General features: G+C 43.1%; 1 protein-coding gene across 5 annotated transcripts; it reads right to left on the bottom strand.

Annotated features, from left to right (window-relative positions):
- Positions 1-7,944: 7,944 nt before the first annotated feature.
- Positions 7,945-64,104, bottom strand: LOC141049846 (acyl-coenzyme A amino acid N-acyltransferase 1-like). 5 transcript variants are annotated; one of them, XM_073546675.1, is made up of 5 exons: positions 34,541-34,573; positions 33,595-33,692; positions 30,911-31,405; positions 25,951-26,153; positions 7,945-8,962 (listed from the first exon to the last, which is right to left on the bottom strand). In XM_073546675.1, the coding sequence occupies exons 3-5, from the start codon at positions 31,371-31,373 to the stop codon at positions 8,384-8,386; spliced, it is 1,245 nt and encodes a 414-aa protein (XP_073402776.1). In that variant the 5' UTR covers positions 31,374-31,405; positions 33,595-33,692; positions 34,541-34,573; the 3' UTR covers positions 7,945-8,383. The 5 variants fall into 5 exon arrangements, with proteins under 5 accessions (XP_073402776.1, XP_073402774.1, XP_073402772.1 ...); XM_073546673.1 differs by lacking the exons at positions 33,595-33,692; positions 34,541-34,573 and adding an exon at positions 64,043-64,104; XM_073546671.1 differs by lacking the exon at positions 33,595-33,692 and having other exon boundaries at positions 34,541-34,752.
- Positions 64,105-68,411: the final 4,307 nt, after the last annotated feature.

Here is a 68,411-nt window from a genome sequence, read left to right as displayed (position 1 = left end):
GTACTTTTTATTAAGGCATATATCAAAATGTAACACAGTCTGACATAAACCCAGACAGATACCAAAATTACAAAGCAGATTGAAACATTTTCATTTAACATGAACTAGCCCCTATACCCAGTCCCCACCCCAAACCCCTTTCTACTATGCTTCATAATCCAACTGGTACATCTCCTCTTGATAAATTTATACCTAGCTGGACAAAAGCTCAGCCGCACAAGTCCAAATTGCGCAGAGGTAATTAACTGACTCCCAACCTACTCTGCAAACAGCTTGTACCTTGCTCAGATTGCTTTTCTCACATGAGCACATGCTGCTTCATGTGCTTTTGAGCAGTGCAGTTCCTAGTTTACTTGAACTCTGGTGCGTTCAAAGCTTATATTCCTCCTTTACATTGTAAAGATAAACAAGGAAAAGAATTCTCACACCCAAGATGACTGTACATAGGACGCAACACCACTACCAGCGCTTTCAGGTACTGTTGATCTTTTTATTCATTTTTTTTATAGCGCCATTTATTCCATGGTGCTTTACATGTGAAAAAGAGGCATACAAAGACAAGTACAATAAACATGAGGAATATAAGGCACACACAAGTACAAAAGGAGAGAGGACCATTCCCGTGAGGGCTCACAGTCTACAGGGCATGGGTGAGGATACACTAGGAGAGGGAAGAGCTGGTCATGCAACGGTTCAGTAGACTGAGGATCACTGCAGGTTGTAGGCTTTCTGAAAGAGGTGGGTCTTCAGGTTCCTTTTGTAGGTTTCCGTGGTAGGCGAAAATCTGATGTGTTGGGGTAGAGAGTTCCAAAGTATGGGGGAAGCACGGGAGAAGTCTTGTATGCGGTTGTGGGAAGAAATAACACGGCAGTTGTGACATCTGCTTTTGAGCTGACCGCAGAAGAATCAGATCTCCACGAGGAAGATATTATGGCCAGATATCAACTCCATTCTATATCACTGGTGCCACCACTTTCCCTTCTCTGATGACATCACCTCCTCATCACCGTGATCTAGTTTACAGGTTCAGTCTACCACATATTCATCAACATCATAATTCCTGACTTGGTTGACAGCTGTCTTAGTATGGCAAATATCCTGAGCTCCATGGCATCCTCTAGATTTCAACCTCTACATTAGCTCTGAATTGGGGTGCAGAACTACCTCTATTGTCAATACCCTTACCACCAAAACACAAGCTGCTGGTTATGTATATGATCTGGTGTTAGATGGGAACTGATAATGTGTGATTGGTGAGGACATGGTGTAGACGTGGAGTTTTTCCATGAGTGGGCGGTGTGACTCTGGAAGGTTGGAGGCGGAACTGGGGTGGAGACTCAAGGATGCCCCAAAATGTTGCCAGTATGGGGCCCTGAAATTCCTGGTGGCAGCCCTGCCTATATGCACAGAAGATCCTTTGTTCACTTCTACAGGAGGTTTGGAACAATCTTTTTGCTGACTTTCTTCAAAAACTGTGCAAGTGTACCTAAAAGAATTGATGCTGTTTTGAAGGCAAAGGGTGGTAACACAAAATATTGGTTTAATGTAGATTTCTCTTTTTATTCACTTTGCATTATGTTAATTTTGTAAAAAAAAATTCTTCCTGTTTTCAGTCATTAAAAATAAATAAAATCCATAAAAATTTGATTTATCCACATATTAAATAATTGACTAATTTATGGTGTTAAAAGAAATATAAATCGAATTTCCAAAATTGTGGTTTTATGATTAACAAGATTGTTTCTGTACATGCCATAGGTGAAACCCCCTTAGTCTATATGCCTGAAAGAAAAACCATTCAATAAAAACATAAACTTCTCCATTCCTTTATTGATCCTCCTAATTTTTTCCAAAAAGAATAAGTTTGATCTAGACCAAAACAGCCTGGGAAAAAGAAACAAGACAAGAGCTATTAAATTCTAACTTTAGAAAGGAAAGATCCCATCTCATCAAGGCAAGAAGATCTAGAGTGTTGTTTTTTCCCATATTGTTCCCTCCTAAATGAACTATAATTAAGTCAGTAGTAGGCCATTTAAACGCTGATTTCCTCATTTCTGGAATCAATTTCATTACCCTGACGCTGTGTCATAAGCCCTGTATTGAAGAAGAACTAAATGAAAGGTTTTCACTATAGGACCACTAGCTTGCTCTCCTCTCGGCACAGTGTATAAATGAATGTCCAACAATCCATACTAAAAGAGGACCTAGAGAAGCGAATATTAACAATTACTAGTCAAAGTTCTGGACGAATATACAGTTTAAATCTTCTAGACTCCCATCTACCAATTCTCACAATTTTTTTTTTTCATCCTGTAAACCTAATCGGGAAGCTTCTGTCGCAGCTTCTATCCTGAAAGTTTGAGATGTAATCTTTAAATTCTCTTTCCATAGCTTAGTCAAGCATTTTTTAGTACCATATTACTTTGGTATATAGTGGCTGAATGATCGAACAATGGGCCCGGGACTTTAGGACTCAGTTCCAACCATTTTTTAGCATTAGCTAGCGGGCAAATGGCGGAATCTGAAATGGGGACCTATCTAATAGATACGCCACTCCCAAGCTGATGTGTCTTGGATTTCCTTATAAATAAAAAGGGTATGTGAAACCTTAAATGACATATCAGAAATGAACAAACCCGAAGGTTTAGAGGTTTTCTTTAAAGAAACTAGTTCATCCACTCTAAGAGCAGCAAAAACGACTAAACAAAAAGCTGAACTAAATAAGCATGCTTCACTAACATTTATGCAGATTGAATTTAACACTAAGCAAAGGTCTTTTAATAAATCAAAAGATGTTGGGCATCTATCATCCACTTTGTTTATACCTCTCTTGAACCTTTTAAAAAATCGCTTTACTGGGAATAATCCCGTTAAAGGGGGTTTTCCTGCAAGTTTTAAAAAAGACTACAGCCACTGACTTACATAAAGCTGAATAAGACCACCCTTTAATAACTGAAGGCTCAGAAAACCTCAACGCTGTCTTGGGACAAGAATCTGCTTAGTCAAAACTGTTCTTGATGCAAAAATTCACCCACTGATGCTATGCGGTTGAGTAGTCAGCCCATATTCTATTAGGGATTTTTCTATGGAATTAACCCCAGACTCTATTTCCCAAGGATGATGCTCCTTCCTTGTCAGCTTCCGGTGCCAGCTGGTGGAAATCTGACCACTGGTGGTAACAAAGGGAGTTAGGAATTAGTATATTATCACTCATAGATAGCTTGGCTTTAAGCTAAATATTGTATTTTAAACAGTATAATCCTAAATGCCCAACTATTTTTTTGATGACAGTATGTTAACGGAGAAAACAAAGCCCTGGTTAATTATTATTGTTATTTATTTATATAGCACCATTGGTTAATGGATAAGACTAAAATTCTTCTCTTTTCAAGGAAAGAGACCAGAGGTAAATTGATAGCAAAATTGAAAAAAGATCAAGAACTGCTGCATTTCTTGAAACCTTATTGCAAACCCATTTCTCAGGCCATTCTTGAGCTGACCGATGAGAAAAGCAAAAAATTTCATAGCCCTTATCCTTATCTGTTAAAAATAGCAAAGGTAGAGAGTCTGCAGAAACAAAGGGTCTCTGCCTCAATACCTGCCATTAAAATTTGACAAGAATTCCTGCCAAATTTTAGTATCCACTTTTAATTCACGATCTAGTCTAATGTGGGAACCTGAAGTCTCATAACCTTGTGATGTCATAAAGGCATCTGGAAAAGACTCTGCCCATGGGAATAATTCTTAAACTTTGCCCTAACATGCCCAAAAGACATTGAACATCTTGTAAAGTGACTATCTTTGAAAGAAAAATTTTCACGACAGTGCAAAGTTTTAAGATCTTATCAGCGGGAAATCTACACTCCCTTTTGGCTCAATCGAATGTTATACCAATGAAATCCAATGACCTAACAGGATATACAGTTTTCTCATAGGCGATGGTGACCCCAAAATCATTACGCAGAGAAATTAATTTGTTGAGGAGATCATGACGTACCTGGGAGTCAGAAGGGGTAATAAATAAAAAATCGAGAATGTGGAATTTTACACTTTCATTAAATTCATATTGAATGACCCAATGTAAAAATGGAAGAAAAAGTCTCAAAATATAAACAAGAAAGGGAAAAACCCATAGGTAAGTATTTATCGAAAAAGAACATTATCAAAATAGAAACCTAAGGAGTTAAAACCAGACAGATTTACTGGAAGGAGTCGAAATGACGATTTAATGTCGGATTTATACATTAATGCATTCCGACTGTATTTAAGGATATCAACTGCCGAGTCAAAAGAAGTATAATTGACCGAAGATTACGATTTGTCAATCTAGTCATTCAAAGAAAAAACATGTGGAAAAGACAAATGGTGTATGAGTCTGAAAGAGTCAGACCCTAGCGGAGAAATGTGAAAATTTTCAAATAGGGGGGTGAGGAAAAAGGACTAGCAATGTGATTCTCTTTAAGAATTTTAGCTCTTTCTACCTTTAAAAGGAGTTGTTTAAAACTCATTGGAAGAAACTTGGTATTGCAAATCCCTACTCTCCAGATCTAGGTACTTGCCTAGCCATGGTGACATTGTTTCCAAAGTCACTGGGGTCAGAGCTTTTAAAACTCGATTCCTCGCTGGCATTCTGCTGGGTGTTTTGGGATTGCTTTTTAAAACATTTGGACATAGGGTGTCCCCAAACCCCCCCCTCCCCCGCAGAATGAGGCATTCATGCCGAAACCTACAATTATAGAGCCATTTGCAAGACGTTTCGTTAAACGCAAAGCCCCTGAATTTAATGGTTGCTTATTAAAGAATGCCTCTGTGGGAGCATTAAATTAATCAAACCCTTAACACCCCAAGTAACATTTGGATGAACCTCTAACTTCTGAATAAAAGCATTGTCATAAATTAGCCATGCCATTCTGTCAAAGTTACGATAAGCTTCAAGAATTATGTCAATATGCTGAAAAAGCCCACTACAGAAATTTTTCGCCAAGGACAGAAGAGTAAATAGAAAATGCTTGAAGCCAGTTGTTGAAAGATTTTTGCAGGGCTCCTCGCTTCTTATCCTCAGATTCAAACTTATCCTTTTTTTAATTTACCCTGCTGATCTCTGTGACAGGCAATAAACTGAACAGGTCGACATAATTCTTGCTCCAAATTTGCTCTTTGATGGAGGCATTCAAATGGAATACTAAAGGGGATAATTCACAGGTCAGAGCCTTCTTCAAATGATCCTCTGGTATGCCAGGTCTAGCCTGCACAGGTTGTAATTCAAATGCTGCTTATTGGGTTCAGGCAAAACAGATTTAACTGAATTACACAAAGCCTCAGCCAGCAGTCTTTTAACTAAAGCTTTCAAGTCTTAATGAGACAAAGACAGGGGCACATGGGGAGTCTCTCCCTTCCTGGACAGTCCTTGTTCCTGGTCCATATCTTCTGGCCAGCCCGCGCTTAAGCCCGAGCGTGGCTGTGGTGGAGCTTGTGGCTTCTGTTGTGGGACACAACCTCGGCTGCAGAGTTTGCCTTGCCCTGGGCCGCCGCAGTGCTTTTACGACCGCGGCATCTAGATGCATCTTCGGCAAATCCTGATGATGTCGCCGGCACCGGGTCTTCATAACGCAGGAGATCTCACGCTGGGCTGCCAGATTTCCGAAGACGGTGTTGCGGCTTCCTCGCACACATTTCCTGTGCGCAGCTCACAGCACTTGCTGAAGATGTTGGCGGAGAATAAGACACCCTTGGTCTGTGAGTCCTCTGAGCACTCCTGCTTCTCTGGGACGCCAGTGGTGTTTCAGCTGTGGATTGATGAGGGGAAAGCGATACAGGAGGAGGAGAAATAGCTTCATGAGGCTAGTTTCACATTAGCATTTTTTTGCGCAGCGCATCGTGCGCATAAAAAACGTAACGAAAAATGCAAAACAAGCGCGCTTTTTTTTAGCGTCATGCGTACGCTGATGCGTCAAAAAAACAGCGTTGCTTGCGTTTTACATGCGTTTTTGCATGCGTTTGCGGTTTTTATGAGCATGCGTTTTTAGGTGTGACATTTTTTCCATTGTCTAGACCACATTCCAGACTTCTTTACCTCAAAAACGCATACGTAAAAAAACGCAGGCGTGCGCAAGATCATGCGCACGCATGCGTTCCCATAGACTTCAATGTGTTGTTTTTGCGCATTCCGTGCGCAAGCGTGTGCATGCGTGTTTTTTGCCGAGACAGGGCGGACCAAAAAATGCAACGTGTTGCGTCTGGCGCGCCTGGCTCGAAAGACAAAAAAACGCATGCGCACGAAAACGCAAGTGTGCGCAAGACCATGCGCACATCATGTTAAACACTGGTGCGCATGCGCACGATGCGCTGCGCACAAAAGCGCTAATGTGAAACCAGCCTAAGCTGCTGAGGTAGGGTTTATAGCTAGGCAGCTTTTTAGCCATTCTGTTCCGACCAGTTCCCCTCCCCTCCACACCAGCTGCTGAAGTAAGCTGTCATTCTTCTATAATCGTTATTCTGACAGGATGATGAAATAACTGGCAGCACCTCAGATTTTTATACCTTTTCACTTCCCGGTCTTTTTCAAAGCAGCCAATCAAAAACATGAAAAAGAGCTCCAAAAAACACCAGCTAAAACTGGAAATAACCTGCTGGTGGACTCCACAGCTTACTGCTTGACCTTTTGACCTTGCCTCATATGAAGGAATTAACTCCTAAAAACCAAAACATAACAGAAACCCAATACCCCTATAACATTAAGCTAGGGTCTGTGTTACCATGAGTCCTCCTTTACATCTGCGCTTGAAGGGGGGCTGCCATTAGGTGAGTATAAGGGTCTAACACCGGTGCGGTTTCTGATCTGAATTATTGAGCAGACAGCACGTTACAGCCTGATAGATTCAATAAAAGAAATCATTTATTAACATTTATTTTTTGATCCTTTAAACCAGGGTTTCCCAACTCCAGTCCTCAAGGCACACCAACAGATCATGTTTTCAGGATTTCCTTAGTATTGCTCAGGTGATAATTGCTTCACCTGTGCAATACAAAGGAAATCCTGAAAACATGATCTGTTGGTGTGCCTTGAGGACTGGAGTTGGGAAACCCTGCTTTAAACTGACAGATTTTTTTCATTTTTTTTCAAGATAAAAGAGAGGGAAGGGAGTATTAAAAAATGGTTTGAGCAGAAGAGAAAAACCTGAAAAAATTGTGGACAGAAAATCTCTCAGCTATAGTACCACCATATATGGTAATAATAACAATTTCACACAAAGTCTGTATATAGCATTAATGATTAAATGGGTTGCCCAGCTTTAGGCTACAAGTTTGCAGTCACTTCAGAGCGGCAGGTCCGTGATCACAAGTGTACAATTTGCATATGTGTGGTCACATGCCGACTAGATGATCAGGGTCTCACTCAATGCAAGTGTACTGAGTGAGGCCAAACACGTCTAGTCGGAATGTGGCCGGAAGATGCAAATTGCACATTTGCGGTCAGAAGACTGAGAATCCTCACAGTGCGTATTGTGTGCGATGTGAGGATTCATATGTCTGCAGTAACAAAGATTAACTGCAGACTTGTAGCCTAAGGCCGCACAGCCCCTTTTACAATGTAGATGAACTAAAGCTCACACAAACTGACAAGAACATTTCAATGTGCTAAACCTTTTGATCAAAATTTTGTTAGATATTTTCTTTGTCTTAATTGCAAGAAGCTAAATGGGGAGCCAGGTCCTGAGACCCCACCGATTGCTCAAAAAAGCCTATGCTTTCTGTTGTCGCTGTCCTGAGCTCTATGTGTTTGCTCAGCTGTACACTCCTGTCTGTTAAGCTGTGCACTTCAGGAGGCTTTTGAGCAATTGGTGGAGGTCTCAGGTTCTGGACCTCCACCAAACTACTGGCAATTGAAAGGACAAAAAAAAAATGGGGGCAAGTAAAAAAAATAGTAGGCAATCACTGATGAATTTTTACAGTCTGTCTCAAAGGCTGCAAGCATATATGTTATAATCTTATTGCATTTCACATGTCTAAGCCGGCATATGGTTGCCGGACATGTGAATCAACATGTCTGTATAGAGTTTGCTTCCGGTGGCTTTCCATCCATTCTGCTGCTCTTCTAGGTTCTGGAGTCAGATCATCACAGCATGCCCTCGGGGGAAGAGTGTGTGAAGGGTTGGTGACCATACAACAAATCTAGATCACGAAAGAGGCGGATTGGGTGGAAAATCACCAGAGGAAAAGTATTGAAAAATAGTAAATCACATGAATGGCAGCGAGATGTGGGCTTAGAAGCATGTAATGTAATGACAATTACAAATATATTTGTCTGCAGTTATAAAGACAGAAGGGAGGGACCATAATGTACTGGACATTGCCTTTAATAGATATTTGTTGGATTGGGGTTTTAGAGATTGCTAGATAGAGTCAGATGCTGCCGAAAAAACAACTGAATTTCTTTCCAGATTGCATTCTCAGCTTCACAATGAGGGATCACATCTCCACCCCATACGATCGGTAACTTACGGCCACGTAGATGTGAGGCCAAGCAAAAAGGGAATCCTGGAGGCTCTATTAGATGACCAGCTCCGGGGTAAGAGATCATTCTTCCATTCTGCCCTCCATGTTTCCTTATTCTAGATAGAGCCACTTCAGCAAAATATTTGCTGCTGTAATATTGATCAGCTTCCCCAGTGATAAAAAGGATTTGTCCTTGAGCTCTCTCTACCGGAATATACGAAGTAGGGGTCTCCTGATAAAACCCAGCCAGTTTCAGGAAACCCTCCGCAGTAATCACCATCTTCTCCTGCGCGTATGGTGCTCCTTTAATGAGAGCTTTACCATTATGATAAATTGTGCCACCATATACGTTGCAAGAACCATTAATGCTGACTGTAGCCCCTACTTGGGGTAAATAAGAAGCTACGACAAGAGCAATCTCTGCACCTTTCGAGACGCTTAAAATTCCAACTTTTGGCTTAGAAACCTAAAATAAATAAGATCAGAGACATTTAGTTCAATTTTTTGGTCCAAATGTTAATATAAGCTTTATCTTTCATGATAAAATCTCCCAGCACCTTCAACAAAGTAAAATTTCCATAAAGTTGTAGAAGATATGCTCTGGGATGTGAGTGTTAACTGTTTCCAATAATCTGCAGAATTCTGAATGTAGCGCTGGACTACTATACTTCAGATTGGTCTTAAAGGGCTATTCCTAGACTCATAAATGGGTTTTGTTGGATAGGGCTTATAAATACAAGCAATGTTGCAATGTACTGCTTATTTAAATTTTCAGCCATTTTTGAGATATTACTTTTCTTTTGTTTACAGCTCGTTGCCTTGGAGAACGACCACTGCTGCTAAACAGTAGAACATGTGTAGTGCTTATAAACTCTTCTCTATTGAGCTTGTAAGCACTGTTTTGAAACTGGACAAGTTCACTGTAGCACTGTCTTACCTCCTAATCCCGCACTGCTTCAGTGCACAGCTTACATACTGGATGGCAACATTGGTTGGTCTCCCAATCAGCTATAAACAAAAGAGTTACTATCTCAAGAACAGATAAAAATGTTAACAATCAGTAAATTGCAAAAGTGCTTGATTTTCCAATCACTATCTAGGAACATGGGAATAACTCTTTAAATCATACCAAATATTTCAGCTTTATTGCATAAGTCAATAAGGTATGTAAAGATAATACAATTGTGTTACTAATACCAAGTAATCCGAAGTTTAGGCAGGTCCACTTCTACCTTATGATCAACACAATGGAGATTTTTCTGGTGGGATGGTTGCCTGCCCATTTTAATAGATAAGCCAGCTCCCTTTTTGTCTTTGCACTGACCATGACAGCTGAAGGGTCTAACTTAGCTTTTAAATTAAACAGTCAAGTGCCCCCATAAGTAATGCCATCCCGGTAGAAGTGGAGCTTCTGGAACCACAGACTGCTGTTGACATCTAAAGATGGTAGTACCCCTGTAAATACAAATATAATGGTAATGTCATAATTTTATGGGAATACGTGTAAAGATTTTTTTTTTTTTTGAAGAGTGGACAACTCCTTTTACCCACCCCCTTTTCCAACATTGGATGTCCCGGTACATCCTGGCGATACAGTATAGCTTTTAAAATATGGCGATGCAAAAACTATTTTTCGTGAAAGTGTAAAATCTGGGGCTGAAACAAAATTTTGGTGGTAAAAATGTAATTATTCTTTCTTCATTGCCCAATAGTATAAAGGCACTTGTGGTGTTAATATAATCACTGCACCCTTAGATGAATTCATTGAGAGGTGTAGTTTGTAAAATTGGGTCACTTATGGGGGGTTCTGATGTTCTAACAACTCAGGGGCTCTTCCAGGTGGTTATGGCACCTGCAAACCATAAAAGCAAAATGAGTTTGAGGCTCTTTCCCTTCTGAGCTTTCCGCTGTGACTGAAAAGTAGTTCCCGATTACGTGAAGGGTATTGTCCACTCAAGAAAAATTGCACAACAAATCGTGAGGTCATTTTTTTCCCTTTTTTTTTTTAATTTAGCCCTTATAACAAATTTAAAAATTGTGGCTAAAGCAACATTTTATTGGTAGAAATGTAATTATTCTTTCTTCACCGCCCAATTGTATAAAATTCTACGAGGCACAGGTGGTGTCAATTTGCTTATTGCACCCCAAGATTAATTCAGTTGGGGGTGTCGTTTGTAAAATCAGGTTACTTATATATGGTTTCTGCTGTTCTGGGACCTTAGGGGCTCTACCAATGTGACATGGCACCCTCAAACTATTCCAGTAAAATCTGAACTACAATATGATGCTTCTTCCCTTCTGAACTTTGCACTGTGCCTCAAAATTAGTTTTCGAACAACACGTGGCATTCGCAAACTCAGGAGAAATCGTATAACAAATTGTATAATTCATTTTATCCTATTATCGCTTTTGAAAATTAAACACTTTTGACCTAAGCATCTTATCTTAGACAAAACATGGTAATTTTCCATTTACTCAACACAATGTTATACAATTCTGTGAATCTCTTAAGGGTTAAAATGCTCACTATACACCCCTAGAAGATGGTGGGGGTGTAGTTTCTAAAATTAGGTCACTTATGGGGCTTTTCGCTGTTTTGTCATGTCAAGGGCTCTTCAAAGTAACATGGCGTCCACTATCTATTTCAGCCAAAATTGCGCTCCAGAATTCAATTGGTGCTCCTTCCTTTAAAGCTTTGCCATGCACCCAAACAGTAGTTTTCTACCACATATAAAGTATCTGTGTACTCAGGAGAAAGTGCACAACAAACTGTGTGGTCCATTTTCTCCTGTTACCCTTGTGAATATGAAAAATTTGGGACTAAGGGAACATTTGTGTTAAAAATTATTTTTTTTATTTTAACAGCTCAATGTTATAAAATTCTGTGAAGCACCTATGGGCTGAAGGTGCTCACCACACCTCTAGGTAACTTTGAGGGGTGTAAATTAACATTTTCATTTTTACCTTCCACATTTTAATTTCTGTGAACCACCTAAAGGGTTAATAAACTTCTTGAATTTGGTTTTGAACACTTTCTGGACAATAAAAGCAATTGTTACCACCCACCTTCCGTGTCTCCCCTTTTTCCTTATAGATTGTAAGCTTGCAAGCAGGGCCCTCATTCCTCTTGGTATCTGTTATGATCTATGTGATTATTGTTATGCTGTAATGTCTATTGTCTGTAGATGTCCCCTCTATAATGTAAAGTGCTGCGGAATATGTTGGCGCTATAGAAATAAAATTATTATTTATTACTTTGAAGGGTGCAGTTTTTAAGATGTCACTTTTGGGTATTTTCTGTCGCATAGGCCTCTCAAAGTCATTTCAAATGTGATGTGGTGCCTAAAAAAAATAATTTTGTAAATTTTATTGGAAAAATGAAATATTTCTGATTAACTTAACCCTTCTAACTTCTTAACAAGAAATGTGTTTTAAAAAATATGCTGATGTAAGGTAGACATGTGGTAAATTTTATTTATGAACTATTTTGTTTGGTATAACTATTTGGTTTACTGTATAAGGGGCGTAAAAATTAGAAAATTGTGACATTTTCTTGTCAATTTTTTTATATTTTTATAAATGAACGCAAGCCATATCAACCAAATTTTACCACTAACATGAAGTACAACATGTCAGAAAAAAAATAACTAAGAATCACTGGGATACGTTTAAGCATTTCAGCGCCATTACCTCATAAAGTGACAGTAGTCAGAATTGTAAAATTTGGTCTGGTCAGAAAGATGAATGCAGGCTTTGGGGTGAAGGGGTTAACCCCTTTACCTCCAAGGGTGGTTTGCATGTCAATGGTCAGGCTAATTTTTACAATTCTGACCACTGTCCCTCTATGAGGTAATAACTCTGGAACACTTCCATTGGATCTTGTAGATTCTGACATTGTTTTCTTGTGACATATTGTACTTCTTGATAGTGGTAAAATTTCTTGATATGACGCGTTTATTTGTGAAAAAAACAAAATTTGGCAAATTTTGAAAATTTTGCAATTTTCCAACTTTGAATTTTCATGCCCTTAAATCACAGAGATACAGTACAGACCAAAAGTTTGGACACACCTTCTCATTCAAAGAGTTTTCTTTATTTTCATGACTATGAAAATTGTAGATTCACTTTGAAGGCATCAAAACTATGAATTAACACATGTGGAATTATATAAATAACAAAAAAGTGTAACAGGAGAAATTGGACAACAAAAGTTGTTTTGCAATTTGTCCTGAGTATGTTGATACCCTATATGTGGGGGTAAACCACTGTTTGGGCGCATGGCAGAGCTCGGAAGGGAAGGAGCGCCGTTTGACATTTCAATGCAAAATTGGCTGGAATTGAGATCAGACGCCATGTCGGATTTGGAGATGTGCCTAAACAGTGGAAACCACCCAATTCTAACTACAACCCTAACACATCCCTAAGCCTAATCCCAACCCTAATCATAACCCTAACCACAAACCTAACCCTAATCCCAACCGTAACCTAACTTTAGCCCCAACCCTAACACCAACGAGAAAATTGAAATAAATACCTTTTTTATTTTATTATTTTTCCCTAACTAAGAGGGTGGTAAACGCGGTTTGATTTGCCATTTATAGCGGGTTTTTATAGCGAGTTTTTATGTTTTCAGCTGTCATACCCTAAAAGACGCATTTTATTGCAAAAAATAGTTTTTGCATCACCACATTTTTAGAGCTATAACTTTTCCATATTTAGGCCCACAGAGTCATGAGGTCTTGTTTTTGGCGGGACGAGTTCACGTTTTTATTGGTACCATTTTCGGGCACATGACTTTTTTTATCGCTTTTTATTCCGATTTTTGTGTGGCAAAATGAACAAAAACCAGCAATTCATAATTTTTTTTTTTTTTGGGGGGGGGGCATTTATACTGTTCTGCATGTGGTAAAATTGATAACGCAGTTTTATTTTCGGGTCAGTACGATGACAGCGATACCTCATTTTTTAAAAATGTTTATGTTTTGGCACTTTTATACAATAAAAACTATTTTATAGAAAAAAATAATTATTTTGTATTGCTTTATTCTGAGAGCTATAACTTTTTATTTTTCTGATGATGGAGCTATATGGCGGCTTGTTTTTTGCGCGACAAGATGAAGTTTTCAGGGGTATCACTTTTTTTATATTTGTCTTTTTGATCGCGTGTTATTCCACTTTTTATTCGGTGGTATGATAAATCATTGTTTTTTGCCTTTTTTTAATGGTGTTGACTAAAGGGGTTAACTAGTTTGACAGTTTTATAGGTCAGGTCGTTAGATAATACTGCATATGTGTAGTTTTATTATTTAGATTTTTTATTTAAATATTTATTGATGAAATAAATATTGATTTTTTTTTTATTATTTTTTAAAATATTTTTACAATTATTTAAATTTTTTTTATCTAATTCTTATTTTTTTTTAAAACACAAATTTTATTTCAAATTTTCATAGACATTGCTTCATTTCACATGACAAGTCATTTTTCCAATAAACAGACAATAACTCAGCCTATCATCCTCCCTTCCAACCCTCCCCTAAACAAACCCTCTTCCTCTTACATTTTCAATGATCTCCCCTAGCAACTTCGCACACATGTTATGTCTAGACCCTTTGTAAAACACAGATTGCAAGCATCGCATTTGTAGAATATCACAACACATTTTTCATTTTTAACTCCTGTCCCAACCAGGACCTTACACCTCACCTTCATTAGCCACCTTCAGTTTCCCCAAATTGTTTTGGATTTCTTCCAGAAGGTACCATTCTGTATATTTAAAGGGCCTTACTATTCTCCTTATTTCCTCTTCATCACATTGTATTACTATGAAATGCCTCCATTTTTTAAAGAATTTACCCGTCAGGCTCTCCTTGTTCCTTTCCGCCTCCAGCTGTTCGATTCTGTGTAAAGATTTAATCTGTCCCATCACCTCTTCCACCAACGGCACATTTCCCTCCAGCCATTTGGACAGTAAAGCCCTCTTACCTATCATAGCCACCCCATGAAACAACTTTGGTAATTTGGGCCTCTGGTCCTCCCCTCCTCTTACTACCTGTCCCTTGTTCCTATAATGAAAGATCCACAGTAATGGATCCATTTCAATTTCCACACTCCCCACTATTTGCATAAATGTTTGCAATCTTTTCCAAAATTTCTGGCTCTCTGGGCATTGCCAGATCCCATGGAATAGGTCTGTTTTTGGCAATTTACATTTGGGGCACTGAGTCACTCTGTTTATCTGTTGTGTATTTGGGATGTTAAAACCATAGATTGCTCTATGCATCAATCTAAATTGAGTGTCCCTCCAACCTTCATTAATCACCTCCTTCCTCATCTTCATCCACCCCTGTAATATCTTATCCCCTGCTTCAGAGTCACCCAGTTGTCTTGCCCATGCTCTCCAGACTTGTTCTGGGCATATTGGAATCAAAACCTCCCTCAAAGCTTTATATAATGCGGAGATAGAATTCTCATGTCGGTCTTTCATAATAATTCTGTCCAAGTCATTCGTCCCCTGTTCCATTCTAACATCCCTCAGTTGTGACATTAGTCCCTTTTCTATCTGTTTGTATTGGAGGAATTGAAATGTGGATAGCCCGTATTTTGTCACGATTTCCTGGAATGTCAGCCATCTATTCTCCGCCTCATGTATTAAATCTGTCGCCCTTTTTATCCCCTTGTTCCTCCATTCTGAAAATAGTTTGTTGTCCCTTCCCGCTGGGAAATCTGGGAACCTCCATATATCAAGATGTTTGGATATTCTCCAAGACAGCTTGAATTTTTTCCTCACTGCTTTCCAGGCCATCACCGTATCTCTACATACCAGTGAGTGTTTAATGTTCCTTGGCATGTTGGCCAATGACGTGTGCAATAGTGCCCCTAAATCCCAGGGTTTACAAAATTCACTCTCCAAACGTATGTCAGAATGCCCATTTGTCTTCCTCAACCAGTCTATGGTGTGCCTCATCAGGCATGCCAAATTATACCCTCTAATATTTGGCAATTTAATGCCTCCTTGTTCCAAAGATTGCATCAATTTTTCCGTTTTAATTCTCGGTCTTTTCCCCCTCCATAGGAATGTCGAAAATGCTTTATTCAATCTATTTACGTCTGTGTGTTTCAACAACATGGGGATGGTCTGCATTGGGTAGAGTAACTTTGGAAAACACAATTTTCAAGAGATGATTTCTACCTAGCAAAGATAACGGTAGCCCTTCCCACATCTTCAATTCCCGTTCTATTTTCTGTATCAAAGGTTTGTAGTTTAATTCATATATCGATGCTGACGTACGTCCCATCTGTATACCTAGATATTTAAGATGTGATTTTGCTATTGGTATCCCACAGATTTCCCCCCTTGTTCCATCTGCTACCATTAGTGGCATCTTTTGCCCACAGAGAAATAGTATTTCACACTTTGTTCTGTTCAGTTTAAAACCTGACAAGCTCCCGAATTCCTCTGTTTTATCACTTTTGGTAGGTCCCTCTGAGGATTGTTCATGAATAATATGATATCATCCGCAAATAATGCTGAGTGCAGTCGTTCCTTCCCAACACTAATACCTTCGAAACAATCTCCTTCATTTAACAGTCGAGACAATGGTTCAATGGCAAGGTTAAACAGGAGAGGTGACAGTGGACATCCCTGTCTAGTCCCTTTGCTCAATGGGAAAGACTGTGACAGAAACCCAGGCGTCGCCACCCTCGCCTGAGGATTCGCGTACAATACTCCTATAAATGTACGAAAAGCACCCTCTATCCCAATATTATCTAGTACCGTCTCCAGCCATGTCCACCCCACGCTGTCGAACGCTTTTTCAGCATCAAGCGTGACCATGGCTGGACACTCCTCCTTTCGAAGATCCCTGTGCCTAATAGCATCCATTACCAACATGGCCCTCCGCACATTTGTCACCGCTGCTCTCCCTTTAACAAACCCCGATTGTGCCGGTGAAATTAAATTTGGTATTATCTCCGCCAACCTATTGGCCATCAATTTGGCCAAGATTTTAAGATCCTGGTTTATTAATGAGATTGGCCTATAATTTGCTGGATTGTCTAAATTCTTATCACCCTTGGGTATCAATTTTATGTACGCAGTGTTGAGATGTCCCAAAATTCCACATCCTCCCAGTATTTTATTATACATTCTAGTCAAAACCGGCGCTATCTGCTCTCTCATTTCTTTATAAAATTCCCCATTGAACCCGTCAGGTCCCGGTGCCTTGTGTACGTTCAAATCCCTTATTACCGACTGTACTACTTCTATTGTTATTTCCGCGTTCAATCTAGACAGCTCTTCCGAATTTATTTGCGAAAGTTTTATTTTTCCCAACAGATCACTTCCCCTGTCACCCGTCTCTTCCCCCCTGCTATATAATTTCGCATAATACTTCCCCAAAATCTCTGTAATCTCTTTTGGGTTTGAGGATTTGCTCCCGTCCGGTCTAGTCATATTAGTTATCAAGGTCATTGGTCGTCGTCCTTTCGCCAGATTGGCCAATAATTTCCCTGCTTTATTGCCAAATTTGTGTAGATCAACTTCCTGTTGTGATCGTATCATATCCTCTCTTTTCCCCGCCCAAGAGTGAAATTCCTGTCTCGCTGCCTTCCACTCCTCTTTCGCACTTTGTGTCTTGTTTGCTAAGTACCACGCGTATTTCTCTCTGAGGGCCTCACTTGCGTCTTGGTATTGTTTATGAGTATGCTTTCTAAGTTTAGCTACATGTCCCATCAATCTTCCTCTCAATACTGTTTTTCCGGTTTCCCAGAACAACATTACATCCGCCGCATGTTCACTATTAGTTCTGCTATAATCATCCCACCATTCGATCAGAGTTTTGGCAAATTCCTTATCTCTAAGCAAAAACGACGGAAACCTCCACAGATAATCTGTCCCCCTTTGTATTATATCAGTGATGTCTAAAAGCACTGGGCTGTGATCCGATATCACCATCTCTTCAATAACCACATCTCTAACCCTATGCATCAGAAATTGGTCAACCAAGATGTAGTCAATCCTGGACCACGCTTCATGAGGATGTGAATAGTGAGTGTACTCCCGGTCATTTGGATGATGCAATCTCCAGCTATCTTTCAGATTTGTGTCCTCCAAAAGCTTGGCCATTAAACCTTTAACCTCCCTAATCGGTCTACCATCATCCCTACTATATCTCTTGTCTTCCCCCCTTGAAACCACCGCATTAAAGTCCCCTCCAACCACCCTTTTGAGCTCTGTATCCTTTTCCAACTCCTGAGTGATGAAATTAAAAAAATAAGTTTGTTCATTATTGGGGGCATATATGTTATGTATACCAAATTCTCCCTGTGGACTGGAAAGCTTGATATGGATATACCTCCCTTCTTCGTCATTGGTCTGAGACACTATCGTGTGGTTGAAATTTTTGTTGATCAAAATCATCACCCCTGCCTTGCGTCCCACGGAGCCTGACCCAACTACTTTTCCCACCCATAATTTCTGCATACGAAAAAAATCTCCCTGGGGTAAGTGTGTCTCCTGTAATAATGCTATGTCCACTTTCAATCTTTTGAGGTGCCTCAATATCATCATACGTTTATGTGGTGACTTCAATCCTTTCACATTCCATGTCACTATTTTAACCATTATCCCAATTCCTCAAATATTTCAAGTCGCCATGTGGTCTTACATATGTGTGGTGTTGTGCTTCTTTCAGGCGTTCAGTACGTTTATGCCGTTGCATTCCCTGAACCCATCTACCCTTTCTGTAACCATTAACAACTAACAACCCCTCAACTATCCCCCCCTTTACAATCAAACGTCTCTGCACTCCCATTTTTTCTGTGATGCTCCTGGCTCCGCTATTCCCCCTCAGCCATTTAATTAAGAATTATACATAGCCTATCCCTCGTTAATTTGTTACCCAACTCACCCAGACAAGGCCTTCTTGGTCAGTATTCGAGCCAACATATAGCACCCCCTCCCTCCTCTCCCATGCATAGTATTTGTCATTACTGAACCCAGAATCCTTCTTCCCAGCGTTGTGAATACCTCAACATCTAACAGAGAAGTTTATAAAAAAAAACATATATAAATGCGAAAGAAGCCCGATCCCCCCAGATATTAGTACTCCCCTACCCCTACCCCTCAGAGTAAGCAAAACCCCAAGATCAATAGCATCTGGAGAGACGAGAGTAACCAATAAAAAGAGGCCACTTCAACCCCCACTATCCGCCAACCTCTCCTCCCGTAAATCCCTCAGTTCAGTCATCAAACCCACTCCCCAGAGTCTCTCTCAAGGCACTCCCCTGCCCTGGTTTCCCGACTTGTGTGGCGGCGATCTTTGTGCCTTAGGATTCTCCATGTGGGGCTCCTTCCTTTCCTCTCTCCTTTCAGTCCATTCATTCCAGCCCTCCTCCCGAACCTCCCCCTCCCTCTCCCCATATCGACCACCCCTCCTCTCCGGAGATTCACTTGTCAGGTTTCTGTCCTCCATCCATCTCTCCGCCTCTCTCAGGTCTTTTGTCACAAAAAAAGATCCATTTCGTTTTGTCACTCTCAGAAGAGCAGGATAGAGTAGCTGAAACTTTATCCCCTTGTGGTACAGTGTAGTGCATATCTTGCTGAAGGACTTCCTTTTCCGGGTGACCTCTGCCGAATAATCTCCGAAGATCAATATTTTATGTTCTTGAAGAGACAGTGGGGTCCTCCGTCCTCTAAATGCTCGCAACAACTCTTCTTTGTCCTTGTATTCCAAATATTTTATTATGACTTGGCGTGGTCTGGCTGATCCAGTCACCCCTGCATTACCCTCCTTCCCGTTCGCTCCCCATGCGCTCGCGTTTTCTCTTACAGGGCCCACTCTGTGCGCTCTTTCCACTCTGCATCTGTGTGTCAGGCCCAGCGCCTTGGGAAGCTCTGCTTCGCAAATGTTATCCAGCTGCCGCATGGTTATTGATTCCGGTAACCCCACCAGTCTTAAGTTGCTTCTCCTGGAACGGTTTTCTAGATCTTCCAGTTTGTCTTTCATAGCCTGGGAACCCTCCTCCATCTCCTTCATTTTCCCCTTTAACGTTGTCACCTCATCCTCTGTGTAAGATAATCTTTGTTCCAGCTCTGCCACTCTGGCTCCCTGCTGTGTGACCTGTTCTTTAATGGGGGATAGCGCCACCCCCACCATGGCCTCCAGGGACTCCTTTATCTTGTCCGCCAGATGTGCTGCCACTGCTCCTGCCAGGCGATCATAATCTATGAGCACGTCCGCTAACTGACTGCTCTGCTGGGCTGCCGGCTGCTCATGCTGCCTCCTCCCCCATCAGGCTCTGCTCACCTCCCTGCAGACCGCTGTATCCCGCGTCTGCCCCGCCCGCCGCCATTTTGTGATCTCGTGCTGCGTGATCTTCCCCAGCAGCTCCTGGCTTTAAGTGCTTGCCGCCGCTCCGGAGAAGGTACCGCTCCATATACCGGCGTCTCCTACTCCTTGTCCCTCACTTCCCGCTGTCTCCCGCAGCCTTGGGGTGGTCTGTGTCGGTCTTTGTAACTGAGGGGAGTGCGGAGCTCTGTCTCCTGCGTCCTCACATCACAGCGCCAGAACCGGAAGTCCTAATTCTTATTTTACACTGTGTCCCATTATGGGACACTCATTTTATGCAGGCTGATCGCTTCTATAGCATCCAGAGCTGCATGCTATAGAAGCTGTCAGCGCTGCATGGATTTCTCACTAACCTGAGAGACTTCCTGACATCCACTGCCATGGTGTGACCACTCTGTGACCTGTCTCTAACCTGTGTATGACTGCTCTGCAAGGGTCTTTGCACTAGCTGAGGATTCCTACAGAGCGGTCATACTGCTGGATCTCCTGCTGTGAATCATAGAATCGTAGAGTTGGAAGGGACCTCCTGGGCCATCTGGTCCAACCCCCTGCTCAAAGCAGGATTCGCTAAATCATCCCAGTCAGATGTCTGTCCAGCCTCTGTTTGAAGACTTCCATTGAAGGAGAACTCACCACTTCTCGTGGCAGCTTGTTCCACTCATTGATCACTCTAACTGTCAAGAAGTTTTTTCTAATATCTAATCTGTGTCTCCTCCCATTCAGTTTCATCCCATTGCTTCTAGTCTTTCCTTGTGCAAATGAGAATAAAGTTGATCCTTCTACAATGTGACAGCCCTTTAGATATTTGTAGACAGCTATTAAGTCTCCTCTCAGTCTTCTCTTTTGCAAACTAAACAATCCCAAATCCTGCAACCTTTCCTCATAAGACAGGGTTTTCAGACCGGTCACCATTCAGGTTGCTCTTTTCTGAACTTGCTCCAGTTTGTTGTCTTTTTTAAAATGTGATGCCCAAAACTGGACACACTATTCCAGATGAGGTCTGACCAAAGAGGAGTAGAGGGAAATAATGACTTCACGTGATCTAGACTGTATGCTTCTGTTAATACATCCTAGAATTACATTTGCCTTTTTTGCTGCTGCATCACACTGTTGAGTCATATTCAGTCTGTGATCTATTAGTATACCCAAGTCTTTTTCACATGTGCTGTTGCTTAGCCCTATTCCTCCCATTCTGTATATGCTTTTTTCCATTTTTATTGCCCAGATGCAGTACTTTGCATTTTTCCCTGTTAAAAACCATTCTGTTAGTTGCTGCCCACTTCTCCAGTTTATTTATATCTTTTTGAATCCTCTCTTTCTCTTCTCTAGTATTAGCTATCCCTCCTAGCTTTGTGTCATCAGCAAATTTAATCAGTTTACCCTCAATTCCTTCATCTAAATCGTTGATAAAGATGTTGAACAATACAGGTCCCAGGACAGAGCCCTGTGGTACCCCACTTGAGACATTTTTCCAACTGGATGTGCAGCCATTTACGACCACTCTTTGGGTCCGATCACTAAGCCAGTTATGAATCCACCTAACAGTTGCCTTGTCCATTCCATACTTACTGTGCTGGGCTTTGTGGTGCCACAGCAGCCTGTGACACCACAATCCCTGCTGAAAACAGAAGAAAGAAGAGAGACTACATCTGTAAGCGTTGATCTCTGCCTGATCTCTCTTTATCCGCAAAAATCACAGAGGCCTCCCAAAAACGCTACTTGGGTAGATGCTCAGAAGGGGTGACAGCAGAGCCCAATGTAGCGACCACCAGCTGGTGGTCAAGGACAAGAGGGATGTCCTTCTCTTGACCACCATACACGGTGATGGCAGCGCCCTCAGCACTGTACGGGGTACATCTACACAGGTCTGCAAACTAGACTGTGCACTGGGGTACAACAAAAACATGAGTGGTCTTGATCTCTCTGATCAACTCCTCCAACCGTACAGTGCTTTGAGAAAGGCCAAGGTGTGGTACAAAAAGCTGTCCGTGCACATCGTACAAATGGCAATGCTCAATGCTTTCCTGATGTCACGATGTGCACGTCACACCGATACGTCGTACCTTCAGTTCCAGGAAGTAGTGGTTAAGGCCCTGATATTTGGCACTCCGGAAGGAGCAGGCCCCAGTACTTCCAGAACTGAAGGTGCTTGTATCGTACCAGGTCAGCATTTTCCGGAGGTGGTCCCGCCAACTGTAAGAAAAGGTAAGCTGCAAAAAAGGTGCCGAGTGTGTTACAAAAAGGGAATATGCAAGGACACCATCTATCAATGCGACACCTGCCACAAAAAGTCTGGGCTGTGTATGAAGGATTGCTTCAAATTGTACTACATCTCCATGCACTACTAATTTACTTTACAGGAAACAGTAGATTAGTCCCAAAAAGGGGGCACATCTACATTTGTTCCTTGGGGGTCTAGTTTCCAAAATGATGTCACTTGTGTGTTGTTTTTTTTACTGTTTAGGCACATCAGGGGCTCTGAAAATGGAAATAAATAATAATCTTTATTTTTATATAGCGCTAACATATTCCGCAGCGCTTTACAGTTTGCACACATTATCATCACTGTCCCCGATGGGGCTCACAATCTAAACAATTTTTTCCCACATATGGGTTACCAGCGTATTCAGTACAAATTGGTCAACAACTTTTGGGGTCCAATTTCTCTTGTTACCCTTGGGAAAATAATAAGTTGGGGACTAAAAGATCATCTTTGTGGAAGAAAAATAGGATTTTATATTTTCACGCCCGGGCATTACAAACTTTTGTGAGACACTTGGGGGTTCAAAGTTCTCACCACAAATCTAGATAAGTTCCTTAGTAGGTCTAGTTTCCAAAATAGGGTCACTTGTGGGGGGTTTCTACTGTTTAGGCACATCAGTGGCTCTGCAAACGGAACATGACACCCGCAGACCATTCCATCAAAGTCGGCATTCCAAAACGTCTCTACTTCCCTTTTGAGCCCCGACGTGTGCCCAAACAGTAGCTTTCTCCCACGTGGGTTACCAGCATACTCAGGACATATTGGACAACAACTTTTGGGGTCCAATTTCTCCTGTTACCCTTGGGAAAATGAAAAATTGGGGACTAAAAATCATTGTGAAAAAAAATAAAAAATTTCACGCCCGGGCATTATAAACTTTAGCGAAACACTTGGGGGTTCATAGTGCTCACCACACTTCTAGATAAGTTCCTAAGGGGGTCTAGTTTCCAAAATGGGGTCACTTGTAGGGGGTTAATACTGTTTAGGCACATCAGGGGCTCTCCAAACACGACATGGCGTCTAATCTCAATTCCAGCCAATTTTAGTTTGAAAAAGTCAAATGGCGCTCCTTCCCTTCTGAACCCTCCGTGTGCCCAAACAGTGGTCTCCCCCCACATATGGGGTATCAGCGTACTCAGAATAAATTGCACAATAAATTCTGGGGTCAATTTTCTCCTTTTACCCTTGGGAAAATAAAAAAAATGTTTGCTCAAAGATCATTTTTGTGAACAAAATAAATGTTCAATTTTTTCTTTCACTTTGTTTCTGCTCCTGTGAAACACCTGAAGGGTTAATAAACTTCTTGAATGTGGTTTTGATCAGCTTTGAGGGGAGCAGTTTTTAGAATGGTGTCAATTTTGAGTATTTTCTGCCATACCTTTATAGATCCCTTAAAAAATGGCTTTGTAAGTTTTGTTGTAAAAATGAGAAATTGCTGGTCAACTTTTAACCCTTATAACTTCCTAACAAAAAAAAAAATGTTGTTTCCAAAATTGTGCTGATGTAAAGTAGACATGTGGGAAATGTTATTTATTAACAATTTTGTTAGACATATTTCTCCGTTTTAAGGGCATAAAAATTCAAAGTTTGGAAATTGCGAAATTTTCAAAATTCTCTCCAAATTTCCATTTTTTACACAAATAAATGCAAGTTATATTGAATAAATTTTACCACTAACGTGAAATACAATATGTCATGAAAAAAAACATTCTCAGAATCGCCAAGATCCGTTGAAGCGTTTCTGAGTTATTAGCTCCGAAAGGGACAGTGGTCAGAATTGTAGAAATTTGCCCGGTCATTAATGGGCAAACCACCCTTGGGGGTAAAGGGGTTAAAGTGACGGGAGCGGTTCCTGACCACTCATGGCACTTAGAGCCGGGTGTCAGCTGTGAGAATCAGCTGACACCCATCCGCAATCAGCCGCGCTCCCCCCGTGAGTGCGAATGATCGTGTATGACGTACTATCCCGTCCATGGGCATTAAGACCCAGGGCACATGGACGGTATGTCATATGTCGGAAAGGGGTTAAAGAAAATTCTTGTTTTTCCCTCTAAAAGCGGACAGTTTTCATCCTCAATACAAAATCATGTACAATCATGAAAAATATACAGTACCGGGCAAACGTCTGGTCACACCTGATCATGCAATGGTTATACGTTGTTCATATTGGAATGTGCACATTTTGGATTCAGTCTGCAGGCAGCAAAACCATGTAGTATAGGCACACATATGGTAAAAAGTAGTAAAGAAACACATGTGAACCAAACCAAAATATGTGTTCCTTTGTTGTTTTGATGCCTACAATCGGAATCTACAGTTTTCACATTCCAATAAAAACAAAGAAACCCTTTGCATGAATGAGGGTGTCCAAACTTTTGACCTGTACTGTATATTTTAGTCATTTCAAAAATTCTGAAGTTTGAAAAGCGAACAAAAAAATTGCAGGAAATGGCAATGTGGCTGAGAGTTGCCAACAAATTCATATTAAGATTTGAGTCCTCAGTGGTTGATACCTCTTAATGGCTAACTGAAAAGATGGTAAATTGCAAGCTTTGGAGACTACTCAGGTCTCTTTATCAGGCATAAGGTCCCGTTACATTTAGCGATGCACCAGCGATCCCGACAACGATATGACCCGGTCAGGATCGCTGGTGCATCGCTAAATGGTCGCTAGTGAGCTGCCAAATAGGCAGATCTCACCAGTGATGCAGCAGCGGTCGACACTTACCTGTCACACGCAGCGAGGGAGACGTCTTCCGCCCGCGTCCATGGAGTCGCTCGTCGGCGCCAGCAGGAAGCCGACGACGAGAAATGGACCAGGCCGATCTCGTGTGATCAGCGATATCCAGCGGAGTGCTGGGTCGGAGGTAAGTGTCACATGTAGCGAGATCGCTACCGATATCGCTGTTGCGTCACAAAATCGGTGACGCTTTAGCGACATCGCTAGCGATCTCGCTATGTGTGAAGGGGGCTATAGACTAATACAAAATCTGAAGAGTCACATATTTATACACAACACAGCACAGAAATAATGCAATAGATAAGATAAATGACATGAAGAATTATCAGTATGGGAGAGGGATAAACAGTGTTGGCTGTAAATATTGGAACTGTTGATAGATGAGGAGTGTAAACGTTTTATTGTCCTGTGATTGAGGCCTGGTCCATGGTCTTGATGTCCCCAAATAGTTTGAAGAGCACATTCCATAGTTGATGTAGAAAGGCATTAATCCATGCGACATATTCATTCCTGCACTGACTGTGTCAAAGGGTCAAAGGTTGTTATAAGTTTATATTCCCAGACCTTTCTGTCTCTCTTAGTGCTGCTCAGAATTTGTTGCGGTCTCTATGTACCGCAACAAGTTCATACAATTTACATCAGAAACGTGATGTAGATTATGATAGAGATGTGCTCCAGTACCATGGATGCGCACCTTTTTAATAAATTTTGCACATCTCCATTACAAACTTCATGAAGGCTAGGAAACAATATCAGTGGAACCACCCTGGAGTTAAAACAAAAAATCTGCAGTGATCATACTCATGTGAGGAGACTGAAAAGTGATGATTTAGTGATGACTGAGGCGATAGAGTCTGGGGCTCCTTATATAATGTTTAGATGTCTATTAAAATTTCCACCCTGTCCTATCAGCTCACAGTGTGGAGAATATCCCCATCTGTTCTGCTACTGTAAGGGACATAAGGGTAAGCCCTCTTTTCAGAACTCCTAAACAATTCAGTAATGTCTCAAAGTTCTACTTACCCAAAACACTAATTTTTCTCTCTTCAACCATCAATGAAACTGAACCTTTATATTTGGCTAAAAGTGACATTTCATACCTTGGGATGTTTCAGAAGCAGATCTGCAGCTTCTTCAAAATATTCCAGCTGTAGTTTTTCAAATGATCGCGGTAAATCAGAATATCCATAATATGCCAAAGCGAGCACCACAAATCCACGGCTGGCGAGGAGACTAGCTCTGTATTCAGCAAGGCCCCCAGCTCCACCAAACAGGTCAATGATACCGGGGAATGTTCCTTTGTCTGTTACAGCATAAAATACAAGAACATAATTTTGGGGTTCTTACTATTTTTTTCAACTGAGTTGAAATTCTTACATGAGCAGAAATAAAGTGTATTTACTAAAGGAAGAAAATAAAATCATTGGATGAAAATATTAACACCGGTTACAAAAAGTTGAGCAGATAAAGTGGTTTTATTAAAATAAAGTGTATTTCTTGCATATTTACAAGTTATGCATTTTATATTTGCCTCGTGCATTTATAACTCACAATTTTGTGTTAGAAAATGGAAACATTGAATTTAATTCATTATGACCAGCATTGTTCACGCCGGCCTTGATGAGGGGGGGGGGGTTGATGTTCAAGTCAGACACCCCTGACTCATGAGAAGGCGTACACCTCTTCAGGGAGCTGGGAGAAACCAGTGTTAAGATGCCAAAAGTCAAAAATTTAGGCACAACTCCGAGTTGATTCTAAATATAGTGAGGTAAAGCTTTGATGAATGAGGCGTATTGTTTACGTTTAGGGGATGAGAACCTATCCTAAAGATATTCTTCTACTCTAGGTACTAATTTAGATGTCAATGTTTTGCATGCAAGTGCTATCCATGTTTTTCATGGATAGACCTCGTACCTATAATAGTGACTGGGGCTGTTCACAAGTCCGTGATTTCTCACGGACCAAGTGGTCTCGCAAAACACTTAAGTGTCCCATATTGATTAGAGTGTCAGATCAAAATTGTCAATTCAATTCTATGGGTTGATGAAAAAAAATCAGATAGTACTCAAATGCCAACCAAGTGTGGTCTGATTTTCACAGACTGCTAGAAAGAAGGTGTAGAATTTATTTTTTCCGCATATCGGAAAAACTGTTAAAAATTAGACTACACTTTGATAAAGCTCAAATAACACTCTGCTGAAGACCTGATCACTGATAAAATTTGGTCTGTTTTGCTTTTATTAATGTAAAAAAAACTGACAACTGAATGAGGCCTTAGTCTAGGTTCCCACAATGAGTTTTTTTATGCTGTGTATTTTCAGAAAAAATGCATGTATCCTACTTAACTTAATGGGTGCCGAAATGGTGCAGAAAATCTACAACATCCAAAACTCACCAAAAGCTCATCGTGCGAACCTAGTCTAAGGCAATGTTCACACGATCAGTATCTGGTCAGTATTTTACCTCAGTATCTATAAGCCAAAACCAGGAGTGGGTGACTAAATCCAGAAGTGGTGACGTGTTTCTATTATACTTTTTCTCTTATAGTTCCACTCCTGGTTTTAGCTTACAGGTACCGACTTAAAATACTGATCAAATACTGAATTTGTGAACGTGGCCTAAGGGTGCATTTACACCACATGATTATAAGGGACAAGCCCTTCGAGGAACATTTATTTCCCCAAAAATCAAGCAGTGTAAACAGGATGCTGACGAGTGAGAAAAACACTTGCTTGTCGGGTGAAATTAATTTTAAGCTTCTTTAAAAATCTTTATTCTCAGGAGCAGATCATCCTGTTTAAACAGAACATGTGCTGCCGAGAACAATTACAGTCTGTGTATACAGGATGGTCTATTAATAATTGTACTGTGTGCATTGGAAGTGTGGTCTGCCTGTCTGACAGGCTACTAAATCACTACCAATTGCCTTCTATGGAGCCGGTGGGAGATTTTTTTTACATCCGTGGGTCAACTAGAGAAAATAAGCCATATGTCACTGCAAGTTCACATTGGGAGAATTTTCCCACTGCTGCGCTTATCCACAAATCCAACGCGAATCAGTAGCAAAATTGGCTTGTGTAAAATATGGATTTAACAGCACACTGACCTGAGATTTCATTACTACTACATTGAAAGGTGTTCAATCTATGCTTTCATGGTGCAGATTTCACAATCCGCTTGGTGTGTCAATTAAGGTTTGTGCACATAGAGATTTTTTAAGAGATTCTAGAACAGAAACTGAGCAGAAACGCTCAAAATTCTACAGAAAACTCCATATAAACTTGGAGTTTCTGCTCAGTTTCTGTTGCAAAACCTCTGCAAAAAGACTCAGTGTGCACATACCCTTACTGCATGTGGCTAAAATTTCTTAAAATCTCATCCACATGTCTAGGAACTGTAAGCAGATGTGAACTGCAAATCTGCAGGCAAAATCTGAATAAAATCAGACTCGTGAAGACATTAAATACACTGACAAGAACCAGAAACCTGAAAAATTAATAAAGTATATCAGAAATAGTCATAATACTTACACAATAGTTAAAGACAGGGGCATAAAGATTGTGGTCACACAGGAGGATGCCCATCGACCCCAGCACATACTTCAGCTGGATGTGCGTAAGGCCGGCAGCTGACATTGGTGAGCCAGACATAGGCGTCACATGGCAGTGACATTATATGTTGCCATAGCAGGCACGCCGGTGTCAGGTGCCGGCCTCTGAGCTGGCTACAGAAAAGGACGCTGCAAGTCAAGGGAACAGAGGAAGGGGAGAATAATTTTTTTATATGTAGACCATACCATACCAGAAAGGGGGCAAGGGTGGAAGGACATTTATACCAGGATGGGGGACATGTATACCAGGGAAGGGACCCATAATGTGGGACATACAGTATGTACCAGGATGGGGGACATATATAACAGGAAGGGGCCCATGATGGTAGATATATATACTTGGAAGGTGCCCAGAATGTAGGAGATAGAGATATATATAATATGTGACGTCCGTCTGCGAGTCTGGGCTGCAGTAAGACAGCACCCCGAGCAACCCCGATACCCTTTACCCCTATACAGGGATCTGGATTTACAGCAGAGCCCAGGAGGTAGCTGTCTGAATAAGAGCAGCGGACCAGAGCAGGACGGTCGCTAGAAAGGGGTTAAAAAATGGGACCAAAAGCGTAGTCAGGAATCCAAGTCTAACCAGGCGGGCAGCAGAGGTACAAAAACGGCGGATGGTAGCAGAGTCAAATCCAGGCCAAGGTCAGAGTCATAAACCGGGAGGGAGGCAGAGGTACAAATCGTTAGGCAGTCGCAGCGTCAAAAACCAGGCCAAGGTCAGATTCGTAAACCAGGAGGGCGGCAGAGGTACAAAATCGTCAGGCAGGAGCAGAGTCAGAAATCCAGGCAAAGGTCAGCATCAAAGATAGCAAATAAAAAACTAGCACACTGGGGAAACCAAGACTATATCTGGTGGCCTGCAAGACAGGCCCCAAGGTATTTGAAGGATCAGGCTATCCCTCACAGGTTCACAGTCTGATGATGTCATTTGGACCGCCCCCAGGAGCAGGCCAGATGGTGATGCACCAACTCTTTCATGACTGACAGAGGAGCGGAGCCTGCTCCCACCATATGCCTGCGCAGGAGCCCCTTCTCTGTCACCACCACCCACGGGGGAACCACGGTGCCTCCTAGTGGCCGAGGCAGGAACAGCCGTCCCCGAGTCTGACGGCGACGTGACCGTCCGGCGCCTCCCAGTGGTTGAGACCGGAACAGCAGTCCCTGTATCTGACGGCGACGTGACAGTCCGGCGCCTCCCAGTGGCTGAAGCAGGAACAGCAGTCCCTGTGTCTGACGGCGATGTGACAGTTATACCTGAAAAGGGCCCATGATGGACTGACATATATCCCTGGAAGAGGTCCAGGATAGAGGACATTACTACATAATGAAAGGGGTGGGGCAAGCATGTATGTCTTTAAAGGATTTAGTACACCACAAGGGACCATACATCTGACCACTGACCAACATGTCTGGGGGAGCAGGTCCAAGTTTTGTATCAGGGCCCATCAAACTCTAGTTACGCAACTGATCAATTGTGTTGTTGAGAACTAAAAAAACATGTTTTTTTCCTCCACAAACTGTGCGGCACCTCTGTGCAGGTTGTATGTGATCTTACAGGTCATCCCTATTCACTTAATAAGAGCTAAGCGGAATATAAGGTACAACCAATAGACAGGACTGAGTGATGCGATTTCTGGAAGAAAGCAGCCAGTCTTTCTAATCCTAAAAAACCCTTTATGATGTACCAACTTAAAATTGTTGTTTACCTCTGCATATATTTTGGGTTAAAAATAATTATTTTACTTTGGTTAATTATAGATATTGCACCTTTTGGCTTTTACAGGATCTTTTTTTCTCTGCAAACTCAACTTTTGATGTGGTCTGTGGTCAGAAAGGAGAAAGCAGAAATGAGCTCAGAAAAAGGCTAGAGTAACACAACCATATATTCCAGCATTCGAGAGATTCAGGTCGATTATGCAAATCGGGTGTGACCTAGGAAAAAAGCCGACATGAGCACAGCCCCATAGAATAACATTGGCCCACGAATGATCCGATGTCTTGTCAGATCGCACTCGGACCAAAAATACAGCCATGTACAAGAGTCCAAAGGCAGATAAGAGTTAGAAGCTCCCCTATTGGACTGTGAGTTCACTGACCGATGCTCATTTAACCCATTCAACAGCCAGAACTCACTGTGCAACATACACGCTATTGAAGCCAAAGGGTGCAAATTTGTAAATGAAACCCAATTCCAAAAATAATTGTTTGCCAAAATATATGCAGTTAGGGGAAAAAAAAAAATTGGCACCAAAAGTGAACAACTTGTAAAATCTATCGGCTTAACACATGTCAATATCAATGACATTTTATTTGCTATTCTGTATTATACTATAGAGGATAAGAAGCCATTAAACATGAGAAATTAGTAGTCAGATGAAACATGGAAAGGAACGTAATCCCTGTGCATGTAAAAATAGAGCACAGCTTTTATATTATTATTTTTTTACCTGTAGGACAAAATAAAGTGCCTCTTATCTTCCCTTCTTGGATCACTGTTCTTTGTATTCCTGGAGCCATATGCCATCTCGTACATGTCTTGGATAGGGTAGGCTGTGGATCAGCATAAAGTCCTAAAGCCAAGCTATCGATCAAATCCACTGTGTATTGGAACGGGCAATTTTCAACATCTTTTTTCATAGGAGTTTGAAATGGTTTTAAAGGTTTCAAGGACCACACTAGACCCATGGGATGTACGCCTTGGTAGGTTCCTCCGACTGCAGGCGTTTTATCCAAGCTTACTTCTCCTAGATTATCAGCTTCATAGAACGCCCGTGACTGGAAGAGTTCACCCTTGTCATCCTTGAGTGTTAATCGAATAGTCACTTTTTGGGAAGGTTGGAGTCCAGTCACCTTAATAAGCATAGGCTCATCAGTCAAACCATTCTCAGGAACGACAGTAAGGTGGGCCATTTTTGGAAGATAAAAATTATTGCAGATAAAACCTTTAAAAAAAAGAAAAGACAAAAGTGAAGTATTTCCAGAATATTCAGAAAATAAAGAGGTTGTCAACTCATCATCATCCACTTAATTCTGATTTAATAGAGAAGGATTTTCTGTTGAGGATCCTCACTTCTTGGACTGAAAGGTAAAAAAGATCATCTCTGATTCTGGAGGACCTATCTTTAATTAGATGGACTGCCATTAATTTGAATATACTTTTGATAATGCTGAATTTCTCCTATGGTGGTACTGAAGGGAAATTGAACACATATTGCCAGAATTCATCACCGATTACAGTGCCTTCATGTGTTCCTAGCAGTTAGACTCTTTTGAACTATTTATTTTTTTCTTATGGGCCTAAGAACTTGCAGATACTGTAGTTGCTAACTACCTGCCTGTTGTGCAAAGCGCCGATCTCTGCCGGCACAGAGCGGTCAGTGAGCTGCCACGAGGAATTTCAGAGTCCCATACTAGCAAAATGTTTGTTTTCCTGTGAGTCACCGCCCAAGCTCCATCCCAGCTCCACCTCCTACACTTGAACCTTCCACAGTCCCACCGCCCACACTTGGAAAAGCTCCACATTTGTATCACATTTTCAACAATCAAACATCAGTTTGCATCGAACACCATATCACATTCATAACCTGAAGCTTTTGTTTTGGCCAAAATATTTTTTAAGTCGCCACCACAACAAGATAGACTCTATTCGCTGGGCCCTACTCTACCCTATTAAACATTTCTTAAAATATCCAATACTCTTAGTATATATATATATATTTTATTTTTTTTAAGGAAATGTTACATACATTTTTTTTAAATTACCAATAATTCCACATACAAGAGACAAATACCATCACACCATGGCCGGACCAAATATTACCGCCACACAGTGATTGAATACTACAATACTGATCATTAATAAAAAAAAACCCCACAATACTAAAGGGGGTTTTACACATAGCGATATCGCTAGCAATATCGCTAAAACGTCACCGATTTTGTGACGTTATAGCGATATCGCTATGTGTGATACTTACCTCCGACCGGCTCCTCCGCTGTCCATCGCTGATCACGCGGCTCCATTTCTCGTCATCTGCTTCCTGCTGGGCTTCCTGCTGTGTGAGACGAGCGACGCTGGACGCGGGCGGGAGGACGTCAGGATCGCTGTGTGTGAAAGGTGAGTATCGTCCGCTGCGACGCTGCTGCATCGCTGTGAGATCTTTCTGTGTGAAAGCTCACTAGCGATTATTTAGCGATGCACCAGCGATCCTGACCGGGTCGTATCGCTGGTCAGATCGCTGGTGCATCGCTAAATGTAAAAGGGCCTTAAGATTACCATAAGTGCCATTAGACACAGGAACTCTTACATAGTAAACAGTGTATAATTTAAGTGTACAGGTAACTCAGTGACTCACCGGTGACATACACAGGAGCTCTGTATATAATGTATAGTATACAGGTAATACAGTCATCACCAGTGCCAATAAACACAGGAGCTCTGTATATAGTGTCAGTGTACAGGTAATACAGTGATCACCAGTGACAGTATACACAGGAGCTTTGTATATAGTGTCAGTGTACAGGTAATATAGTACTCACCAATGGTATTATACAGAGGAGCTCTGTATATAGTAAACAGTGTACAGATAATACAGGGATCATCAGTGACATTATACACAGGAGCTCTCTATATAGTAAATAGTGTATAGGTAACACAGGGATCAGCAGTGATATACACAGGAGCTCTGTATATACTTTAGTGTCAGTGTACAGGTAGTGCAGGGATCACTAGTGACAATATATACAAGCTCTGTATATAGTCTCAATATACTGGTACTATAGTGATCACCAATGGCATTATACACAGGAGCTCTTCATATAGTTTCAGTGATCACCAGTGACATTATACACAGGAGCTCTCTATATAGTAAATAGTGTATAGGTAATACAGTGATCAGCAGTGATATTATACGCAGGAGCTTAATATATAGTGTCAGTGTACAGGTAATACAGGGATCACCAGGGACATTATACACAAGAGCTCTCTATATAGTGTCAGTGTACAAGTAATACAGTGATCACCAGTGACATACACAGGAGCTCTTGTTATGGTAAATAGTGTATAGGTAATACAGGAATCACCAGTGATGTTATACACAGGAGTTTTGTATATAGTGTACAAGTAACACACTGAGTCACCAGTGATGTCTCTAGTTGAAGATATTCATCTTCGCTTTTCTTTCTCATCCAGCGCAGACCGCTATCACTTCTTCGAGCTAGGACTCGTCTCTGTAGAAAATAAGTTATTTAGAGCACCACTTTCAGAGTACATTTCCCAATTTTCCCCTAACTTCTACAGTATGTCAGAAGAAAAAAAAAACATAGTGTTGCCCTGTGCAATACCTCCCTCCCACTGATAACAGTATCCTCAAAAATAAAATACTCCACAGCAGTATTAATATTCCTTAATTAGCTCATACAGTAATAATGTTCCACATCCTGGCCCCAATATGTTCTCCCATCCTGGCCCCACATATTGTTAGGGCTGGCGGAACGCACCAAATTATAAAATAATAGTAGGTGCGTTTGCAGCCCGGGGTCCACCGTGCAGAGGTGGTACACTGCTGCTAAGTAATGGCGGAAGAATTAAGTGGTGTGAAACCAGTCACACGTGGTTAAGTCACCCAATGTGAACAGGGGCGAACTCTGTTAATGCACAGAGTCGCACAACCGCTGAACGCAGATGCCGGAGCCTGTTAAGCTCACAGAGCCCGGCCAAAAGAGCGCACAGTGTACGGCCACAGAACTCTACCCCAAGGACACGGGGTTAAAGTCCTCCTAGGCCCACTGAACGTGCGGCGTCGCTACCGCGAACGCCGCTATAGACGCTGGCTATGGAGCACATGCACTGAGGTGTGCTGAGTCCCTGGTGAGGACTGATGCCTGACTCAACCTCTGTCCTACCTACGCCTAAGCCTTGGCGCTAGCAGGCTAGGCTGCACAACAAATGCGTACCAAGGGTAGGGGTTTCTTAATGAGTCATTTACCAGAGACATTCATGCGTGCATACATCACTCATTCCACATAGTCTGTAAATACAGTCTTATCCTAGAGCATGGCCGAGCGGCCATGCGAACCTTTTATAGCCGCAAGCGTCCGGGACCTTCCTGGCTTCTCGGATGGGCCATTCCGAACAGGAGCAGGACCTGAGCACGTGACCTTTGATCTCCAATGGGAGATCACTCCACAGGCATGCTCAGTGGCCCGACATGGGGACTTCATCCCTGGAGAATCTTGCTGCTGAGCAGCATGTATTGTCATAGCTGCGCCAGAGATGGCAGCAGCAAGCAAACCCACAGAGCTCGTCTGGGCAGAGTGCCTGGACCGACGAGTTTGCTGAGAAACCTCCTCTGTGGCTGGAGAGGAATGCGAGACTGCTGGAAGTAAAGCTCGGGATTCTCGCTATGCAGTGACAGAAATCCGACGCCTAACACATATTCTCCCACTTTGGCCCCATATCTTCTACCATTCTGGTCCAATATTTCTCCCATCCTGGCAACATGTGTCTCCTTCTTACCCCATATGACCTCCCATCCTGGCCCCATGTGTATCCATATTGTTATGGGGTCCTAGGTTCAAATCCCATCAAGGACAACATCTGCAAGGAGTTTGTATGTTCTCCCTGTGTTTGTGTGGGTTTCCTCCCACATTCCAAAAACATACTGATAGGGAATTTAGATTGTGAGCCCCATCGGGGACAGTGATAATGTGTGCAAACTGTAAAGCGCTGTGGAATATGTTAACGCTAAATAAAGATTATTGTTATTATATTGCCCCCATATGATCTCCCATTCTTGGCTCATGTATCTCCATCCTGACCCCATATGTTCTCCCATTCTGGCCACATGTCTCCATCCTGCCCCATATGGTCATCCATCTAGTCCCCATATGTTCTCCCATGTGTCCTACCATCCAGGCCCTACAGTGGGGCAAAAAAGTATTTAGTCAGTCAGCAATAGTGCAAGTTCCACCACTTAAAAAGATGAGAGGCGTCTGTAATTTACATCATAGGTAGACCTCAACTATGGGAGACAAACTGAGAAAAAAAAATCCAGAAAATCACATTGTCTGGTTTTTTTTCATTTTATTTGCATATTATGGTGGAAAATAAGTATTTGGTCAGAAACAAGCAATCAAGATTTCTGGCTCTCACAGACCTGTAACTTCTTCTTTAAGAGTCTCCTCTTTCCTCCACTCATTACCTGTAGTAATGGCACCTGTTTAAACTTGTTATCAGTATAAAAAGACACCTGTGCACACCCTCAAATAGTCTGACTCCAAACTCCACTATGGTGAAGACCAAAGAGCTGTCAAAGGACACCAGAAACAAAATTGTAGCCCTGCACCAGGCTGGGAAGACTGAATCTGCAATAGCCAACCAGCTTGGAGTGAAGAAATCAACTGTCGGAGCAATAATTAGAAAATGGAAGACATACAAGACCACTGATAATCTCCCTCGATCTGGTGCTCCACGCAAAATCCCACCCCGTGGGGTCAGAATGATCACAAGAACGGTGAGCAAAAATCCCAGAACCACGCGGGGGGACCTAGTGAATGAACTGCAGAGAGCTGGGACCAATGTAACAAGGCCTACCATAAGTAACACACTATGCCACCATGGACTCAGATCCTGCAGTGCCAGACGTGTCCCACTGCTTAAGCCTGTACATGTCCGGGCCCATCTGAAGTTTGCTAGAGAGCATTTGGATGATCCAGAGGAGTTTTGGGAGAATGTCCTATGGTCTGATGAAACCAAACTGGAACTGTTTGGTAGAAACACAACTTGTCGTGTTTGGAGGAAAAAGAATACTGAGTTGCATCCATCAAACACCATACCTACTGTAAAGCATGGTGGTGGAAACATCATGCTTTCGGGCTGTTTCTCTGCAAAGGGGCCAGGACGACTGATCCGGGTACATGAAAGAATGAATGGGGCCATGTATCGTGAGATTTTGAGTGCAAACCTCCTTCCATCAGCAAGGGCATTGATGATGAAACGTGGCTGGGTCTTTCAACATGACAATGATCCAAAGCACACCACCAGGGCAACGAAGGAGAGGCTTCGTAAGAAGCATTTCAAGGTCCTGGAGTGGCCTAGCCAGTCTCCAGATCTCAACCCTATAGAAAACCTTTGGCGGGAGTTGAAAGTCCGTGTTGCCAAGCGAAAAGCCAAAAACATCACTGCTCTAGAGGAGATCTGCATGGAGGAATGGGCCAACATACCAACAACAGTGTGTGGCAACCTTGTGAAGACTTACAGAAAACGTTTGACCTCTGTCATTGCCAACAAAGGATATATCACAAAGTATTGAGATGAAATTTTGTTTCTGACCAAATACTTATTTTCCACCATAATATGCAAATAAAATGAAAAAAAAACAGACAATGTGATTTTCTGGATTTTTTTTTCTCAGTTTGTCTCCCATAGTTGAGGTCTACCTATGATGTAAATTACAGACGCCTCTCATCTTTTTAAGTGGTGGAACTTGCACTATTGCTGACTGACTAAATACTTTTTTGCCCCACTGTATGTGTCTCCATGCTGCTCCCATTCTGGTTCCATATGTCCTCCAATCCTGCTCCTATATGATCTCCCATCCAGTCCCCATATTGCGGCTTCCAGTAAAAAAAAAAAAAGTTTCACCTTACCTGGCGTCGGTCCAACGTTGCCCTCTTCCTTCTCCATTTGAGGTGTGGATACACCAGCACATGGCAGTGACGTCATATGCAAGCAATGTGTGCGCCAACGTCAGCTACCGACCTCTGATTGCATGGCCGCTGTTAACTATTGTCGTGCAGGAAGCTGGTGGCTTCCTGTACGGCAATAGACGTCAACTGAACGTGTTTCTTTGGACGCATGTTCAGTTACTGAACAAACCGAATCCTGCCCCTGGGGCCTGGTGAGCCGAAGCAAAAAGATGGGGGACCGGTACGATTTCTCCCTCCTTGCTTCTGCTCACTGGGTCCCATACACAAGTAAGGGCAGTAGTGTCCTGATGGTGACCCTGGAGCAGTGTATATTTTATTTTATATTCAAGTAAGATTGAATGAAAGGCAGCATTCACCAGTTTCCTTTGTAATAAAATTAACTCCTTTATTTAGATAATCCAAACAATCATCAGGAGGTAGTGCAGCATGCAGGGGGAGACATGCAGGGGAACAGGTGGACAACAGCTGTTTTGCGCTCCAATAGTGCATCTACAGGTTCAATCTAACACACAGGTGTGAGTCACTTCCTCTTGTAGGAAGTACACACACTTACATTAACATATATTTACATATAATACCAATAAGTAGATAAGTTTGCAACCCAACGCCAAGGGTCCCCATTAACTTGCCAGTGCTAACACTAATTTCAAAACAGCTAACATAGGGAAACTCAAAAAAACACATCATGAAAAATAGCCTCACCAAAACCTTGTCAAATGACAAATGCACTAGTGTGGCGCCCCCAGGAGTATGGCCGCCACAGTGTCTTTGCCTTCCTCCAGGGAGGGTAATGCCAGGCTTGGAAGCAGTGAAGGGTCTCTCTCGCAGTTAACCTATGCATGCAACACAGTTCCACTCCAGGCCAGCAGGGGGGACTCTGAACCGGAATTGAAGGGTGGAGTGCTCTCTGAGGGCCAAGAGGAAGGAGTGGTCAGTTAGTGTGAGGAGGGCCACGTGTGTAGACGTGTGGAGAGAAGTTGGAGGTTGAGCTGAGGAAAGAGAGACCTCCCTCCCAGTGAGAGCACATGAACTGGAGCCTGGTCTCCACGGTTGTACGGATACTAATGGTCCTGCAACAGACACCAGAGGAGTAGGAGGCTGTAAATGCACTACTCCCATCTAAGACTCGGAGGCACAACAGCACGGAGTGAGCCAAGAGAGGAATAGCGGCTACAGCTGTCTGCCATACGAGGAGTGCTGGTAGAAGAGAATTAGGAGGAACTTCAGTGTAACTCAGTACTAGGAGTACTTCACTCAAATAAGCGCTAGGAAAGGAGACTGCACAGCCCATCTGCTGAGAGAGAATTCCTGAGCTGCTTCTAGGCTAGCCTGCTCCGGTACCATCTGTAATCAGGACCCTGGACTGCATTTATCAAGTAAAGGTACAGAAATTGCATCCCGCTGTGTCTTTGTCTGCTTCCTACCCTTCCGGCACTGCTACATCCCCGTGCCAACCACACCTACACTGCCCTGGGACTACAGCTTCACCTGTGGGGAGCTTTTACATCTTTGCTGCACCATACCATCAGTCCCAGTGGTTCTGCAGGCAGTGACGGCTTCACATCTCACTTGCCGAACACCACAGGTGGCGTCACGAACTATTCCATTAACTACATTCCACCATTCAATCTCCCCTAATACTTGGGCGCCCAGGGTCACTGCTGCTGTGACACATCCCGCTGACGCCGGCTCGGTACCGAGTACCCCACAGCCCTGGGAGGGCGACCCACTAGCAGGATGCAGCAGGCCCCCCACTGATAAAGGCTGTAGCAACACAGGTGCACTCTATTGATGAGAACAACCACCTACTCACCTAAATAATGGAGGGGTTGGCTGCCTAGTAGAAAAAATGCACACAGATAAGGTTTGCATAGGATGCTAGTCACACAGGTAAGTGTGATGCAAAGTATCTCGATAACAGCCTATTGATCACGCCCATAGTATTAGCAGGCGGGTTGTCCAGCACTATATATGCACCACACAGAAAACCAAGCCAACATAATGGGGCCTAGCTGCATCCTGCAAAAAATGATAAAAAAGTGCAATAAAAAGATGAAAAAATAAGGCATATGATAAATACATTAAATGAGGTATTGGTTACTATTTGGGTCAAAACAGGTGGACAACAGCTGTTTTGCTCTCCAATAGCGTTTCTACAGGTTCAATCTAACACACAGGTGTGAGTCACTTCCTCTTGTAGGAAGTGCACACACTGACATTAACATATATTTACATATAATACCAATAAGTACTATAAAAAAATGGACATGTCTAATTTTTTATTTAAGCCTAAGGGTCCTGTCACACCAAATGATGCACCAGCGATCCCCACATCGATATGATCTGGTCAGGATCGCTGGTGCGTCGCTACATGATCGCTGGTGAGCTGTCAAACAGGCAGCTCTCACCAGCGATCAGGACCTGCGAGGACGCTGGTATCCAAGGTAAATATCGGGTAACTAAGCACACGCGTCGCTTAGTTACCCGCTGTGTACCTTGGATACCAGCGTGCTCGCGCTGTGAGCTGGTATCCAAGGTAAATACCGGGTAACTAAGCGTGCGCGGCACTTAGTTACCCGCTGTTTACCTTGGATACCAGCTCCCAGCGCGAGCACGATGGTATCCAAGGTACACAGCGAGTAACTAAGCACCGCACACGCTTAGTTACCCGATATTTACCTTGGATACCAGCACCCGGCGTCTGCTTACAGTGCTGGGAGCTGGCTGATCGTTGGTGGCAGCGATGCATGCTGGCCAGCGGGATACCAATGATCAAAAAATGGCCCAGGACGTTCCTGCACGATCAGCGATACCCGGCGAGGGGGCGGTCGCTGATGCGTGCCACACACAACGAGATCGCTAGCGATTTTTAGGAATCTGTTATGTCTTAAAATGTCTCCTAAATTTTTGCTTCTTCTATAAGAAAAAAAAGAGTTTTTTTAGTGCTACAGTTAGGTCCATATATATTTGGACAGAGACAACATTTTTCTAATTTTGGTTCTAGACATTACCACAATGAATTTTAAACAAAACAATTCAGATGCAGTTGAAGTTCAGACTTTCAGCTTTCATTTGAGGGTATCCACATTAAAATATGATGAAGCGTTTAGGAGTTTCAGCTCCTTAGCATGTGCCACCCGGTTTTAAAGGGACCAAAAGTAATTGGACAATTGACTCCAAGGCTATTTCATGGACAGGTGTGGGCAATCCCTTCGTTATGTCATTCTCAAGCAGATAAAAGGCCTGGAGTTGATTTGAGGTGTGGTGCTTGCATTTGGATGGTTTTGCTGTGAAGGAAACATGTGGTCAAAGGAGCGCTCCATGCAGGTGAAACAAGCCATCCTTAAGCTGCAAAAACAGAAAAAACCCATCCGAGAAATTGCTAGAACATTAGGAGTGGCAAAATCTACAGTTTGGTACATCCTGAGAAAGAAAGCACTGGTGAACTCAACAATGCAAAAAGACCTGGGCGCCACGGAAGACAACAGTGGTGGATGATCGCAGAATAATCTCCATGGTGAAGAGAAACCCCTTCACAACAGCCAACCAAGTGAACAACACTCTCCAGGAGGTAGGCATATCAATATCCAAATCTACCATAAAGAGAAGACAGCATGAAAGTAAATACAGAGGGTTCACTGCAGTGCAAGCCACTCATAAGCATCAAGAATAAAAAGGTTAGACTGGACTTGGCTAAAAAAAATCTAAAAAAGCCAGCACAGTTCTGGAAGAACATTCTTTGGACAGATGAAACCAAGATCAACCTCTAGCAGAATGATGGAAGGAGAAAAGAATGGCGAAGGCGTGGTACAGCTCAAGATCCAACGCATACCACATCATCTGTAAAACACGGCAGAGGCAGTGTGATGGCTTGGGCATGCATGGCTGCCAGTGGCGCTGGGTCACTAGTGTTTATTGATGATGTGACACAGGACAGAAGCAGCCGAATGAATTCTGAGGTATTCAGAGCCATACTGTGTGCTCAGATCCAGCCAAATGCAGCCAAACTGATTGGTCGTCGTTTCATACTACAGATGGACAATGACCCAAAACATAAAGCCAAAGCAACTCAGGAGTTTATTAAAGCAAAGAAGTGGAATATTCTTGAATGGCCAAGTCAGCCACCTGATCTCAACCCAATTAAGCATGCATTTCACTTGTTAAAGACTAAACTTCAGACAGATAGGCCCACAAACAAACAGCAACTGAAAACCACCGCAGTGAAGGCCTGGCAGAGCATCAAAAAGGAGGAAACAGCGTCTGGTGATGTCCATGAGTTCAAGACTTCAGGCAGCCGTAGCCAACAAAGGGTTTTCAACCAAGTACTAGAAATGAACATTTTATTTACGATTATTTAATCTGTCCAATTACTTTTGGTCCCTTTAAAAACAGAGTGGCACATGTTAAGGAGCTGAAACTCCTTAACCCTTCATCCAATTTTAATGTGGATACCCTCAAATGAAAGCTGAAAGTCTGAACTTCAACTGCATCTGAATTGTTTTGTTTAACCCCTTCCTGACATCTGACGTACTATCCCGTCCATGGGACCCGGGCCCCTATGCCCATGGATGGGATAGTATGTTTACCGCGATCAGCGGCTCCCACGTGGTGAGCGCCGCTGATCGCGGCCGGGTGTCAGCTGATTATCACAGCTGACACCCGGCACAATGTGTCAGGGGCGGTCCCCGACAAGTTAACCCCTTGCACACCGCGATCAAACACGATCGCGGTGTACCGGGAGTTAAAGGGAAGCATCGGCAGGGAGGGGGCTCCCTCCGTGCTTCCCTGAGCCCCCCACGGCAGCGCAATGTGCAGCGCTGCTGCGGGGGACTCCTTTCCTGCAGGCCCCCGAATCCAAGATGGCGACGGGGGCCTTCGGGGGCCTGCAGGAAGCTGGCTTCCTCAGTGCCTGCAAAGCGCAGGCAAGAGGAAGTCTTCTTCAATGCCTGTGACAGATTGCTGATCTGTCACAGTGATCTGTGATGTGACAGATCAGCGATCTGTCACAGGACAGTGATGTCCCACCTGGGACTATGTAATAAAGTAAAAAAAAAATAAAAAAAAGTGTAAAAATAATTTAAAAAAATTCGCCAAATAAATTAGTAAAAAAAAAAAAAAATATTCCCCAATAAATTCATTTTTTGAAAATAAAAAAACCCCAAAACAATAAAAGTACACATATTAGGTATTGCCGCGTCCGTAACGACCCGCCCTATAAAACTGTCCCATTAGTTAACCCCTTTAGCGAACCCCTTAAAAAATAAAAATAAAAAACGAAGCAAAAAATAATGATTTATTATCATACCGCCAAACAAAAAGTGTAATAACGCGCGATCAAAAAGATGCATATAAATATCCATGATACCGCTGAAAACGTCATCTTGTCCCGCAAAAAACGAGCTGCCACACAGCATCATCAGCGAAAAAATAAAAAAGTTATAGCTCACAGAATAAAGCGATGCAAAAATAATTATTTTTTATATCAAATAGTTTTCATTGCATAAAACCGACAAAACATAAAAAAACGACCTAAATGAGGTATCGCTGTAACCGTACTGACCCAAAGAATAAAACTGCTTTATCAATTTTACCGCACGCGGAACGGTGTAAACGCACTCCCCCAAAAGAAATTCATGAAACACTGGTTTTTGTTCATTCTGCGTCCCAAAAATCGGAATAAAAAGCGATCAAAAAATGTCACGTGCCTGAAAATGGTACCAATAAAAACGTCAACTCGTCCTGCAAAAAATAAGACCTCACATGACTCGGTGGGTCAAAATACGGAAAAATTATAGCTCTCAATATGTGGTGATGCAAAAACTATTTTTACAATAAAAAGCATCTTTTAGCGTGCGACAGCTGCCAAAAATAAAAACCGCCATAAATAGTAAATCAAACCCCCCCTTATCACCCCCTTAGTTAGGGAAAAATAATAAAATTAAAAAAATGTATTTATTTCCATTTTTCCATTAGGGTTAGGGTTAGGGCTAGGGTTAGGGCTAGGGTTAGGGTTAGGGTTAGGGCTAGGGTTAGGGCTGAGATTAGGGTTAGGGGTGTGTTGGGGTTCAGGTTGGAGTTAGAATTGGGGGTTTCCACTGTTTGGGCACATCAGGGGCTCTCCAAATGCAACATTGCGTCTGATCTCAATTCCAGACAATTCTGAATTGAAAAAGTCATATGGTGCTCCTTCCCTTCCAAGCTCTGCTATGCGCCCAAACAGTGTTTTACCCCCACATGTAGGGTATCAGCCTACTCAGGACAAATTGCAAAACAATTTTTGGGGTCCAATTTCTCCTGTTACCGTTAGGAAAATAAAAAATTGGGGGCAAAAATATCATTTTTGTGGAAAAAAATGATTTATTTATTTTCACGTCCGAGCGTTATAAACTTCTGTGAAGCACTTGGGGGTTCAAAGTGCTCACCACACATCTAGATAAGTTCCGAGGGGGGTCTAGTGTCCAAAATGGGGTCACTTGTGGGGAGTTTCAATAGTTTAGGTACATCAGGGGCTCTCCAAACGCACATGACACCCGCAGACCATTCCATCAAAGTCTGCATCCAAAACGTCACTACTTCCCTTCCGAGCCCCGACGTGTGCCCATACAGTAGTTTTCTCCCACATATGGGGTATCAGCATACTCAGGACAAATTGGACAACAACTTTTGGGGTCCAATTTCTCCTGTTACCCTTGGGAAAATGAAAAAATTGGGAACTAATTGATCATGTTTGTGGAAAAAATAAGATTTTTTTATTTTCATGCCCGGGCATTATGAACTTCTGTGAAGCCCTTGGGGGTTCAAAGTGCTCACCACACATCTAGATAAGTTCCTTAGGGGTTCTCGTTTCCAAAATGGGGTCATTTGTGGGTGTTTCCACTGTTTAGGTACATTAAGGGCTCTCCAAAGGCAACATGACACCCGCAGACCATTCCATCAAAGTCTGCATTCCAAAACGTCACTACTTCCCTTCCGAGCCCTGACGTGTGTCCATACAGTAGTTTTCTCCCAGATATGGGGTGTCAGCTTACTCAGGACAAATTGGACAACAACTTTTGGGGTTCAATTTCTCCTGTTACCCTTGGGAAAATAAAAAAATTGGGGACTAATTGATCATGTTTGTGGAAAAAATACGATTTTTTTATTTTCATGCCCTGGCATTATAAACTTCTGTGAAGCCCCTGGGGGTTCAAAGTGCTCACCTCACATCTAGATAAGTTCCTTAGGGGGTCTAGTTTTCAAAATGGGGTCATTTGTGGGGGGTTTCCACTGTTTAGGTACATTAGGGGCTCTCCAAAGGCAACATGACACCCGCAGACCATTCCATCAATGTCTGCATTCCAAAACGTCACTACTTCCCTTCCGAGCCCCGACGTGTGCCCATACAGTAGTTTTCTCCCACATATGGGGTATCAGCATACTCAGGACAAATTGGACAACAACGTTTGGGGTCCAATTTCTCCTGTTACCCTTGGGAAAATAAAAAAAATGGTGACTAAAAGATCATGTTTGTGGAAAAAAAACGAATTTTTTATTTTCACGCCCGGGCGTTATAAACTTCTGTGAAGCACTGGGGGGTTCAAAGTGCTCACCACACATCTAGATAAGTTCCTTGGGGGGTCTAGTTTACAAAATGGTGTCATTTGTGGGGGGTTTCCACTGTTTAGGTACATCAGGGGTTTTCCAATCGCGACACGGTGTCCGATCTCAATTCCAGCCAAAAAGTCAAATGGCGCTGCTTCCCTTCCGAGCTCTGCCATGCGCCCAAATAGTGGTTTACCCCCACATGTGGGGTATCAGCGTACTCAGGACAAATTGCACAATAACTTTTAGGGTGCTGTTACCCTTGAAAAAATAAGAATTGAGGGTGAAAAGATCATTTTTGTGGAAAAAATATGATTTTTTAATTGTACCGCTGTACGTTATAAACTTCTGTAAAGCCCTTGTGGGTTCAAAGTTCTCACCACATATCTAGATAAGTTCCTTGGGGGGTCTAGTTTCCAAAATGGGGTCACTTGTAGGGGGTTTCCACTGTTTAGGTACATCAGGGACTCTCCAAACGTGACATGGCGTCCTATCTGAATTCCAGCCAATTTTGCATTGAAAAAGTCAAACGGCGCTCCTTCCATTCTGAGCTCTGCCATGCGCCGAAACAGTCGTTCCCCCCCACAAATGAGGTATCAGCGTACTCAGGATAAATTGCACAATAACTTTTGCAGTCCAATTTCTCCTGTTACCCTTGGTAAAATAAAAAAAATTGAACCTGAAGTATTTTTTTTGTGAAAAAAAGTTAGATGTTCATTTTTTTTTTAAATATTCAAAAAAATTCCTGTGACGCACCTAAAGGGTTAATAAACTTCTTGAATGTGGTTTTGAGCACCTTAAGGGGTGCAGTTTTTAGAATGGTGTCACTTTTGGGTATTTTCTATCATATAGACCCCTCAAAGTGGCTTCAAATGTGATGTGGTCCTAAAAATGAAATGGTGGTGTAAAAATGAGAAATCGCTGGTGAACTTTTAACCCTTATAACTTCCTAACAAAAAAAAATTTTGGTTCCAAAATTGTGCTGATGTAAAGTAAACATGTGGGAAATGTTAGTTATCAAGTTTTTTGTGTGCCGTATCTCTGTGATTTAAGGGCATAAAAATTAAAAGTTGGAAAATTGCGAAATTTTCAAAATTTTTGCCAAATGTCCGTTTTTTTCACAAATAAACGCAAGTTATTTGAATGAAATTTTACCACAGTAGTATTTATAATACTATCAGTCCAATATGACTAACCAGAGTAATCACTGCTTTTGGTATAAATCATATTACCACATGTCACAATTTACCTGTTGTTGCAGTAGATTCTAAGAAAATCCTCAGACTCGGCATTCATGATCTGCAGGTATTTTATTCAGTGTATTAGAATAATTAATTGAAAGGGGGTGTTCAAAATAATAGTAGGGTGAAGATCAATTAGTGAGGTCGATCATTCTGTGAAGAGACAGGTGTGAATCAGGTGGCCCTTATCTAAGGGTGAAGCCAGGACATGTTGTACATGTATTTCTCCCTGAAAGCCTGAGGAATATGGGTCGTTTGAGACATTGCTCAGAAGAACAGTGTACTTTGAATAAAAAGTTTATTGGAGAGGGTAAAACTTATAAAGTGCAGACAATCATCGGCTGCTCATCTAAAATGATCTCCAATGCTTTACAATTGAAAGCCAAACCAGAGAGATGTGGAAGAAAACGGAAGATTACCATTCTAAAGGATGGAAGAACATCCAGAATAGCAAAGGCTCAGCCAATGATCAGCTCAAGGAGGATCACAGACAGTCTCAAGTTACCTGAAGGTACTGTGACAATTAGAAGACGCCTGTGTGACTCTAATCTCCTAGCAAGAAGTCCCCACAAAGTCCCACTTTTAAAAAAAAGACTTACTGAAGCGGATATAATTTTCCAAAGAACACATCAGCTGGCCTAAAGAGAAATGGAGAAACATTCTGTGGACTGATGAAAGTAAACTTATTCTTTTTGGGTCCAAGGGCTGCAGACAGTTCATCAGACAACCCCCAAACTGCATCCAAGCCCAGGGCTGCCACTAGGAATTTTGGGGCCCCACACTGGAAAAATTTTCGGGGCCCCCTTGAGACTCTGCCCAGGCTCCACCCCTCAAACTGTCCACAGTCCCACCGCTCTCTCTTGGAAAAACTCCACTTCTCACCTATCACACATTAACAGTTCCTATCACCAGATCACACATATAGCCGGCAGCTTTTGCTTTGGATAAAAGATTTTTATAAGCCGCCACCATTACAGGATAGACACTTTTGGCCGAGCCCTAATCTACTGTAACCTATTAAATATTTGTTAAAATCTGCAATACACTTTAGGTATATTTTTATCTATTTTTCAATTTTTAAAATGACCAATAATATCACATACAAGGAACAAATACCGCTACACCATGTCCAGACCACATATTACCACTGCATAGTGACCTATAATACCACATACAAGGAACAAATACCGCCAGATCATGACCAGACCACATATTACTACCATAGTGACCAAATAATATCACATACAAGGAACAAATACCACCGCACCATGACCAGACCACATATTACCACCACAAAGTGACCAAATAATAGCACATACAAGGGACAAATACCACCGCACCATGCCCAGACCACATAATATTACCACCACATGGTGACTGAATACTACAATACTGATCATTAATAAAAAAACATAATACTATCACTATAAGTGGCATTATACACAGGAGATCTGTATTTAGTATGCAGTGTCTGTGTACAGGTAATATAATGATCAATGACATTATGCACAGAAGCTCTGTATATAATGTACCGGTAATACAGTGATCACTGGTGACATTATACAAAGGACCTCTGTATATAGTATACAATGTATAGTGTCAGTGTACAGGTAGCACACTAAGTCACCAGTGATGTCTCTAGGTGAAGTCCTTCATCCTTGCTTTTCATTCATCCAGCACAGATCGCCATCACGTCTTCCAGCCTGGGCTCGTCTCTGCAGGAAATAACACAGTTATGTAAAGCTCTGCTTGCAGAACACATTACATATTTTTTCCCAACTTCTACATTACACCACATGAAGGAAAAAAGGCGACATAGTGTCGCTCTGCACAGTAACAGGACAGCCCCCCCATTTAAAACAGTATCCTCAAAAAACTAAATCCATCACTGCAGTAATAATATCCCTTAATTAGCCCCTATGGTAATAATATCTCCCATCCTGACCCCCGTGTGTCTCATTCCTGGCTTCAGCCATATGTTCTCCCATCCCACCCTCATGAGTATCCATTATTCCCCATATAATCTCCATCGTATCCATCCTGCCCCATGATCCTGTGCGATCTGTCTCCAACCCTGCCCCATCTGTCTCCAATCATGCCCTGTATCTCCATTCTGCTCAGTGTCTCCAATCATGCCCCGTGTCTCGCATTCTGCCCCCATGTCCAGCATTCTGCCCCCAGCGTACAGCATTCTTCCCCCAGCGTCCAGCATTCTGCCCCCAGCGTCCAGCATTCTGCCCCCAGCGTCCAGCATTCTGCCCCCAGTCTCCAGCATTCTGCCCCAGTCTCCAGCATTCTGCCCCAGCACCCAGCATTCTGCCCCAGCGCCCAGCATTCTGCCCCAGCGCCCAGCATTCTGCCCCAGCGCCCAGCATTCTGCCCCAGCGATCAGCATTCTGCCCCATGTCCGGCATTCTGCACCATATCCAGCATTCTGCCCCAGTCCAGCATTTTGCCCCATGTCCAGCATTCTGCCCCAGTCCAGCACTCTGCCCCCGGCCCCCCGGATCACCGCTGTAAAAAAACAAACAAACAAAAAAAAAAACCCAAGTTCTCCTTACCTGGCCACGCTCCAGCGGCGGGCGAAGCACCATCACTCCATGCTGTAGGGCGCTCTAGCCAGCGACCGACAGTGACGTCAGATGCCGGCGATGTGTGCGCTGCAGCTGACATCAGCTGCCAGCCACCAATTGGCTGGCGGCTGCTAACTATTGATGTGCGGGCCGGCAGGCCCGCATGTCCATAGCGTTTAGCTGCCGCCCGCAGCGCCGCGCTAAGGGCCCGGTTTACCTGCCGGTAGGGGCCTGGTGAGCAGAGGAGACAGGGCCAGATGCGGGCCCCCTCTGCCCACCGGGCCCCATATGCCAGTCAAGGCAGTAATGTCCTGATGGCAGCCCTGTCCAAGCCACAATACACTCTGAAGACAGTGAAGCATGGTGGCGCAAGCATCAAGATATGGGCATGTTTCTCTTACTATGGTGCCGGACCTATTTACCGCATACCAAGGATCATGGACCTGTGTGCATATATTAAAATACTTGAAGAGCTCATGTTGCCTTACACTGAAGAGGATGTGCCCATAAAATGGGTGATTCAACAAGACAACGACCCTGAGCACACCAGTAAATGAGCAAAATCTTGGCATCTTCTCGCCCAACCACTTGCACCAGTGACCCATTTCCGTCACATCTCCTCCAGTCCCTTTCCCCTGCTGTGACCCCTCACCTAACCAAAATATTTAACCTCTCTCTCTCTTCTGGTATTTTTCCCTCCTCATTTAAGCATGCCATCATACATCCACTACTTAAAAAACCATCCCTCTACCAAAACTGTGCCGCTAACTATAGACCTGTCTCTAATCTTCCCTTCATCTCTAAACTCCTGGAACGCCTGGTCCACTCCCGTCTTATCCGCTATCTCTCAGAAAACTCTGTTCTCGACCCTCTCCAATCCGGTTTCTGCTCTTTACACTCCACTGAAACTGCCCTCACTAAAGTCTCTAATGATCTGCTAACAGCTAAATCAAATGGTCATTACTCCATGCTAATTCTCTTGGATCTCTCTGCAGCATTCGACACTGTGGATCATCAGCTCCTCCTCACTATGCTCCGTTCCATTGGCCTCAAGGACACCGTTCTCTCATGGTTCTCCTCCTATCTCTCCGACCGCTCCTTTACTGTATCTTTTGCCGGTTCCTCCTCCTCTCACCTTCCCCTTACTGTTGGGGTCCCTCAAGGATCGGTTCTAGGCCCCCTCCTCTTCTCCTTGTACACTGCCCCTATTGGTCAAACAATCAGTGTAAGAGAATGGTCAGCTATAGTATACTGAGCTGCCATGAGCAACGAGGCAGCCATCTTAGGAAAGTTAGGAAAGAATATATTCAACTTTTACAATAGAAATAATATGATGTACTCTGTAAAAGCAGATGGAGGATGTAAAATGAGATCATGCCCATTAACCAATTTAGTAGATGTGCATACAGGTAAATTGGATCAGCCTCAGGGCAATGAGAAACTAAAACCAACGAATATATGGGAAATATGTGTATTCATGATAGTGTTAGTAGAAAACAGACTTCTGAAATTGTCAAATATATGAATTTATGGGTTTAGTCTAAAAGCAGTAATAAGATTAATGACAGTAGTTAGAGATAATATTGGATTTATGTGTTTCTTAATGTGGTCTGGTAAAAAGTTAATTACTGACGTAATGTTGTGCCACTTTTTCCTTTGTCCAAAAAGATATGATGTAACCATATACGCCCTTTGCTATAATATGTATACAGCTTGTTTGCATAATGTATAAAAAGACCCTGTTACTGTTGTTCGGGGCCATTCCATCGCCATCATGCCGCTGTGCCTCACCATGGCCAGGGCACAGAGCCTTATCATCGCCAGACTTCCTAGCGAATCTCTGCCCGTCTGAATCCCTGTTTTTGCCCGCATATTTCAACTTCTCTGACTATCTGTTCTGTTTTGCCGTGTATCTCTGAATAAACTACAACCTCAGCTTCAAGAGGAATTGTCTGCAATTTTGTCCGGCTCTTCCAACTCTCCAAATCAGGACTCTCTTTTTCTTACAAGTGGCGAGCCAGCCAGGAGGAGCAGCTCTGGAGAGCGGCCTCCAGAAGAACCTTTGGAAAAAGTTGCAGATGAGAGTTTGAGGTTGGAAGAGTGAAGAAAAAAATAAAAGAAATGCGTGTGGCCACACGTGAAACCGATCAAAGGAAGCCAGCCTGAAGGAGACCCTCTCGTGATCGCTCCGAGACCGCCTGCCCGATTTTTTATAAGAAAACCACGGACAAAGAAAAAAACTATAAAAAGATGAGTAACTAAGAAGAAGCTATCTACAAGGACGTGAGAATTTTTTTGTGCCCGATAGCAAGAAGCTTTGAAAGGGCGTGGGGAGACGCCTGGCAAGCTAACGAGTGAGGCTGGAATCACGGCTGCACCTCTTTTGATATCTGGTCGACCCCAAACAGCCAGCAGGAGGTCTTCCATTCGAGAGAGGTGTGAGTATCTAACTTTGCTTAAATTGCATTTGTTGATACTAGAACAGAGTAAAATTCGTCCTTGTAGACCACTGTAAATATGGAGAGGTTACGGAAGCAGGCAGAGAAATATGCTGGCACACCCCAGCTGGAGGGGGTTAATGTGGAAACCACGTGGTTAAATTGTATGCGTTGGTTTACCACCGAGAACAGGGAACTAGATAGAAAAAAAATTCGCTAGGTTAAGCTAATAGCCAAGTAGTGGCTTTGTGTAAGACAGTCATAACTTTTGATCAGGCTCTTGATAGGCAGCTTACACAGCAATATGTTAACATGATCACCCGGGGAGGGGCAGCGTATAGGGAGAGATTAGAAAAGCTGAGTGAGATGCTGGAGCTAGCACGGAAGCACAGAGAGGAGGGGTGCGAGCAGCAGCAGCAGCTGAGAGCAGTTATGTCACAGATGGACACTGCAGCTTCGAGACACAGTGCTGATGTAAATACAGTTGTAGACAGGAGTAGAGAGTTAGAAGAATGAGTGAAGTAGTACATAACAAGATATAGTGTCCCAACAGCTCCAGCTTATGCAGACACAGTTGAGGAAAGATATATTGTCCCGACAACTCCAGCACACGCAGACCCTAGGTTAGGTGTGATGCTGCTTTAATCCCGAGAAAAATATCCCAGGCCAAATGTTCCTGGTCCATCTTAAATTTATAAAAAAAAAAAATGTTGCCTAATTGGGAGGAAAGTAAGGGAGTGTTTTGTTAGGACGATGCAATCCGAGGTGAAGGGTGATGAGCCTAATGTTTTTGCGTACCATTCTCCTCGGGGTGTATCTGCTGATTCAGGGAGGCCAGGAGTTCCGGGGGGTATGCGCAGCTGCAGAGAATGGGTAGGTCCCGTTCGTCAGAGCCCCCACGGGATCCCATGAGAGGCCCCCCCTTGTGTTACTTTTGTGGACATCTAGGACATGTTAGATGTTTTTGTCCCAACCTTGTGCCAGGGATTGTACCCCTAGAACCCCGGGCACCATTTAATCCCCAACAGCCCCGGGAGTTCTCTAGACCAGTGGTCCCCAACCTTTTTTGCACCAGGGACCGGTTTCAAGCAAGACCATTCTTCCATGGCCCAGCAGGGCGGGGATGGAGGTGTGGCAGGGGTGGGGCTTTGGTCATAAGGGGGCAGGGCTATGGACACAGTTGTAGTGTAGCAGTGCATACTTATAATTAAATAACATTTATAATGTGACTCAACTCACCATAGGTTTTGAGTGAATGCTCCATCACCCCCTTCTCCCCATCATTGCCTTCACCCCATCACTCCCCTCTCCCCATCATTGCCTTCACCCCATCACTCCCTTCTCCCCATCATTGCCTTCACCCCATCACTCCCCTCTCCCCATCATTGCCTTCACCCCATCACTCCCCTCTCCCCATCATTGCCTTCACCCCATCACTCCCTTCACCCCATCATTGCCTTCACCCCATCACTCCCTTCTCCCCATCATTGCCTTCAGCCCATCACTCCCTTCTCCCCATCATTGCCTTCACCCCATCACTCCCTTCTCCCCATCATTGCCTTCAGCCCATCACTCCCCTCTCCCCATCATTGCCTTCACCCCATCACTCCCTTCTCCCCATCACTCCCCTCTCCCCATCATTGCCTTCACCCCATCACTCCCTTCTCCCCATCATTGCCTTCAGCCCATCACTCCCCTCTCCCCATCATTGCCTTCACCCCATCACTCCCTTCTCCCCATCATTGCCTTCAGCCCATCACTCCCTTCTCCCCATCATTGCCTTCAGCCCATCACTCCCTTCTCCCCATCATTGCCTTCACCCCATCACTCCCTTCTCCCCATCATTGCCTTCACCCCATCACTCCCCTCTCCCCATCATTGCCTTCACCCCATCACTCCCTTCTCCCCATCATTGCCTTCACCCCATCACTCCCTTCTCCCCATCACTCCCCTCTCCCCATCATTACCTTCACCCCATCACTCCCCTCTCCCCATCATTGCCTTCACCCCATCATTGCCTTCAGCCCATCACTCCCCTCTCCCCATCACTCCCTTCTCCCCATCATTGCCTTCACCCCATCACTGCTGTCTCTCCATCACTTCCCTCATGGCCTTCTCCTCATGTCCCCATCTCCTCCAGGGCCAGGCTACACACACACAGACACATATACACACACACACACACACACACACACCACCTCTCTCCTCTCACCTGCCCGCCGCCTGCGCTTCCTCGCTCTGACACAGCAGCGGCGCGCTCCTCTCTGTGTCAGTCAGACAGGAAGCGCGGGCGGCGGGCAGGAAGCTGGACGGGTCCTTGCAGCTCCGCTCCTGCTATTCCCTCCTGCAGGCAGCGGAGCTGCTTGGATCGCTCCCTGCCGCCGCTACACACGCCGCCCCAGCCCCCGCTACGCCACTGACCGCCCCTGGCTCCCCTTGTGTCCGCGGACCGGCAAGGGCACTGCAGCGGCCTGGTGCTGGGCCGCGGACCGGCGGTTGGGGACCCCTGCTCTAGACCACCTTTCGGAGTTAGACCTCCGTATCCAGCAGTGAATGACCCTAGGCAGTATCAGCAGTACAACGGTCTTCAAATGGTTAACCCAGTCTCACAGGAGCCTTCTGCTCCTGCTCCCTCCCCAATAGCTTTCACTCATCCGCGCCCGGAGGTCCATGCTATTCAGGGAGGGGTCACTTCTCCTCGTCCCTGTGCTCCCCTGATCAAGGAGCTATGGGAATATGAGGACCGGACCCTGACTAAGGATCTCTTTGGGGCGGAGGTGGCAGCTGTTGGACGGAAGCCGTGTTCAGATGGGGATGATGGATTTTTCGGGCTTCCCACGGCAGGTAACACTGATTGATGGAGTGCCCCCCCTGTTCCCCTTACCCTCCTTGCCCCCCTTTCCCTGGACGGGGACGGTAGACCTTATGTCAGAGGGAGAATAGAGGGGCTGCCTTGGGAAGACATCCTCATCGATACAGGAGCCTCAGTTTCAGTAACACGACACAAATTGCAGTCACCCCCTGTACTGCCTGAGACTACCATTTTGGTAGGATTTTGGGGGGCTCCGGTATTCAAGCAGTAAAAAGTCGTACAGTGAACCTGAGATTTCAGGACACAGGGGATCGAAGCAAAGGGGTCTTCGATGCACTTTTTGGGTAAACCCACAGTTACGGTCCACTATTTTGGGAACTGATGTTTTGGGAGCAATGGGAATTGTTGTTGATTTATGTAACAAAGTTCTGTGGCGGAACAAAGAAGCCACTATCTGTTCTGTAATTGTCCCTGTGGAGGAGGAGGAGGAGAGTCATAAATTACCCATTGCTAGCTTCGGATTAGGTGCTAATGAAAATGTTGAAAATACTGACAATGATGCTTTGAAAAATGAATTGAAGCAAAGGTTCCCTGAATTGTGGCTCTCAAAGAAAACTGATTGTGGGTTAATGCAAACTCAGGTTAAAATTGATGGTGAAAAACTGCCACCTTTCCAGCGTCAGTACCGTATTCCTGAGGACGCAATCCCTTACATAAGGGTTGCAGTCAGTGAGTTGGAAAAGCAAGGTGTTGTTGTGAAAGGAAATTCCCCATGTAACAGTCCGATACTACCTGTAAAAAAGGAAGATGGCAGTTTTCAAATGGTGGTAGACCTGAGACTTGTAAATAAGTACGCTCCCTCAGCTGCTCACCTTGTTGCATCTGTCCCTGAAGTTATGTCACAGCTGAGGAGTGATTGTAAAGTGTTCTTGTTTAGACATTGCAAATGGCTTTTTCTCAGTACCCCTAACACCTGAATCTGCCCTCCGCTTCGCATTCACTTTTGAGAATGTGCAATACTTGTTCACGCGGCTGCCCATGGGATTTCACAGTTCTCCTGTGTATTTCCATCAGGCATTAGCTCAGGTGTTAGAACCCCTTGACTACGGAGACAAAGTCTTACAGTATGTGGATGATCTATTGATTCAAACTGTCGATGAATGGGAACACAGAGAAACCCTTGAAAATGTTTGTCAGGCTTTACAAGAGGCAGGACTCAAAATGAGTCTAGACAAAGTACAATTAATGAAATCAGAGGTTAAATTTCTGGGTGTGTCTGTCTCGGCAGAAGGAAAGAAACCCATGCATGATAGGGTTAAAGCTATTCAGGCTGTTCCCATACCAACCAATATCACTGAGCTCAGAAAATTTTTGGGTCTTATCAACTTTTCCCGAGAATTTATTGATGATTTTGCTTATCTGGCTAAACCGCTGTATGATTTATTGAAAGATGTTAATGATGATTTTGCACCTTTCAATGTGGAGGGAGCCGCCTTACAGGCTTTTGAGGGATTGAAGCGCGCCCTTATGGCAGCTGCTGCATTGGTTAACCCTGACCCTTCCCAGCCTTTTTACATTCAGACTTATACCGGTGATGTCTCTATTTCTTCTGTGCTTCTACAAAAATGGCCCAAAGAAAGCCCAGAAGTATCTAGTCAGTTGTATGCCCTAGGTTACTACTCTAGGTTGCTTACCCCCGTGGAAAAAGGATTCACTCAGTGCATGAAGCACCTACTGGGCGTGCACTGGACTATGAACCAAGTGAGACATATAGTGGGGTTTGCTCCTTTAATTTTACAAACCCCGCATGTCACTTTAAAAACTTTGCTGAAAGGAAAAGCTTCAGGTATTAATTCACAGAGAATGGCCCAATGGATCATTGATTTTGAGACTAGAGACTTACAAGTTGAAGTGGGTAAGAAATATCATTTAGCTCAGATGATGCAATATGCAGGAAAAAGTCACGATTGTCAAATTGAACAGGCTAATGTCACTCCCTCCCCCTTCCGAGCAGATTTCCAAGAAGGAATTTCTTGTGCCTATATCGACGGAGCTCGATACTGGCATGAGGGGCATTACGTCACCGGCTTCGCTGTGTGGCTTCCAGCTAAGCCATTGCTGCTGCAGTATAAACTCCCAGGTCATTTCTCCGCTCAAAGAGCTGAATTGGAAGCAGCTTTACAGGTCATTCTTGTGTGCACAGAGCCAATGAATATCTTTAGTGATAGTGCATATGTCGTTTCTTCCCTCACCCTCTATCTCAATGTATGGGCCCTGAGGGGGATGGTTGATTCACAGAACAAGCACTTGCAACATGCAGAAATTCTTAAACAAATTGAGCTGCGGGGCAAAGAATTCCCGATTTATGGTCCTTCTGTAAAATTAAAGGGCGCCAGAGGTTGATTCCCGACCCCCACATCCTTGGCAATGCATATGTAGATCACGCAGCCAAGGAAGCTGCACTCATGGGCGATGACAAATATCCCCAAGAAGTCATCGCTGCAGTCACTAAAAAATCCCAGACGAGCCCCCCCCCCTTGTTTTTTCTCCTTCAAGATCTCGTAAAGGCACAAGAGAAGGATGGAGACTCATCTCTGTTCAATTCCCTTGAGTCCCTGCCCATTGAAGGGGACAGGCTAGTGCCTTACATCCCAACAACAATGATTAAGTCTTTGCTCAAATTTCAAGCTACAAAGGTGTTAAAATTGTTCATATCGATCAGTGCAGACTTCTTAATTATCTTACTGAGATTTCTGGTAAGGACTGATACTCCACTCTTTTTTCTGTTTCCTCCAGGTCAGCCGAAGATTTTCATATTCGACTCCTAGGACCATGGATTTATTGGATGATCGGGAGAAGATGCTTCACACTATACAGTGGGACTCTGATAGTGTGAGAGGGGGAGAAGATCAGGAAAATCCAGAAGCCAAAGAATGAGAAGAAAAAGACCAAAAGACTTAACTATTGTGCTTTTTTGGGGGACTAATATTTGAATTATTTTTTTTATTATGTGTTTGTGCTATTTTTAGGGACTTTTGCCCTTACACATAAACATGCATAAAGCGCTGAATTACCGCAATATTCTTATTTTCAATAATTCACCCATGAATATTACAGTACTGTATGTTGTACTCTGGACAGAGTACAAGAGGGGGATTTGTAAGAGAATGGTCAGCTATAGTATACTGAGCTGCCATGAGCAACGAGGCAGCCATCTTAGGAAAGTTAGGAAAGAATATATTCAACTTTTACAATAGAAATTATATGATGTACTCTAAAAGCAGATGGAGGATGTAAAATGAGATCATGCCCATTAACCAATTTAGTAGATGCGCATACAGGTAAATTGGATCAGCCTCAGGGCAATGAGAAACTAAAACCAACGAATATATGGGAAATATGTGTATTCATGATAGTGTTAGTAGAAAACAGACTTCTGAAATTGTCAAATATATGAATTTATGGGTTTAGTCTAAAAGCAGTAATAAGATTAACCCTCCGTCAGGCGCAATATAGATTCTCCTCAGTTCATGCGCAATGTGCCTGACAAGCACAGGTCAGAAAACCACCTATAGTAGCTACATATTTCAATTTCAGGACTATAGAAGTAGTCAGTGACCTTCATAGGAATGTATTAAAAGAGATTACACCAAATCAGATGCAAAAAAACCCATTTATTAACCATAAACTTATTAAAACTAAAAGTACCACTTTTCGGTAGTACCGCCAAATAGGCTCCAGTTATCTTTACTTAACTATTGCTTAAATATAAAATTATGGAAAAAAACTTAAAGGATATTGCACTTAGATGTAACTTAATTATTTTCTACTCATCTTCAGTGGTTTCAATTGCAGCAGAAGCAGCACAGGTACACTTAGAAAAGCAAGGCTGGCAGACGAAAGTTGCATGGGAAAGGCAGATTGATTCTTTACATATTTTGCAGTCATATTTAGAAAGCCTTCTGAAACCAGATACAAATGAGCAGGTAGTACAACTGCGTCTTTTAGAAGGTGGTAGAGTCGGTGTTTGTTCTGGAACGTCCTTGGGACGTCCTTTGTATTTTTATCTTTGCCCAAATAATAAGCTAGATCTGTGTCTGTTTCCTCTGTATCAGTGTCATCACCATCCTGCTCTGTTCCAGAATCAGTGTTACATTCTGCTACCTCATCTTCAGATGAAATGTCACTAGATTCCTCTAAATCCTCAGTTACTGCTGGTTCTTCCTCATCATCTTCTAACAAAAAAATCTTCATTTCTTCTAAATGAAGGGGTTTAGATGAATCATACTGTTTTCTGGCCATTGCAGCAGAAAATCTGAAGCAAGAGAGAAAGAGTGTGTGTTAGGGCGCAATGTGCCTTAGAAGCCACCCTCCTTTTGTCTAAGAAAACAGTACTTATGTACACTAACTTAGCATTAATCCTTCATAAAACAAGCTAAATACACAATCGTGATGAATAAAAAAAGAAAATACTAACCTTTCAATTTGTGTTGAAATCAGGCGCAATGTGCCTGAGAAGCCAAAGTGTTGATATCTGCTCACTAGAAGGTCTGCTGAGTCACTGTGATATCAGGTTTCACAGAGCCTGTAGAGTCAGGAGATAACTAGGAGGGGTGGGGTTTTCTGATAAGTGGGCAAGGAGAGAGAAGTGAAACTAATTACTGTGTGCCTGTCAGATCTATTGCGCCTGACGGAGGGTTAATGACAGTAGTTAGAGATAATATTGGATTTATGTGTTTCTTAATGTGGTCTGGTAAAAAGTTAATTACTGACGTAATGTTGTGCCACTTTTTACTTTGTCCAAAAAGATATGATGTAACCATATACGCCCTTTGCTATAATATGTATACAGCTTGTTTGCATAATGTATAAAAAGACCCTGTTACTGTTGTTCGGGGCCATTCCATCGCCATCATGCCGCTGTGCCTCACCATGGCCAGGGCACAGAGCCTTATCATCGCCAGACTTCCTAGAGAATCTCTGCCCGTCTGAATCCCTGTTTTTGCCCGCATATTTCAACTTCTCTGACTATCTGTTCTGTTTTGCCGTGTATCTCTGAATAAACTACAACCTCAGCTTCAAGAGGAATTGTCTGCAATTTTGTCCGGCTCTTCCAACTCTCCAAATCAGGACTCTCTTTTTCTTACAATCAGTAGATTTGGTTTCCAGTACCATCTCTATGCTGATGACACCCAATTATACGCTTCTTCTCCTGACATCACGCCAGCCTTTCTAGAAAACACCGGCGATTGTCTAAACGCTGTGTCTAATATCATGTCCTCACTATATCTGAAACTGAATCTGTCAAAGACTGAACTCCTTGTGTTTCCTCCCTCTACTAATGTACCTATACCCGACATTGCCATTTCTGTGTGTGGTTCCACTATTACTCCCCAGCAACAGGCCCGCTGTCTTGGGGTCATACTTGATTCCGAGCTTTCCTTTGCCCCCCACATTCGATCACTGGCCCGCTCTTGTCATCTGCACCTCAAAAACATTTCTAGAATTCGAGCTTTTCTTACTTTTGACTCTGCAAAAACTCTTACTGTTTCTCTTATTCATTCTCGTCTCGACTATTGTAACTCTCTTCTAATCGGTCTCCCTCTTACCAAACTCTCCCCTCTCCAATCTGTCTTGAATGCTGCAGCCAGGATCATATTCCTCACCAATCGTTACACCAATGCCTCTACCTTGTGCCAGTAATTACACTGGCTACCCATCCACTCCAGAATTCAGTATAAACTTATTACCCTCACCCACAAAGCCCTCCATAGCTCAGCACCACCTTTCATCTCCTCCCTTGTTTCAGTATACCACCCTACCCGCGCCCTCCGTTCTGCTGATGACCTGAGGTTAGCATCCTCAATAGTCAGAACCTCCCACTCCCGTCTCCAAGACTTTACACGTGCTGCGCCAATTCTTTGGGATGCACTTCCCAGGTCAATACGATTAGTCCCCAATCCCCACAATTTTAAGCGTGCCCTGAAAACGCATTTATTCAGACTGGCCTATCGCCTCAACACATTAACCTAATCTATCCCTGTGTGGCACAGCCAAAAGTTTTACAATAACCAGATTTCCCGCATCATGTTCCCACATGCTTTATGCATCCATTAGCCCTCTGTGTCTGTACTGTTACACACTTAACATTATGGCTGGTCCATACAATCAGGGCAACTGTTACCACCCACCTTTCGTGTCTACCTCTTTCCTCATAGACTGTAAGCTTGCGAGCAGGGCCCTCACTCCTCTTGGTATTTGTTATAATCTACTGTATGTGATTATTGTTATGCTGTAATGTCTATTGTCTGTACAAATCCCCTCTGAAATGTAAAGTGCTGCGGAATATGTCGGCGCTATAAAAATAAAATTTATTATTATTATTATTATTTGGTTCTAGTCCAACAAAATTGAGGTTATGGAGTGGCCGAGCCCAATCCCCAGACCTTAATCCGATTGAGCACTTGTAGGGTGACTAGTGTTGAGCATTCCGATACCGCAAGTATCGGGTATCGGCCGATACTTGCTGTATCGGAATTCCGATACCGACTTCCGATATTTTTTCAATATCGGAATTCGGCATCGGAATCGGAAGTTCAAAGTTGATTGACAGACTGACGTCATCATGATGCGCGGTGTGTGCGCATCATGATGCGCCGTCATTTCGGGCCTTCCGGGGGTCTCTGCCGGCCTGCCGGGGGGCTGTGCCGGCCTGCCGGGGGGCTGTGTGGACTGCCCGGGGTCTGTACCGGCCTGCCGGGGGGCTGTGCCGGCCTGCCGGTGGTCTGTGCACCCTGTGGGGGTCTGTACCGGCCTGCCGGGGGGCTGTGCCGGCCTGCCGGTGGTCTGTGCACCCTGTGGGGGTCTGTACCGGCCTGCCGGGGGGCTGTGCCAGCCTGCCGGGGGGCTGTGCACCCTGTGGGGGTCTGTACCGGCCTGCCGGGGGGCTGTGCCGGCCTGCCGGGGGGCTGTGCTGATGTCCGGGGGTCTGTGCAAGCATCGTCCGATGGGACTACAAGTCCCATCGGGCGATGCCTGCTACCATGACAGTGATTGACACATTAGCCAATGATGGGACAGTAGTAGTCCCATCATCCGGCTAATGTGTTAAATGTTAAAAAAAAAAAAAATACTACATACATACTACATGCATGCTACATACATACTACATGCTACATACATACTACATATATACTACATACATACTACATACATGCTACATACATACTACATGCATGCTACATGCATGCTACATACATGCTACATGCATGCTACATACATGCTACATACATACTACATGCTACATACATACCACATACATACTACATACATGCTACATACTACATACATACTACATACATACTACATGCATGCTACATGCATGCTACATACATGCTACATGCATGCTACATACATACTACATGCATGCTACATACATACTACATGCTACATACATACCACATACATACTACATACATGCTACATACTACATACATACTACATACATGCTACATACATGCTACATACATACTACATGCATGCTACATACATACTACATGCATGCTACATACATACTACATGCATGCTACATACATACTACATGCTACATACATACCACATACATACTACATACATACTACATACATACTACATACATACTACATGCATGCTACATACATACTACATATATACTACATGCATGCTACATACATACTACATGCTACATACATACCACATACATACTACATACATGCTACATACATACTACATATATACTACATGCATGCTACATACATACTACATATATACTACATGCATGCTACATACATACTGCATGCTACATGCATGCTACATACATACTACATACATACTACATGCTACATACATACCACATATATACTACATACATACAATACAATACATACATAGACATACAGTACATATAACATAGAGTAACATACTTACCAATACTTGTCACATTGTTCCCCGAAGCCATTGTCTTTTCCGGAATAAATATTAACATAACAAACCACAAAAATACTCACCCACGATCCGAAGCAGTCCACGAGTGTGTCCCACGACGATCTTGGGTAGAGAACTGCAGCATCAGCTGTTGCTGCCGTTCTCTACGGGCTGTAGGAATCCAATGACGGAAGGTAGGTATCCTTCCGCACTGTATTCCTCCGCCACTTAAAAAAAAAAAAAGTCCCTAGTCTCACTTTATGCCATTGCTGTGTGGGAATTTCCCACGCAGCAATGGCATAAAGTGAGACTAGGGACTTTTTTTTTTTTAAGTGGTGGAGGAATACAGTGCGGAAGGATACCTACCTTCCGTCATTGGATTCCTACAGCCCGTAGAGAACGGCAGCAACAGCTGATGCTGCAGTTCTCTACCCAAGATCGTCGTGGGACACACTCGTGGACTGCTTCGGATCGTGGGTGAGTATTTTTGTGGTTTGTTATGTTAATATTTATTCCGGAAAAGACAATGGCTTCGGGGAACAATGTGACAAGTATTGGTAAGTATGTTACTCTATGTTATATGTACTGTATGTCTATGTATGTATTGTATTGTATGTATGTAGTATATATGTGGTATGTATGTAGCATGTAGTATGTATGTAGTATGTATGTAGCATGCATGTAGCATGCAGTATGTATGTAGCATGCATGTAGTATATATGTAGTATATATGTAGCATGCATGTAGTATGTATGTAGTATGTATGTAGTATGTATGTAGTATGTAGCATGTATGTAGTATGTATGTGGTATGTATGTAGCATGTAGTATGTATGTAGCATGCATGTAGTATATATGTAGTATGCATGTAGTATGTATGTAGCATGTATGTAGTATGTATGTAGTATATATGTAGTATGCATGTAGTATGTATGTAGCATGTATGTAGTATGTATGTAGTATATATGTAGTATGTATGTAGCATGTAGTATGTATGTAGCATGCATGTAGTATGTATGTAGTATTTTTTTTTTTTTTTTTTACATTCAACACATTAGCCGGATGATGGGACTACTACTGTCCCATCATTGGCTAATGTGTCAATCACTGTCATGGTAGCAGGCATCGCCCGATGGGACTTGTAGTCCCATCGGACGATGCCTGCACAGACCCCCGAAGCCTGCACAGCCCCCCGGCAGGCCGGCACAGCCCCCCGGAGCCTGCACAGCCCCCCGGCAGGCCGGCACAGCCCCCCGGCAGGCCGGCACAGCCCCCCGGAGCCTGCACAGCCCCCCGGCAGGCCGGCACAGACCACCGGAGCCTGCACAGACCCCCTGGCAGGCCGGCACAGCCCCCCGAAAGGCCCGTACAGACCCCAGAGAGGCTGTACAAGGGCAGGAAAGGGTTTTTCTTATTCCGATACCGGAAGTCCCATAGACTTGAATGGGACTTCCGGTATCGGAATCGGCGATACCGATACTTTTTTTAAAGATCGGCCGATACCATCCGATACGATACTTTGAAGTATCGGACGGTATCGCTCAACTCTAAGGGTGACATCAAAAATTCTGACACAAATGCCAAAAAATTGTGGGATGTAGTCAAAGCATCCTGGGCTGGAATAACAGGTGACCGAGACCAGAAGTTGGGTGACTATGCAACATAGATGTGAAGCAGTTCTAAAAAACACTGTGGGTATACAACTAAATATGAGGTTGGTGATCCACAGGAATGCGACATCATCATAAAAAAAACAGTACATATTGTGAGTATGTGAAGATAAATGCAGACACTGCTATTTTATAGAACAGCCCAATGTTCATTTTTTATTTTTTCCTGTAAAGTAGTTAAAAATTATATACATTTTCTCTTCATGTTTTAAATTAGAAAAATGTGTGCAATGTTCCCAATGCTGGAAATACAACTATCATAAGGATTTTGTGATTAACTCATGTTTTTGAACACACTGCTATTATTTTGAACGCTACTGTATGTATATATAATATATATACACACATACATACATACACACTGTATATACAGTTTTGCACATTACACACACATGCAACTCTGCGCTGAACACTTGCAGCACACAGACACAAAGTTCAGACTTTTTGTACAAATCCATATAGAACAGCATAGGCACCAGGCAATCTGATGAGTACAGACGAAGATCTCCCGTAATGACAAGAGTGAAACCAAAAAGGAAACAAACCTTGTACATGTGAGCCATAGCTAGAGCACATGGATGATAAAACACATACCTTGTGACAGAACTAATGTCTCCCAGGCTCTGCAGCAGCTCTCAGCTGAGCTTCCCTCTGGACTAAATATTAAACAGTAAACTGCTGAGATAAGTCACCTCCCAGTATATGACTGAGGTCATAGTACAACTGTGCACCCCACTCTATAGCTGTGGATTTACAGGTCCTGCACCAATATTAGTGATTAAAATTGCATTGCTTGTCATTTATACAGCAAGTACGTGTATGATCACCACATGTGGATAAGAGTATGTGTATGATCACCACATGTGGATAAGAGTACGTGTATGATCGCCACATGTGGATAAGAGTACGTGTAGGATCACCACATGTGGATAAGAGTACGTGTTGGATCTCCACATGTGGATAAGAGTACTTGTATTGATCACCACATGTGGATAAGAGTACGTGTATTGATCGCCACATGTGGATAAGAGTACGTGTATTGATCGCCACATGTGGATAAGAGTACGTGTTGGATCTCCACATGTGGATAAGAGTACGTGCATTGATCACCACATGTGGATAAGAGTACGTGTATGATCACCACATGTGGATAAGAGTACGTGTATGATCACCACATGTGGATAAGACTACGTGTGGGATCTCCACATGTGGATAAGAGTACGTGTATGATCACCACATGTGGATAAGAGTACGTGTATTGATCACCACATGTGGATAAGAGTACGTGTATTGATCGCCACATGTGGATAAGAGTACGCGTAGGATCACCACATGTGGATAAGACTACGTGTGGGATCTCCACATGTGGATAAGAGTACGTGTATGATCACCACATGTGGATAAGAGTACGTGTAGGATCTCCACATGTGGATAAGAGTACATGTATTGATCACCACATGTGGATAAGAATACGTGCATTGTACTTGTTTTTATGTATACCCCCCTCACATGTAAAGCGCCATGGAATAAATGGCGCTATAACAATAAATAATAATAATAATAATAATAATAATAATAATGTGGATAAGAGTACATGTATTGATCACCACATGTGGATAAGAGTACGTGTATTGATCACCACATGTGGATAAGAATACGTGCATTGATCACCACATGTGGATAAGAGTACGTGTATGATCACCACATGTGGATAAGAGTACGTGTATGATCACCACATGTGGATAAGACTACGTGTGGGATCTCCACATGTGGATAAGAGTACGTGTATGATCACCACATGTGGATAAGAGTACGTGTATTGATCACCACATGTGGATAAGAGTACGTGTATTGATCGCCACATGTGGATAAGAGTACGCGTAGGATCTCCACATGTGGATAAGAGTACGTGTATTGATCGCCACATGTGGATAAGAGTACGTGTATGATCACCACATGTGGATAAGAGTACGTGTATTGATCGCCACATGTGGATAAGACTACGTGTAGGATCTCCACATGTGGATAAGAGTACGTGTATGATCTCCACATGTGGATAAGAGTACGTGTATTGATCGTCACATGTGGATAAGAGTACATGTATTGATCACCACATGTGGATAAGAGTACGTGTATTGATCACCACATGTGGATAAGAGTACGTGTAGGATCTCCACATGTGGATAAGAGTACATGTATTGATCACCACATGTGGATAAGAATACGTGCATTGATCACCACATGTGGATAAGAGTACGTGTAGGATCTCTAAATGTGGATAAGAGTACGTGTATGATCACCACATGTGGATAAGAGTACGTGTATTGATCGCCACATGTGGATAAGACTACGTTTGGGATCTCCACATGTGGATAAGAGTACGTGTATGATCTCCACATGTGGATAAGAGTACGTGTATTGATCGCCACATGTGGATAAGAGTACGTGTATTGATCGCCACATGTGGATAAGAGTACGCGTAGGATCTCCACATGTGGATTAGAGTACATGTATTGATCACCACATGTGGATAAGAGTACGTGTATTGATCGCCACATGTGGATAAGAGTACGTGTAGGATCTCCACATGTGGATAAGAGTACGTGTATGATCACCACATGTGGATAAGAGTACGTGTATTGATCGCCACATGTGGATAAGACTACGTGTAGGATCTCCACATGTGGATAAGAGTACGTGTATGATCTCCACATGTGGATAAGAGTACGTGTATTGATCGTCACATGTGGATAAGAGTACGTGTATTGATCGCCACATGTGGATAAGAGTACGTGTAGGATCTCCACATGTGGATAAGAGTACATGTATTGATCACCACATGTGGATAAGAGTACGTGTATTGATCGCCACATGTGGATAAGAGTACGTGTATGATCACCACATGTGGATAAGAGTACGTGTATTGATCGCCACATGTGGATAAGACTACGTGTAGGATCTCCACATGTGGATAAGAGTACGTGTATGATCTCCACATGTGGATAAGAGTACGTGTATTGATCGTCACATGTGGATAAGAGTACATTTATTGATCACCACATGTGGATAAGAGTACGTGTATTGATCACCACATGTGGATAAGAGTACGTGTAGGATCTCCACATGTGGATAAGAGTACATGTATTGATCACCACATGTGGATAAGAATACGTGCATTGATCACCACATGTGGATAAGAGTACGTGTATTGATCGCCACATGTGGATAAGAGTACGCGTAGGATCTCCACATGTGGATTAGAGTACATGTATTGATCACCACATGTGGATAAGAGTACGTGTATTGATCGCCACATGTGGATAAGAGTACGTGTATTGATCGCCACATGTGGATAAGAGTACGTGTTGGATCTCCACATGTGGATAAGAGTACTTGTATTGATCACCACATGTGGATAAGAGTACGTGTATTGATCGCCACATGTGGATAAGAGTACGCGTAGGATCTCCACATGTGGATTAGAGTACATGTATTGATCACCACATGTGGATAAGAGTACATGTATTGATCGCCACATGTGGATAAGAGTACGTGTATTGATCGCCACATGTGGATAAGAATACGTGCATTGATCACCACATGTGGATAAGAGTACGTGTATGATCACCACATGTGGATAAGAGTACGTGTATTGATCACCACATGTGGATAAGAGTACGTGTATTGATCACCACATGTGGATAAGAATACGTGCATTGATCACCACATGTGGATAAGAGTATGTGTATGATCACCACATGTGGATAAGAGTACGTGTATTGATCACCACATGTGGATAAGACTACGTGTGGGATCTCCACATGTGGATAAGAGTACGTGTATGATCTCCACATGTGGATAAGAGTACGTGTATTGATCGCCACATGTGGATAAGAGTACGTGTATTGATCGCCACATGTGGATAAGAGTACGCGTAGGATCTCCACATGTGGATAAGAGTACATGTATTGATCACCACATGTGGATAAGAGTACGTGTATTGATCGCCACATGTGGATAAGAGTACGTGTAGGATCTCCACATGTGGATAAGAGTACGTGTATGATCACCACATGTGGATAAGAGTACGTGTATTGATCGCCACATGTGGATAAGACTACGTGTAGGATCTCCACATGTGGATAAGAGTACGTGTATGATCTCCACATGTGGATAAGAGTACGTGTATTGATCGTCACATGTGGATAAGAGTACATGTATTGATCACCACATGTGGATAAGAGTACGTGTATTGATCACCACATGTGGATAAGAGTACGTGTAGGATCTCCACATGTGGATAAGAGTACATGTATTGATCACCACATGTGGATAAGAATACGTGCATTGATCACCACATGTGGATAAGAGTACGTGTAGGATCTCTACATGTGGATAAGAGTACGTGTATGATCACCACATGTGGATAAGAGTACGTGTATTGATCGCCACATGTGGATAAGACTACGTGTGGGATCTCCACATGTGGATAAGAGTACGTGTATGATCTCCACATGTGGATAAGAGTACGTGTATTGATCGCCACATGTGGATAAGAGTACGTGTATTGATCGCCACATGTGGATAAGAGTACGCGTAGGATCTCCACATGTGGATTAGAGTACATGTATTGATCACCACATGTGGATAAGAGTACGTGTATTGATCGCCACATGTGGATAAGAGTACGTGTAGGATCTCCACATGTGGATAAGAGTACGTGTATGATCACCACATGTGGATAAGAGTACGTGTATTGATCGCCACATGTGGATAAGACTACGTGTAGGATCTCCACATGTGGATAAGAGTACGTGTATGATCTCCACATGTGGATAAGAGTACGTGTATTGATCGTCACATGTGGATAAGAGTACGTGTATTGATCGCCACATGTGGATAAGAGTACGTGTAGGATCTCCACATGTGGATAAGAGTACATGTATTGATCACCACATGTGGA

This window comes from Dendrobates tinctorius, unplaced genomic scaffold (assembly GCF_039654945.1).
Source record: "Dendrobates tinctorius isolate UK_male_01 unplaced genomic scaffold, ASM3965494v1 ptg000150l, whole genome shotgun sequence".
Classification (NCBI taxonomy): domain Eukaryota; kingdom Metazoa; phylum Chordata; class Amphibia; order Anura; family Dendrobatidae; genus Dendrobates; species Dendrobates tinctorius.
This window is presented reverse-complemented; position numbering and strand designations above follow the sequence as displayed.

What these genes read in the sequence shown, in the direction of transcription:
- LOC141049846 (XM_073546671.1), bottom strand. Translation starts at nt 34,724, where the DNA reads ATGACAATACATGCTGCTCAGCAGCAAGATTCTCCAGGGATGAAGTCC. An exon ending in GACGCTTGCGGCTATAAAAG is followed by an intron (nt 31,406 to 34,540) that starts GTTCGCATGGCC and finishes TTTTTTTTAAAG; the next exon opens with GTTTTATCTGCAATAATTTT. An exon ending in CACTTTATTTTGTCCTACAG is followed by an intron (nt 26,154 to 30,910) that starts GTAAAAAAATAA and finishes ATGCTGTAACAG; the next exon opens with ACAAAGGAACATTCCCCGGT.